Source organism: Arabidopsis lyrata (genome assembly GCF_000004255.2).
Source record: "Arabidopsis lyrata subsp. lyrata unplaced genomic scaffold ARALYscaffold_1, whole genome shotgun sequence".
NCBI classification, from domain to species: Eukaryota; Viridiplantae; Streptophyta; class Magnoliopsida; order Brassicales; family Brassicaceae; genus Arabidopsis; species Arabidopsis lyrata.
In genome coordinates, this window is record NW_003302555.1 from 12781388 (window position 1) to 12835052 (window position 53665).

At 34.0% G+C, this 53665-nt stretch overlaps 11 protein-coding genes across 12 annotated transcripts; 7 read left to right on the forward strand and 4 right to left on the reverse strand.

Moving 5' to 3' along the window:
• Positions 1-1659: 1659 nt before the first annotated feature.
• LOC9326853 (zingipain-2) lies at positions 1660-3339 on the reverse strand. The gene is made up of 2 exons (XM_002893501.2): positions 2536-3339; positions 1660-2392 (listed from the first exon to the last, which is right to left on the reverse strand). Exons 1-2 carry the CDS (start codon positions 2984-2986, stop codon positions 1806-1808), a joined length of 1038 nt encoding a protein of 345 aa, XP_002893547.1. The 5' UTR covers positions 2987-3339; the 3' UTR covers positions 1660-1805.
• Positions 3340-3973: 634 nt separating this feature from the next.
• LOC9329609 (ervatamin-B) lies at positions 3974-6497 on the reverse strand. Its single transcript, XM_002893502.2, has 2 exons — positions 4850-6497; positions 3974-4641 (listed from the first exon to the last, which is right to left on the reverse strand). Exons 1-2 carry the CDS (start codon positions 5301-5303, stop codon positions 4055-4057), a joined length of 1041 nt encoding a protein of 346 aa, XP_002893548.1. The 5' UTR covers positions 5304-6497; the 3' UTR covers positions 3974-4054.
• Positions 6498-10368: 3871 nt separating this feature from the next.
• Positions 10369-11504, forward strand: LOC9329610 (heavy metal-associated isoprenylated plant protein 29). Its single transcript, XM_002890745.2, has 3 exons — positions 10369-10469; positions 10550-10625; positions 10744-11504. Exons 1-3 carry the CDS (start codon positions 10461-10463, stop codon positions 11100-11102), a joined length of 444 nt encoding a protein of 147 aa, XP_002890791.2. The 5' UTR covers positions 10369-10460; the 3' UTR covers positions 11103-11504.
• A 3321-nt stretch (positions 11505-14825) lies between these two features.
• LOC110225334 lies at positions 14826-16267 on the forward strand. The gene is made up of 5 exons (XM_021014813.1): positions 14826-14899; positions 15227-15413; positions 15501-15725; positions 15859-16002; positions 16085-16267. The coding sequence occupies exons 1-5, from the start codon at positions 14826-14828 to the stop codon at positions 16265-16267; spliced, it is 813 nt and encodes a 270-aa protein (XP_020870472.1).
• Positions 16268-18991: 2724 nt separating this feature from the next.
• LOC9326854 (zingipain-2) lies at positions 18992-20654 on the forward strand. The gene is given in 3 exon segments (XM_021014026.1): positions 18992-19673; positions 19921-20408; positions 20410-20654. Coding segments are annotated over 3 exon segments (1050 nt in total). The 5' UTR covers positions 18992-19219; the 3' UTR covers positions 20518-20654.
• A 1034-nt stretch (positions 20655-21688) lies between these two features.
• Positions 21689-25836, forward strand: LOC9326855 (putative lipase YDR444W). Its single transcript, XM_021011243.1, has 12 exons — positions 21689-22134; positions 22514-22661; positions 22882-22949; positions 23263-23333; positions 23443-23688; positions 23969-24132; positions 24215-24270; positions 24373-24425; positions 25022-25190; positions 25281-25378; positions 25458-25565; positions 25647-25836. Exons 1-11 carry the CDS (start codon positions 21951-21953, stop codon positions 25560-25562), a joined length of 1362 nt encoding a protein of 453 aa, XP_020866902.1. The 5' UTR covers positions 21689-21950; the 3' UTR covers positions 25563-25565; positions 25647-25836.
• A 534-nt stretch (positions 25837-26370) lies between these two features.
• LOC110224685 (pollen-specific protein-like At4g18596) lies at positions 26371-27522 on the forward strand. The gene is made up of 2 exons (XM_021011246.1): positions 26371-26681; positions 26926-27522. The coding sequence occupies exons 1-2, from the start codon at positions 26513-26515 to the stop codon at positions 27270-27272; spliced, it is 516 nt and encodes a 171-aa protein (XP_020866905.1). The 5' UTR covers positions 26371-26512; the 3' UTR covers positions 27273-27522.
• Positions 27523-27696: 174 nt separating this feature from the next.
• On the forward strand, positions 27697-30093 carry LOC9326856 (26S proteasome non-ATPase regulatory subunit 11 homolog). The gene is made up of 2 exons (XM_021011244.1): positions 27697-27963; positions 28575-30093. Exon 2 carries the CDS (start codon positions 28601-28603, stop codon positions 29858-29860), a length of 1260 nt encoding a protein of 419 aa, XP_020866903.1. The 5' UTR covers positions 27697-27963; positions 28575-28600; the 3' UTR covers positions 29861-30093.
• A 996-nt stretch (positions 30094-31089) lies between these two features.
• LOC9326857 (dof zinc finger protein DOF1.5) lies at positions 31090-32089 on the reverse strand. Its single transcript, XM_002893503.2, has one exon. The coding sequence runs from the start codon at positions 31921-31923 to the stop codon at positions 31402-31404; it is 522 nt and encodes a 173-aa protein (XP_002893549.1). The 5' UTR covers positions 31924-32089; the 3' UTR covers positions 31090-31401.
• Positions 32090-38007: 5918 nt separating this feature from the next.
• LOC9329611 (protein SCAR3) lies at positions 38008-43184 on the reverse strand. 2 transcript variants are annotated; one of them, XM_002893504.2, is made up of 9 exons: positions 42722-43184; positions 42015-42178; positions 41492-41615; positions 41269-41398; positions 41115-41182; positions 38858-41036; positions 38637-38729; positions 38417-38533; positions 38008-38286 (listed from the first exon to the last, which is right to left on the reverse strand). In XM_002893504.2, exons 1-9 carry the CDS (start codon positions 42856-42858, stop codon positions 38236-38238), a joined length of 3063 nt encoding a protein of 1020 aa, XP_002893550.1. In that variant the 5' UTR covers positions 42859-43184; the 3' UTR covers positions 38008-38235. The 2 variants fall into 2 exon arrangements, with proteins under 2 accessions (XP_002893550.1, XP_020869211.1); XM_021013552.1 differs by having other exon boundaries at positions 42015-42170; positions 42722-43142.
• Positions 43185-49997: 6813 nt separating this feature from the next.
• Positions 49998-52788, forward strand: LOC9329612. Its single transcript, XM_021010993.1, is given in 2 exon segments — positions 49998-50997; positions 51000-52788. Coding segments are annotated over 2 exon segments (2568 nt in total). The 5' UTR covers positions 49998-50093; the 3' UTR covers positions 52664-52788.
• The last annotated feature ends 877 nt before the right edge of the window (positions 52789-53665 follow it).

Genomic DNA, 53665 nt, shown 5'->3' on the forward strand with positions numbered 1-53665 from the left:
AGAAAGAAAAAAAATTTATGAAAGGCATGATTTTTTTTAATGGCGTTGGGCATTTAGATATATCGGACCGGCCCTGTATTCATATGATAATATTTCAAATTTCTATCAGGAATAATTATCTAACACATGATGTGAAAAGTCACATGAAATTATGTTAAAGCAAGATGTTAGTTACTACTTTATAGGAGAAACCGTTATAAGAAATCTAGTTCTTTTGTCAACAGAAAATAAAATTATTAATGCAGACAAACAAAAACAGAGTACACGTCAAAAAGAGAGCTCAGGCTCAGCTGCGCTTTTAACTGACGATGATAATGACCTAGTCTCACAACAGAACATCAAACACTACGCTTAACTAACTTAAACATAGTAAACAACCGAATCATAATATCATAAAATTTATATCCACGTAAAATATAGAATACATGTAACATCCATCACATATATTGGTTATAATTGATACATACTGTTGCAGTTCGGATGTTTTACTTTCTTTATAACTAATCATAAAAACGGTATAAAAAAGTCTTTTGCCGTAAAAAAAAAAAAAGTATAAAAATAACACAAAAATCATAAAATGGTATAAATATAATACAAAGATTATGGTGGTATAATGTTACTTAATAACAATTGTAAACTATAAAATATAAATATCTTAGAAAATGATACAATTTACAAACTTTAATATATAATAAATAATCGTTAAATTTTAAAAATTACTATTTTTAGAAAACAAATCATGGGACGGGTTAAAAAGTTACAGGACGGATTGTATTTCGGAACGAAGTTATATGGTGGACCAGTTTGAATCAATATTTATAAAATTTTAAAATATCATTAACATGCCGCTTTAATACAGATTAAATCTTCAGTTTATTAAAATATAAATGACTTAGAAAATGATATGATTTGTAAGCTTTTATATATAATAAATAATCATTAAATTTTATAGTAAAAACAAATCACGGGACGGGTTAAGAAATTACGGAACGGGTTATATTTCGGAACGGGTTTATATGACGGACGAATTTGAATCAATATTTATAAATATCATTAACATCCCACTTTAATACGGGTTAAATTCTCAGTTTATTAACAATTGTCTCGTGGACTCGTGGTATACCGTTACTTAATAACAATTGTAAATTATAATATAAATAAATATTTTATAAGGAGATACAATTTACAAAATATTTTTATACTAACTTTAAAAATAAATCATCATGTGGTGTACCGCGGGTTAAAATCTAGTATTGGTTATAATTGATACATACTGGTGCAGTTCGGATGTTTTACTTTCTTTATAACTAATCATAAAAGCGGTATAAAAATAACACAAAAATCATAAAATGGTATAAATATAATACAAAATATACTGTGAATTTTATCTTATTACTTTTAACTATTTATATACCGATTACTGATTATTGGTATCGTTAAAAATATATATATCGCTTTGCCTTATTAATCGGATCCATTAACCATAAAATTCATACATTTGTATTTTTTTAATAAATTAATAATGACGTGATAAAAATTAAATCGATTTGGAAATCTGCTACAACAATCAAAGCGAGAAGAGATATTGAAATAACCCACTCTGTTACATATTGTCTTACAAGGTGTAATAACTAATTTTGTAATAACTAATTTATTCTACTATGTTCATTACGATAAATGAACATTATAGTTTCAAAAGGTCAACCTTAAGTTGCGGTGTAGATTTAGACGTCATCTAAACAATTCATAAACCAAACCACATAAGTAATGATCACTTGAAATTTAAATAATCTAACCGAATTTAGTTACGCAACCGGATAAGAAGCATACTGAGCTACACCACACATGCCTTGAGGCCACTCCACATCTCTACGAATCCTAATGTAACCATTCTCTCCCCAAGTCTTACCCCAAGAGTTCTTAGCCAACCAGTACTTGATACCTTCCTGGCTCGTACCGTACCCAACCAATGTCACTGCATGATTCACGCTAGTCCCACAGTCCCGCGCATTGTACACTCCCCCTGAGTAATGAATAAAACCAGTCTCACTCGCGTCAATGTCCACTGCGACAGGTTGTCTTGATACGGCTTCGAGTAACGCACGTTCGTTGTTGCTTGGAACGTTTTCGAACCCTCTGATTACTATGGCGGGTATATCGTTGGACCGGCATGGGCCCTCTTTCACTTGGTAAGGGTATGCGTTTTCTGAAGAAACGCCTCCGTTTTTTACTATATAGTTGAAAGCTTCTATCATTGTTCCTCCCTTGCAACCATTGTTCTGCTCTCTGGCGCAATCTAGAAGTTGTTGTTCAGATAGTGATATGAGGTTTCCACGGGCAATCTTTGTCAGACCTTCCACCGCTGCTATCGCTGAGAACGCCCAACAACCTCCTGCTTATACATATAGGTTACTTGGGGAATAAGTTTGTATATGGAGTGTAATTATCTCATTAAAATACTAATCCAGCCGTTTACTTCATTGTTTCCGAATTTGATATATAGAGATTGTTTATATATAAACAGGACAAGCTTACCACATTCTCCTTGGTATTTAACAGGTGTTACAGCTCCTTCGTTTCTCCAATCTTTGGTCGTGCCAAGGACATCACTGACGGTCCAATTCCAAGCTGGCGTCGTTTCATTAACCACTTCGAAAGGTGAAGTTACATTAATGCCACTGAGACCGGTGTGGGTGGCAAGGAACTCCTCTTTAGTCCAATCCGTGAACTTGTTGACACCAAGTTTGTAGCTTTGACTCCCCATATTATTGAAGTTCTCAATGAACTTCAAATTTTCCGTGAACACTTCAAGCCTCATCTGTTTCTCAAATTCATCATCATAAACTCGAGAAAAATTTATCATCCATTTCTGGTGGTAATAAAAAATGGTTGGCTCGTGCAAAGCGACACGAGATGTGGCTTCGGAGATCTTTAGATCCATGGAAAAAATGGTTAAAACAACTAACACAAACTCTACTAAGACCATTTTTGTTTGGTATATGAAAAATTTTCGTTTACACAAAAATATGAACTTCTTTTTGATATGTAAAGAGTTTGTGTTGTGTTGTGGTTTGGTGAAGAAGTGAGAATGAGGAGTAGGATAATTTATAGAGTGAAGAATGAGAGTTGTTACGTTGGAAGCAAATGCAAGTTGGCTATTGTGGTGATGTTATACTTTGCATTACTTTCTTCTTGATCTTCGGAGGAACACTCTTTATCCCTTATTTTATTTTATTTTTTTGTCAAGAAAACTCTTTATCACATGCATAGATATACCGTTACTTTTATATATATGTATCATCAAATTTCATTTTCAAAAATAAATAGTAAGATCTAGTAGCAACCTTAATTACATCTCTATATTATTAAAAGAGAAGTACAAATGAGAAAATGACCTTCATTTTCATTTTTGATAGTAATTACTTCAAATGTCATTTAGAGAAAGTTATTATTAATTGTCTTGTTAGGGATATATTAGGGTCAAACTAACACACGCATATGCACTCGGATCTTCTAATTTTCTTATAATCTAAAAAATCTTTAGATAACAGATTTTTAACTTTAATTCAAAAACGATTTTTTATTTCTATCATATTCATCTTATTCAACTTCTACGAAAATAAAATTCTAGAAGCAACTCAACTACTTTCGGTGATGGTGTCCTAAACGCGTAATTGAACGCCTTCTCATCTCTAGTGGTTATACCACTGCCATTGTCTTAAGACTACGGAAATTAGATGCTCATACATAGAACGCTTCAAACATATAAAATCAATAAGGAATTCAATGCAAACGAGATGATATATATATATATAAATACCCCATTACGAGACGAAATATAAATGAATACATTTCTTACAAGTTGCAACAACTATATGTAATCTAATAATCATTATACACACTTACAAAGTCTATTGGTCAACCTTTGCGATGCAGATTTAGACCACATCTAAACAAATCATAAACCAAAATATATAACAAGATCACCATTTTTGTGGTTTAAATGTTAAAATAATATATCACTTTTATATAAAATAAGTCATCTGCCATTTAGTTAGGCAACCGGATAAAAAGCATACTGAGCCACACCACACATGCCTTGAGGCCACGCCACATCTCTACGGATCCTAATGTAACCATTCTCTCCCCAAGTCTCACCCCAAGAGTTCTTAGCAAGCCAGTACTTGATCCCTTCCGGACTCGTTCCGTATCCAACGAATGTCACTGCATGGTTCACGTCGGTCCCACAGTAAGGCTCATCGTACACTCCCCCTGAGTAATGCATGAAACCGGGACCATCCGCGTCAATGGACACCGAGACAGGCTGCCTCGATACAGCCTCGAGCAATGCACGCTCGTTGTTGCTTGGAACGGTCTGGAACCCTCTTATCCAGGCGGAGGGTTTTGCATTGTACCGGCATGTCCCCTCTGTCTCTTGGTAAGGGTATGATGCTTCTGAGGCAATGCCTCGGTTTTTAATTATATAGCTGAAAGCGTCTGACATTATTCCACCGTTGCAACCGTTGTCACGTTCTCTGTCGCAATCTAGAAGTTGTTGTTCAGACAATGATACTAGGTTGCCTCCAACGATCTTTGTCAAACCTTCCACCGCTGCGACGCTTGAAAACGCCCAACAACATCCTGCCCATAAATGCATCGATATATATTGATTAGTTATTTTTTGATAATTAGCGAATCTCTTATTCCTTAAACCTACAAACCCTAACTTGGGGTTTACGTTTTGTATGTGGAATGATTATTACAATTTTTTAAATACTGAATCCAAATGTGAAATAGAATACGTGTGGGAATCATTATTTGTATGTATGGTTCCGACAAGCTTACGTACCACATTGGCCTTGGTATTTAACAGGTGTTACAGCTCCTTCGTATCTCCAATCTTTGATCTCAGGGCCGGCGACATCACTGACATTCCAATTCCAAGAAGGTATCATTTCATCGACAAATTCCGAGGATGGAATTCCGTTAAATCCCTTGAGACCGGTGTGGGTGGCAATGAACTCCTCTTTGGTCCAATCCGCAAATTCGTTGACACCAAGCTTGTATGTTCTATCCCCTTTCTTGTTAAATTTCTCAATGAACTTCAAGTTTTTCTTGAACACATCAAATCTCATTTGTTTCTCGAGCTCATCGCTATAAACTCGAGAGAACCGAGTCATCCATTGCTGATGGTGTTCAGCAACGATTGGCTCGTGGAAGGTGACACGAGATGTGGCTTGAGAGACTTTTAGACTCATGGAAAGAATGGTTAGACTCACAAACATGAATAATATCGATGTCATTTTGATATTGATGAAAGAATCACACGTTTACACACTAAGAAGTATAGAATTGTAAGGGTTTTATGTAAAGGCCGGTTTCTTTGTGTTGTGTTGTGGTGAGGAAGTGAAGATGGAGAGAAGATTATTTATAAAGAAAAGTTTCGGAGTTAGTTATGACTAACTGAAAAAATGAGAGCAAATTGCAATTGCAAGTTGACTCTATTATGAGTGATGCTATATTTTGCATTACTTGCGCCGTGATATTTGGAGGAACAACTTTCCCATCTTTATATGCACATATATTGCAACTAATGTTTATACTATGACGATTTCACTTAAAAATAAAGAGATAAGATCTAGCTTTATTTACTAGTAACCGTAGGATTTAGGGTAGTATAACATTTGCGTTTAAATGCAATCATGGTCCAATCAAACGTACTCTGAAGTTTATCGGTCGTTGTGAGTTATAACTTTTAAGATATTATATTAATTCGAACCCAAAATTGTCTTTGCAACTATTGTTTTTGGGAAACAACTCATGGTCCAGTGGTATATATACTTACAATGGATTCGTTTCATCATATTAGCTAGTTTCTATTATGGTGTCTTTTATGTCTTCAGAAAGCATGACCAATCAAGGCTTAATTCATGCTCAAGTCTTTTTGTCTTGTAATTTAGAGATCGAACCTCTCTGTGCCAAGTATAGTAGCCCAATGGAAATGATGGCCACTAGATCTTTACCACTTTTTTATTATATGAATTCTTTCTGCATGCAATTGTTTAATGAAGATAATACTTGATGCGATGAGATGCAAAATATCTTTACGTCACATATCAAATTTAATCTAATGCTTATGTTGGGGGGGAAAGATGTTTTCGGTGGATAACTACTATTTATTATCAATATATGTTTCTAATTTAGCTATATGGGATGGTAATAAAACGTAAGAGATAATATGATACGTACGATATAATGTTAGATTAAGAGAGATTAAAAAATTCAACAATTCTCGATTTTTCGTTGCAATAACATAGATAATATATATATAAATCAATTTGTGTGCTGTGTATGTAATAATTAAAAGCTCCACTTAAGAGATAATCGATGATTCCCACTTTCTAACTGAACTGAGAAAACCTTTTTATTCCACTTGCGAATATATTTCCCTTTCATTGTTGTTGAAGACTTTTTCTTGCCCATTCCTTTGTTTGTACCGTTGATACTAGTTTGAACAAGATCATACGGAAAGTCCAAGATACATATATGTCGAATAATCAATTTCCTATTATAACATTTTTTAGCTTAAGTATTTCTTTCAATGATGGCATGAGTAAGTCCTTAATTTTTTATAGAGAACTAAGCGATAACTTTCTATAGTCTAGAAAATTAAATTAAGGACTATTGTGGTTATTCTATACATCAAGCAAATTCCTCAAATTAATGGATTGTGTGTTCTCAGTTCTCACAAAAAAATAGTAATATATAAAAGCACCTTGTGATTTTTGTTTTTTAATAAGGAAAAGAAAGAACTCATGCAAACGATTTTGGACGGAAAAAACTGTTCACTGTATCGTGGTAGTTGATTTTTCATAACTTTTTTCTTTGTTCTGTCCGGTTTATTATTATTCTTATATTTTTAGTATGGCTACAATACAAATACGGTTGGATAATAAAATAAACTTATATTTCAAATATTTGAACTTATACTTTTAGGAAAGTTAAGTTTATAGTATTATATTTGAAATGAGTAACAATCCGACAAAAAAATATGTGCCATTATCGGAATGGAGGGGTAATGAAGCATGGGTTCCAAGTTTATAGTAATAAATAGTACCATATTTATCACACAATTTTCTGTTTATTTTTTTTGTTAAAGTTTTCATCTCAAGTTGCACTCTTAATCAAATGTCTCTGGGGGCAATGATCTCGTTTAAGAGTGTCTCATCCCAAGTTGATACAGTGGTTGAACTTTAAAAATTGCAACAAATTTTTACTATTGAACAAATATCAAATTCAGCAGAAACCATTACACTGAGAAATTAGAGTAATATTGTATAGTTAATAATAATACAAAACTACTGTAATGCATGTATAAAAATTAGATATGGCCTGATCTGATAAATATGTAAATCTAAAGCTTTCTAGAAAACCTAAGTCTCTTGCACGAGTCTACTTCTTTATTTATATAATGGAGACTACACTGAATTCTAACTGGCGGCTGACCGTTCCCATCTACAAGTTGGGACGGCTCTCATGCGCGCCGCAATGTACGCACGCATTGAGATTGCATTATCATTATCATATGATCTTTTTTGTTGGTCATGAATATAAATAAGATTTGAAGCGTGTCATTCCGAAAATGCTGACCCAGTGAACCGATAAACGATAATGGATCTATCTAGCGTAGTAGTTAGATGTTTCGCAAAGTAATTCGTGATATACAATGATATTCAACTTGACTAATTGAATAACGATTTGTATTAGTATCAGTGATAACATTAAAAAGGGAAGGTGGCTTGCGCTTCTGGTTTCAAACTCATGCCCAATAGTCTCTCTATGTTATAATATTTTCTAAAGTTTACAAACTTTTCAAACATTTTGCTTTTATGTTGCATTTATTGTAAAACAGTTCTTTTGGTGAATAAATTTTACATTCATAAAAAAAGAAAAATGGGGAAGATTTTTATTGCTCAATTGAATATTTTAAACTTCTGATTTTTATCAATGTCATAGATGTTTTAGATAGATAAAGAAAAGTTTTTGGACGAAACTATTAGGCATATATATAAGTCTGGTTTATTCTACAAACAAAATCAACTCGTTTGGAGTTTTTGCTACAGAAAACTCAAGAATTCAAAATTATGTTCAAGGTGAGTCTTAAATACTGATTTTTAGATAAGAGAGGAAGAAAAATCCTTAGCATTTAAAAATCTTTTTGGTCTCACCAACTCAACGCCACTAGCCGTTTGTCGAATGCAGGTCGAAGTCGATTATATATGATCTAAAGGGATACCAAGATTACTCGATTATGTATTAGACATGTTCCCATTAGACTCAGACCAGTTCTAGGATCATGTGACTCATTTTCCTAAAGCGCTGGAACGGTTGCATGAGCGGAAACTATCCGCAAAAGTTAATAAGCCTAAATTCAGGAAGCAAGAGATTCGATTCATAGGTGATCGGTCATGTGTGATGTCAGCACAGGACCGTATAATTTCGCAACCGTTTAGGACTGGCCTTGGCTCTCGAATGTCTTGGAAGTTCAAAAAAAATTCTAGGATCCAGGTTATTATAGGAGATTTGTAAGAGAATTTGCTGCACTGACTACTCTATTATTCGGCACCTTGAGTAGAGCGAGAAATGTGAGGACGCTTTCTCGAAACTTAAAGAAGCTTTGAAAATTCATCTCGTTGCATGAACATGGTCAGCCTTTTACCATTTGTACGAACCCTTCGCGTGTGGGCCGAGGATGCATGCATCTTGATGCAAGAAGAGAAGGCAATTACATACACATCAAGACATGGAAGCATGAGCAAAATTACCTCATGTATGATCTGAGATGGCTACAATAGTGTTTGCACTTCGAATCTACTTGTACGGAAAAAAAAAGCAAATTTTGATTGATATCATACAAGTTTGAAATATATATTCATTCAACCTAAACTCAACATATATCAGAGAAGATGGATGAAGGTCATAGCGGGATACTACATACATATATCACCTAGATAAAACTAATGTAGTCAATAATTAAGCTGAAGAAAGACAAAAGACGGTTTGGAGAAGGATTTCCAAAAGCTTGAATCAATAAAGAGTAGTAGACTAGAGACTGTCTACTACAATAAAGAGTAGTAGACGGTTTGGGGACTCAATATCTCAACGTCCTACTGTCTTTGCTTAGCTGCTGTGGAGACTAGAGACCACCTGTTCATCCACTGTCATTTCTCTCCGGTCATATGGGGAAAATTATGATCAATTTGGGTCTGCCGCAGGTAAATTTCAGCGACTGGACTGACATGCTTTCCTGGACAAAGGTCAGAAATAGAAACTCTCCTCCATTACTTCGGCTTCTCGTGACGCATTCACTGGTCTACTGTATTTGAAGGCAGGGAAATAATCAAGTACATAACCAGATTAGTATTCCTCCGCTTACTATCTTCAAGGATATTAACAGGGAAATCATCAACACATTCAATGCTAGAAGAAATATGAGGAAGTTCAGGAATCTAATGGGACTGTGGCTTCACTAGGAGATCCTTGCCTCTGTTTTATCTTTTTCTATTTGTACTCTGTTTTTTTTTTTCTTTTTGGTAGAGTTATAAACGTTTAAGTCTTAAGATGTAACACCTATCTTTCATATATATGATATCTACAAGTTTAGCAAAAAATAAAAATAAAGAGTAGTAGAGTAGAGTCAACGACCCTGCCTGAACTAAATTATTTCCAAAAAATAATACTAATTCGATATTTTTTGAGCTCTTACGCTGCTGTTGTAAACTGTTATTTTCTTGAGAAATTTACTATAAAAATATTAACGTTGAATTTCTTAATATTGCCTCTTTTAGAGACTAGTCTCCCAATCTTTAGACATCAAGGTATTTAAAAGTCTTCAACTCGTAATGTTTCCATTTCTTATATTTGTAATATTAATTATTAAAATATATCTATATGTAAAGTTTCTAATTATTTTCCTTAGACAATTAGAATTCGTGTAGAAATCATCTTGGGATTAAATAAACACACTTTCCTCATATCATGATTTGGCAAATAACTAAATGTATATGTCAAAATCATTTTTGTTAAAGAATGGATATGTCAAATCACGATCATCCTTATCAAGTTTAGTCATATAAATATTTATATAGATAATAGATCTAGAGCTTGCTTGCAGAGTAAAACCGGCGGTCACATAAGCTTTTGACTTCAGTTCAAGGTAGTTTCCATGTATTTTCACAAGATATTTCAGTAGAAGCAATAAATAAAAAACATTATTTTATGGACCTTCAAAGATCTTCTCCATTAAGTTCTCAATTGGTGTCATGCATATATATATATATATATATATATATATATATATATATATATGTGTGTGTGTTTGCGCTTATCCTCTAGTCATTCATCGACCAAAACTGTGTTAACTCTTAAGTGTAATTTATAAGGTCTCTTGAGCTATAAAGATGACAACGGTGAGTAACTTGATCCCCCTAATCATTTTTCATGAAAACTAGCTCATATATACGTTTATTAAATATGTGTGTGTACACAGGTAGTGGAAATGGAAGTGCCAATGGACTGTCCCGGGTGCGAGAACAAAGTTAAGAAAGCTCTTGAAAAGATTAAGGGTAATTAACCAGTGAAGATAGGTTTAAAATCACTAAGTCCTAAACTAATTAACATTTATTCAGAAACTAGTTTTCTTGTCACCCAAGAAACCTGATAATTAAGTCTTGGATTGAACAGGAGTCCACGATGTTCAGATAGACTCAAAGCAGCAGAAAGTAACGGTGACTGGTTCGGCCGAGCAGAAGAAAGTTCTGAAAGTTGCTAGGAATGTTACAAAGAGAGATATATGCTTATGGTCGTACCCTTACAACCCCGAATCTAATGGATATAACGACAGGTACTTCAAGAAGAAGTTTCGCAAAAGAATCAACATGTCGGTGAACGGTGAGAAAGTGAGTTCCTACAACTACCACAAGCATGGCTACCACGGACACGAGCATGGATACTACCAAGAACGGCCTTATTCAGGTCTTATCGATCAGAGCGCTAGTTCTATATTCAGTGAGGAAAACCCTCATTTCTGCAGCATCATGTGATCGACCTTCTTATTTCAGCAACTATGTGGGTGGAACAACTTTTGTTCGGTTTTTATTTGGTTTTGGATATGCTTCATTGTATATAAATCATAGAACCGGATCAAACCCAAATAAGGCCGTTCTTTTATGTAATAAAATTGTTTTCGTTTTAGATTTGGTTAAATTAGGGAAAGGTCGGGTGTATGTATAAGTGGCTTTGTTGTTGCCTTCTTCGGTTGTAAGTGAAAACACTATGTGGATAGCTCTTCTGTAACATTCTGAAAAACTCAACGCTCAAATCAGTAATTTAATATTTAATTAGGATTTGTTCTAGTCAAACCTGAAAAGATGATTTACTTCGTAATATGATGTATTTAGGCTCTTTTTGGGCGAAAAATAAAGTAATGGTATAGTCTTCACTAACGAAATGGAACTAGGATTTTGGCAAGAGTTTCGATTATTTTATCCTAAAGAGGGCATAAAAGTACTTGGTCTGAGCCTCTGAGGTCTTTTACCGGGTCAAGTATCGAATCAGGGAACTTTCTCTCACAAAATAATAATTATTATTATATATATATATATATATATCATTGAAAATAAAATTTGTAATTTTTCTCTCTTTATGTATAGATATTTACTATAATCTTCTTCAAAAATGTAATTATGTAAAATATAAATAATTAAAAAAATAAAATAAGCTATACTTAATATAGAACAAGTATATATCTAGTGAATAGTGAAGAATGGAAAATGATAAGGTGAATAATCTAATAATAATAACAATCTCAATAAATGTTTTTTGTATTTTTGAACGGTTACGTTTTTTTATCGCAACTTTTCATTAAAATATTTATTGTTATTTTATATGATTAATTCTTTTAATCGTATAATTTCATTGAAAAATTTACGGTTAGTTTTTTACGGTTGTATTTTTTTATCGCATGCACTTTTGAACAGTTGTGTCTTTTTATCGCAACTTTTCGTTAAAATATTTACGGGTTTTTTTTCCATTTTTTCTTTTATTGTGTCTTTTTATTGCATCTTTTCATTGAAATATTTATGGTTATTTTTTTACGGTTGTGTCTTTTTATCGCAAGCATTTTTGAAGGGTTGTGTCTTTTTATCGTAACTTTTCGTTAAAATATTTACAATTTTTTTCGGTTCTTTTTTTCGGTTGTGTCTTTTTATCGCATTGTTTCATTGAAATATTTTTATTTATTTTTTTACGGTGATTTCAAAATGTCTATTTCACTTCTGAATGGTTGTTAATGCAACTTTTTGTTAAATACTTATAAATTTTTTTTTTCTGTTGTGCCTTTTTATCGCATAGTTTCTTTGAAATCTTTACGGTTATTTTCTTACGGTTGTCTTTTTATCGTATCTCTTCGTTAAAATACCTTTTACAGTCACTTCAACGGTCGCGACCTTTGATCGTAACTCTTCAAAATATATTTTCTTTTATTTTTAATTATTAAAATTTTAAATAAATTTTTATAACTACTGAGTTGACTCATTGTAACATTTGGTTTACTTACGAACCATTATAATTTTCTGTTTATTTTATGAACCACTGTAACCCTTAATTTATTTGAAAACCGTTGCAACATCTAGTAAGTTTGATATTTATATATAATCGCGTTTCTCGGTGTAATTTTTCATAAAATATATATTTTTAATTTATTTAAATGAATTTTTGCCAACTATTTAATTGAACTGCTGTAACATTTAATTTGTTTGACTAATCTTTGCAACTTATGATTTATTTAATTAACCGTTGTAACTATTAGTTTGATCGACGAATCTGCAACCTTTGGCATATTTGATATCTATGGTCGCGTATATCGATATAAATTTTCATATAAAATGTTAATTTTGAATTACTAAAATACATTTAAATAAATAGTTGCAGCTGTTTAGTTGAACCATTGCAACATTTGATTTATTTGACTAACCATTGCCATTTTTGGTTTGTTTATCAACCGTTGTATCATTTACTTTATTTGATGAAATGTTGCGCACAACCACTGGTATATTTGATATCTACAGTCGCCGTCTCTAGATTATAACTCTTCTTTCACCTGTTTGCATCTTTTTATCGTTACATTTCGTAAACTATTTTTACTTTACTTTTTCTCTAAAGAAATGTTTTATATTGTTAAGTCTTTTCATCGTAACTATTCGTTAAATATTTTATACACTAATAACTAGGCCTCGGCGTTCGGTTAACCATTCGGTTTCGGTTCGGTTGCGTTCGGTTTCGGTTAGTTTGGATATGGTAATATAATAACCATTCGGATATTTTAGAAATTTCGGTTCGGTTCGGTTCGGATACCTTTTAGTTTGGTTCGGTTTGGATATTTAAATAGATAACCGTAACTAACTAAACTTTTATCACGTCCGGTTTGGTTCTGGTTTTTACTCAAAATAACCGAAATTTACCGAAACTAACCAAAACTAACCGAAATTAACCGAAAAAAATACAAAAAGAAAATACAAAAAAAAAATTATTAGAAAGAAAATTAAAATTTGATTCAATTTTTTAAAAGGGTATTTAACTTTGACAAATATAACAAACAATATTTGGATATTTTGATTATTTAAAGTATTTGATTGTTTTAATTCTAAAAATAATTAATATTTTGAGTTTATAATTATAATTTTGGATATTATTTTTGGGTATCTTATATGTTTTTGGATATTTCGGTTAACCGTGTGGTTATCGGTTCGGTTCGGTTCGGTTTCGGTTAGTTTGGATATGGGATTTTACTAACCATTCGGTTATTTTAAAAACTTCGGTTCGGATATGGTTCGGGTTTTTTCGGTTCGGTTCGGTTCGGTCGGTTATTTGGTTAGCGGTTCCTATAGTTGCGTCTTATTGTAACCGATTGTAAAATATTTTTCTTTATGTTAAATCTGAATAAATACCTTTTATGGTTGTGTCTTTTCATTGTAACCCTTCATTATTATTTTTTTTTAAATTTTAATAATTGAAAAATATTTGTACAATTATGTATTTTCAAAGTTGCATCTAGTCATTTAAAATTGTGTCTTTTCATCCATTTTCGTTTTTTCTTCAAAACCTCGTAAAATATTTTTACTTTATTTTTAGTTTGAATAAATATTTTATATAATTGCATTTTTATTGTAACTCTTCGTTAAATATTTAAATTTATTAATTAAAAAATATCTTTAACATAGCTTGGGAAAATAGCGAAGCATAACCCAAATAAGGCCCAACTAAGCAACACGATCATCACTTGATAAAGGAAGCATGACTACATTCGATTTGAAAACATAAAAAATCCCTAGCTGTGTCATCTCATTATCTCCATGTGTTTTCTTCAACGTCTTCATTTCAAATTTTACTCAGATTAGTAAAAGTACGGTTCCACATAAACATGACTCCTCCTTACTCAATTAGCACTAGAGCCAGTAGAATCGGACTACCGAAGCTAATTAAGACCAAAGAGTAGTTGGATTTGTCTTAAACTTGTGTGCTACTAGTAAACCACTTCTTGTAAATTCTTAATATAAGAAAAGAAATACTTCTTAATGGTTCCCACATAGACCTGAGTCCTCCTTAATCAGCAAAAAGATAGAGAGCAAAAGTGGAACAATTGGAAAAATGTTGAAACAATGTTTCTTCCATTTTACTTACTATAGCAAGTTTAGGCTACTAGAAGCCACTATTTTCAACGTTTTACATATATATTCTAGTGGTTACTGAATGGAGGAGAAAGTATGATGGTGACAGAAAACAGCAAAAGCTATATCCAAAAATGGATAAAGCTCTTAAGCGCGTTGGAAAAAGTTGACAAGTAAAGGAAAAAGCAAAGCAGAGTTGAATCATCTCTCGGCTATATAAACAGAGACAGGGGTCACAACACAAATCACTACAAGAACAAATAGAGCAAGAGATTCAATAGCAAAACTTACATTCTTTCAGAAAATGGGGATCGTAGCATTCAGCTGGGGGGAGAGTGTATCAACAACCATCTGACACTGCTGATGAACCGAGACAACTGGGAAAACAGGCAAGTTTAATATTCGTTCGACGTTTTTGGTTTTAATTTTGTGGGCATCAGACATTGTTGTTGAATACTTTTTTGATGTTTTTTTTCTTTCTCTATATGAGCGATTGATAGGGTCATAAGTGGGGCATCTTGGGATTGGAACGACCAGATTTTGAGTGGTCGGTGCATAGATAACGACGGGACGTGGTTTGGTATTTCTAAAGGTGGCCGAGTCGCTTTTCTCGTGAATACATCGTTGTTGTTAGACCGCGTTGAGGCAAACGGCGGCTCGGAGTTGTATCCCGTTTGTTTCTTGGAGGTTTGGCTTTTTAGCTTTTCTTCTCTTCATTTATATCCAAACTCTTTCGATCGATCTCTTTGAACACGGGGTTGCTTTTGATTACAGGGAAACATGAGTCTAGACCAGTTTGCCAACGAACTGAGACTGCATGAAAAGCAGAGTAATGAAAGGCATGTCTATAGTCTTATCGTTGCCGACATAACTTCGGGTTCAATGGTTCATATCAGGAAACCTTTGGAAAATGAGTCGGATGTCATGATAGAGACCGTTTCGTATGGTGTGCATACACTTTCTCCTTACAAGGGTCTCGATTCCACTGAATCTCCCAGGGTAATTACGTACAAGTGTCTTGTAATAGAGTAGAGTTGTTAAGATAGTCCATTAATGTGCAAATCTTCTCGTATAGTTTTATTCTTTTTATTTCTAAAATCAAACCCTCTGTTTTTTTTTTGGTATGATGCAGGATTCACGCCTGAGAGGCTTGTTTAGCCAGCAGATGATTGTTGATTGGGGAAACGTTCAAGCTCTTGGGGAGATTGGTGGGAATACTGAGGGAGGAAGAGACGCCGCGTTTCTGGAAACTATGGATGAATATCCTTCTGGAAATGTAAGAAATTGATCTACCGTTTCTATGATCTTCACCATTATAGCTAATGGTAATTCATCTCTTTCTTTTCGTTTCGATTCAGCTTGGAAGGCTACGCTATGGAACAACAAGTACGACAGCATTGTCGGTGAGACGCACGGAAGTGATGGTCTTTGAGAGGTACAAGGTTAGTGGTGGATGGGAAGGACCACGGCTTCGCTTTCGACATCGAGTAGAGGAAGTTATAAAGAAACATTGCGCAGCATCCAACTATTATTATCTATAGTTAATAAATAATCTTGTTGATGCTGTAAATACATCTTTTTAATTAACCTTGTTGAGATTCAGGGAAACCTATTTCCTTGGTCACACTATATCTCTAGTTTATGCACATTATGCTTAATATAATAAATAAACAGTGTGTTTAAGTCTCTTGAGCTATTTATCTATAGTTTCTCTTTCACTTTACTTTCACCTTAATTCATGCATTTCTCAATTCTGATAACACCGAGCCATAGTTTGAAGAATGGATGCAGACAATTGGGGTAGGTTATAGAATTTTTGGAAACCTTTTATTTGTCAGAAGCTTTGACACCACATCTTATTTTTTGCAGTGACTCTAGCCTCTAGCTACTACTTTCGAAAGACTAAGAACGTAATTAAGAATTAAACAAGAAATTGAAACCAGGAAAAAGCAAGAACATGTAGATATTAAGAAAAAGAATGCACGCTACCATTTATCATGACAACTATAACAAAAATAAGCCAAGACATGAAGAGATTGTTTGTTTTGTAACTCTCAAGTCTTAACGGCTGATAAAGAGATTACTATTTTCCAAAATGTTTACTTTCATAAATTATCATACTCCCTCCGTTTCGTTTTACTTGTCGTTTTAGAGTTAAATTTTTGTTTCATAATAGTTGTCGTTTTAGGTTTTCGATGCAAATGTTTGGTGAAAATTCCAGTTTTATCTCTACTGTTTTAATGTTTCGGCCAATGAATTTTTTTATAAAATATATTAATAGAGGGTAAAACAGAAAATTTAATGTTTTTCTTAATTTGTGTGAGAAAACATTAAACGACAACTAAAACGAAACGGATGGAATAATTAGTATCTCAAAAATTGAAATCACCAAAGCTATAAACAAATTGGAATATTTTAAGGGAAAAATGTCGTTAAAATCCCCAATTTATTCAAAACATTGATTTAAATCCTCAACTCATGACGAAACGAAATAAATATCAAACTTATGTTGATTTTCTAAATAAATATTTAACTTATGTTGACTTTCCAAATAAACACCAAACTTTCATTGACTTTCCAAATAAATATCAAACTTCCGTTGACCTGACCATATTAGGTATGACGTTAAGTGGGTTAATAAATCCTCAACTCATGACAAAACGAAATAAATATCAAACTTATGTTGACTTTCTAAATAAATATCAAACTTATGTTGACTTTCCAAATAAATATCAAACTTCCGTTGACCTGGCCATATTAGGTACGACGTTAAGTGGGTTAATAGATCTCGTTAACGGAGGTAATTTTCTGTTAACATATATGTTAATTGATAACGACATTGTTTCATATAACAACAAAACGACGTCGTTTTGTCGTAACAATTGAATTAAATCCCTAAAGTCAATTTTAGATCCCCAAATCGAGCAAAATCCCTAACCCTAAATAGAGTATGATTTGAAACTCGGGATTTTATTGAACATTTACGACAAAACAACGTCGTTTTATGTTTAGAAGGAATACTTGTTAGTGTTTTGATCAACAAACGAACTCTGTTTTAACAGAGTATGAAGAACAAAACCAAAATGAAAAATAGAGTATGAAGAAACTTGATCTTTATTGATAAGATAAAATGTATTACACACAATGATGTTAATCGAAAAGACACAACTTTACGAACAGATACAACTATACGTACGTACATTCGTGACTCTTACGTAAATAACTAACTTATATGAATACGACTTTAGGTTATATGACTTAGATGAGATTTGATTATAGTTCAACAATACTGTCATTTTTAATTAGCGGGTCTGTTAACAGAAAATTATTCCCGTTAACATTGTCTGTTAACTCACTTAACGTCATGCCTAATATGACCAAGTCAATGAAAGTTTGGTGTTTATTTGGAAAGTCAACATAAGTTTAATATTTATTTGGAAAGTCAACATAAGTTTGATATTTATTTCGTTTCGTCGTGAGTTGAGGATTTAAATCAACGTTTTAAATAAGTTGGGGATTTTAATGACATTTTTCCCAATATTTTAATATGGAGCCACTAAAACCCCAATGGTACCCTTTTTAGATTTTGGTATGAAAGTGATCAAGTTTTGCGTATGAATGCAAATCTTCAACGTCTATGGAAAAAATGGGGCATGACTAAAACCGATATGAAAGAAAAAAAAAAATCAACAACCAACAAAAATGGCCCAAGCTGCCACCTCATCATTTTCTTGGTGTTTTCATGAACGTCTTGGTTTCACTTTGTCTTAGATTAGTAAAAGTATTTTCTAAAATGTAAAATATCATTACTTAAAAACAAAAACAAAAAACTAAAGGTATTTAGAACAAGTCTATATCTACAGCATCACAAATAATGAAAATCAAAAGATCACAAAAATATGAATTTCTACCCTTTTTAAAGTATATATTATAATACAAAAATTATATATTTTTCCAGTATTAGATTTCTTTCTTCATTATCTCTGTTGGGGTGAAATTGTGTCTTCTTAAGGTGACATATATCTATATTCTTTTCCATTTTTCTGGTGTAAATCAAGTAGATCTAAAACTTTTAAGTATTCAATTTATTTGTGTATATCATTAACCATGTTCGGTTTAAACGCAATGTAACACTACCCAAAACCTTAAGCTAGGTTGCTAAAAAACATAAATATAGATCTAAAACTATTTATGTCATCTTATCTATTTATTTTGGAAAATGAAATTGTAAAGAAATATATATATATACACATTAATAGCAATACATCTATGCTTACAAAAAAAGGGAAAGTTATCTTGCTAAACCAAGGAATGGATAAAGTTGTTCCTCCAAGATCATGAAGCAAGTAATGCAAACCATGTAATCACCACAATTGAGTCATAAACTTTCATTTGCTTCCAACATAACAACTTTCATTCCCTCTATAAAAAAAAAAAAACTCTTTCTCCCCACCACAACACAAACCCTTTAAATATTATTCACAAAAATCAAAATGGTGTCGGTATGGTCTGTGTTGGTGGCTCTAACCATTCTTTCCATGGATCTTAGGATCTCTCAAGCCAGACCTCATGTCACTTTGAACGAGCAATCCATTGTTGATTACCACCAGCAATGGATGACTCAGTTCTCTCGAGTTTACCAGGATGAATCCGAGAAAGAAATGAGACTTCAAGTGTTCAAGAAAAACTTGAAATTCATTGAGAACTTCAATAATATGGGGAACCAAAGCTACACAGTTGGTGTCAACGAGTTCACGGATTGGACAATAGAAGAGTTCCTTGCCACCCACACCGGCCTCCGCGTTAACGTAACTACACTATCCGAACTATTTAATGAAACTATGCCATCAAGGAATTGGAACATTAGTGATATCGACATCGACGACGAAAGCAAAGACTGGAGAGACGAAGGAGCTGTAATACCTGTTAAAGTTCAAGGAGCATGTGGTAAGCTTACTGTGATTATATACACTATAAAAAGTCTACACTAATTACTTGAAAACCGTCGGGATATAGTAAACGGTGGATTGGTCATTTAAACAATGTCATAATTAGATTATATTCCACATACAAAAAAATACATTAGGCAAAACTTAATCCCCAAGTTAGGGTTATTCTAGGTTTAGGGTTATCAGTTGATTGTTTCTTAACAAAATGAAGTAACCAACATATATATATATATATACCTGGGCAGGAAGTTGTTGGGCGTTCTCAGCGATTGGGGCGATGGAAGGTTTGACAAAGATATCTGGCAAAAATCTATTAACACTGTCCGAACAGCAGCTTATAGATTGCGACACAGAGAAAAACACTGGTTGTGATGGCGGAGGAATAGAAGAAGCTTTCAAGTACATAATAAAAAACGGAGGGGTTTCTTTAGAAACGGAATACCCTTACCAAGTGAAAAAGGGGAGCTGTCGTGCCAACGCCAGATCCGCCACTCAGACACAGATTAGAGGGTTCGAAATGGTTCCAAGCCACAACGAGCGTGCGTTGCTCGAGGCCGTAAGAAGACAGCCAGTCTCGGTGTTGATTGATGCAAGAGCGGACAGTTTCAAAACTTACAAAGGGGGAGTATACGCTGGGCTGGACTGTGGGACAGACGTGAATCATGCAGTGACGTTCGTTGGGTACGGAACGATGAGTGGGCTCAACTACTGGGTGCTTAAGAACTCTTGGGGTGAGAGTTCAGAGTTGGGGAGAAAATGGTTACATGAGGATCCGTAGAGATGTGGAGTGGCCTCAAGGAATGTGTGGTATAGCTCAGGTTGCTGCTTATCCGATTCCTTAACTAATTTGGTTAGGTGGTTTGGTTTTATATTGAAGTGATCATACATTTTGTAGCCTGGTTAACGATCGTTTACATGCGGTCACATTGCAACTTAAAAACTATAATATGTAACATTTTATTACTCCATATAATGTATTCCCTCCCTTTCATAATAAATAAATGTGTTTTTTTTTTTCATCAACCAATAAATAAATGTGTTTATTATCACTAGTTTCATACAGGCCCGTGCCTACTTGAGTAAAAAAGAAACTCTCGCTTCCGGCCTTATTTATTTTAAGAAATCAAAGGCTCACTAGTTTTCTATATGGTAATTTTAGGTTTAATGTTTAGTATAAAAACACGATGTTTTAGGTAGACAGAGTTAATGATTTTATTTTTTCCAGTAGCTACGTAGAAATGAAAAGTTAAACAATTAACAAAATCCACTGCCCATTAGCATAATACAAAACTTCAAATATTTAGGAGATATTATGAGTGAAAGTTCAAACTCTCTCGATTTTTTTTATAATTATTTTATAGCATTGATGATTTTGTTATCTTCTTTATCAAATTGGAGTTTGTTAAAAATGTTGAAAGTTTAGTTAGTGATTTTATAGAAAAGAAAAAAATTGTTTAATATTAATCTTTTATTTTCTATTCTACTTTATATATATATATATATATATATATATATATATATATATATATAACAAAGATGATAATGATTACTATTACTCTTTAAAAAATTTGATTTATATAACTTAATTTTTTTTCTTCTTTAAACACCGCTTCCGGCCTCGGTATCTATAGGTACGACTCTGGTTTCATATTGTTTGTATTAGTTTCAATGCAATTTTAAAAACGAAATTCAAAAACGTTTTGGTATATATATATAGATGTATATAATTATTTTTACTACGTGATGTATGTAGTAGAACAAGTATATATTTTTTTTTTTGGTAGGGAGAACAAGTATATATTTACTAAAAGTAATATTAAATTAATAAAAAAAAACATTTGAGCTTTGTTTTGGGGTGTTGTTGGTAGATGAAGAGGAAGAATCTGGTCCAAATTCTACACTTTCGACTATAAAATTCCAATTTCGTTTTCTGAAATAAATTATTCTGTGTTTTTTTTTTTCCTAAGGTGCTTGAGTCGCTTAACAACAACACCCTAAATAATTCAGTACAAAAAAAATTAAAAATATAAAATTAAACTCAGAAAAATTGGCAAAGTCGAAGATGATGATTGAATGTTTTACTATTTGGCAGTGAACGGAAGAGATAGAGAAGAGCATGGGTCTCCGTGAAGAAGATAACGGAGAGAGAGGCATGTTTGATTCTGAAGCGTGACGTCACTCAGAAACCGTGAATCAAGGATCTTTCTTCCACTCCTTTCTCTGATTTTGACTTTCTCTCTCTATATATAAGCTCTCCAGTGTGTGTATCATCAATATGTCTACGGCTTCTTGGATTCAACAACCTCCTTTTAGATACTTACCGGATCGTGGTAAGCCAAGCTCTCGCAGAGCGCCGCAGTTTTTCTCTGGCGTTGTTTCAGCTTCTTCTTCTTCTTCTTCTTCGCCGTCGTCTTCTTCGTGCTCTTGTGGTTATTCCGAGATTTTGAATTTTCATTTCGGTAATTGGCTTCGATTCTTCTGGTCTTTCGACTTTTGTTTGGTTTCTTTGTTCATGTGTATGAATGATTCATCGTTGCGAAGTTTCATAGTGAGGATTTCTCGATCATAGATGTAGTTTAGGATTGCTCAATTGAATGTCAATAATAGTAGTATGGTGTAATTTAGATAGATGAAGAGCTCAAATTCATTGCTATGTACACAGATTTTTCCCTGTTTCTGTTTATGCAAGAGAAAAGAAGATTTAAGATGTTAAACGATTGTGAGAAGCTAAGTAGAAATGGTGATAGTATGATTTTGTTTGGTTAAGAATTAGCTCTGTTCTTCTTTTGATTTATAGCTTTTTCCGCGGGTTCATTTGTTTGATTTCTCTTTACGCAGGCTCAAGCAGAAGCTGGAACCAACTGGGACTCAGGGTTCAAGCAATGAGTTCCACAGCCCAACGGAATTTTTCCTTATCCAAAGGCGACACTGATGATAAAAATGAACCTGATCATCTTCTTGTTCTTGTACATGGTATTTTGGCCAGGTATGATGTCTAAGAAGTTCATCATTTGAATGCTACTAGTACTAGGTTTCCATCTTGGGAAACCCTCATGGTTTTCTCGTATTATTGATGCCCGTCTTCAGGTTGGGATAGAAACTTGCAAGTATTGAATTTTAAGTTGAAAGTTGTGTCTATCATTTCTGCTACTTATAGATTGAATAACTTCTCGACTCCAAATTTACTAAATCACAATTACTTGCAGTCCCAGCGACTGGCTCTACGTAGAAGCTGAGCTGAAAAGACGCCTTGGAAGAAGATTCTTGATTTATGGTATGCCTCATCTTGTTTTAATTTGTTATCCTCTATTAGTTGTTGGATTATATATGGAAGAGAGTTTTTGGGAACGGAATGGTAATTTAAGTTGAATGCTCAAAATTTAAAAAAACTTCAAAGTCTTATATAATCTTTAGCGGCAAGAGGCGAAAGATACATTTTCGGAAAAATTTCAGATCTTTTTGTCTGAAACCACAACTCTTCTTTAGTTTTGTATTTTATTATTCTACTCGTGTTCTTTTATGCTAAGCGTGGAATGAATCACACATGATGCGTTTTAATTTACTCTGTTTCTCCTAAACATGCACAGCAAGTTCTTCCAATACCTTCACTAAAACATTTGGCGGGGTCGATGGAGCTGGAAAACGACTAGCTGAAGAGGTGAGTTTTAATATTCTTACAAAGTCATTTCCACTTCTTGGTTTTCTAGTCCTTAACTTCAGTACATCAGCTGATTTCTGTTTCCATTCTGGATGTGAGAGAGGAATAGGTTAGACAAGTTGTCCAAAAGAGCAAGAGCTTAAAGAAGATTTCCTTCTTAGCCCACTCCCTCGGTGGCTTATTTTCCCGACATGCTGTTGCCGTTCTTTACTCAGCAGAAATGTCACAAGCAAGTGATGTTGGTGTCTCTAAATCTGGCGATTCACATCTTCTGCGAGGTAGGATTGCGGGGCTCGAACCGATTAATTTCATCACTTTGGCAACACCTCATCTTGGAGTGAGAGGCAGAAAGCAGGTTCTCTTCTTCACTACTTATCATAATTGGAATCAGAGAGTGTCATACGTATCTCGCAGTACCTGTATGTAGATGTGGTGTGTGCTTAGTTGAGAAAGAAGTTAGTGGTTATTCACTGTATATTTCATATACCTCCTACTTGTGTTCAGACAGATATCATAAGTTTCATCAAAACTCTCTTGACTGCTGAATATTACTGTCTAGACTACTGAACATAAATTGATAGTCCAAGGAAATTTTATCTCATTCTCTCCTCCTTTTCTGGAATCCCTTGTATCAGCTGCCTTTTCTGTTGGGAGTTCCTATTCTAGAGAAACTTGCTGCACCAATAGCTCCGTTCTTTGTTGGTCGGACTGGTAGCCAGTTGTTCCTCACTGATGGTAAAGCTGATAAACCACCTCTTCTTTTGAGGATGGCATCTGATGGTCAAGATCTGAAATTCTTGTGAGTAATGCTCTTACCAATTTAAATCATTATACCCCTTAATGACTTATTTGTAATCCTAATGCATTTCATTGTCTGGCAGATCGGCGCTGGGGGCATTTCGAAGCCGCATTATATATGCAAACGTGTCTTATGACCGTATCCTGTGCATTTCTGTTGCTGTTTAACTAGTACAGATGTGCCTAGTGCCTAGCTTTGTCTGCATTTGTTTTCAGAACTGTTTCCTTTGACATCAAGTAGACATGGTTGGTTGGCGTACATCTTCCATAAGGAGAGAAACTGAACTTATCAAGGTACGTTTCATGCAATATGAAACAATTAAACCTTTCTATTTAATATTTTATCCCACTTGTTTTCCGATTCCTTCTATAAACTCGACTCTGAAACTTGTAGCACATTAGCTAGATAATGGGGTCATCGATATTAATAGTTTGCTCGCTGTGAAATGTTAACGGTGGTGAATGTATACTCAATTTTGGAATTATGATAGTGATCATAGAGGAAAGTTTCACGCTAGTTGTTGAAACCCTTGTACTGTCCACTAGATCAACACCACCATAATTCCATAGGAAAAAAAAATCTCTCAGAAATTAAGATCTCGCGATTTGGTCTTGGTGATCTGTAGCTAAACCATAACCGTAATAGCTTGGTATTTGCAGATCGATATACAGCTGACATGTTGTACTGTAAACAATTGCCTGTAGAGAATCACCAAAAATACTTGTGGCAGTTCATTTATCTCAAATAGCTTAGAAAAGATTGATAGTTATTCTCTTCGTGCAAGAGGCTATCTGTGGCTTTTAACCAGTCAAATGCAAGTTTGAAAACTATTTAGCTGTCTGTCACGACTGACATCTGATAGATATGCTTTTCCCCTGTTTTAATGTAGCCTCCACGCCGGTCTCTGGATGGATACAAGCATGTTGTTGATGTAGAATACTGTCCACCTGTTTCATCAGATGGTGCCCATTTCCCTCCAGAAGCTGCTAAAGCCAAGGAGGCCGCACAAAGCTCTCCTAGCCCTCAGAACACACTTGAGTATCATGAAATTGTGGAAGGTGTAGATAAAGCTAATTCTTAGCCCAAACATTTTTATTGCTTCTTCTAAATCGGCATGAAATTTACAGTTTATACAAATATTGGTGCAGAGGAAATGATCCGCGGTCTGCAGAGGTTAGGGTGGAAGAAAGTTGATGTCAGCTTCCACTCCACCTTCTGGCCTTACTTAGCTCATAACAACATTCACGTAAACTTCAAGCATCGTCACTTTGGAGCTATTTTATTCTTTATACATGTACTAAGAGAGATTTTGGATCTTGTTTCAGGTGAAAAGCGAAAGACTTTACAAAGCAGGAGCTGGAGTTATTGCGCATGTTGCAGATAGTATAAAACAGCAAGAGTCTTCCACTTTTATTACCGCCAGCTTATAAACTGTGAGCTTTCGAGTGTTTGACCCGTTAATGTTGCGTGTGCCGCGACATTTGAACCATTCCTGTTTTTCTTTTACTATACAGTTTGGGAGATCGGTGCAGATCAAGAACGTTCGCATCTTTGCTTTTCTTTTGTTGTTGGCGAAATCAGAGGAAGTATATTCCAATTCATCTGTACATGATTTTCTTGTAATAGCTTGCTGATGATACAACACTTGAAGATGTTATTATAGATACAGGTTTCTTAAAGAGAAAGTTATATGTTCAACCTCTACTCTTCCCTGCTGTTTTTTCAAGTAAATTTTTGTTTCCCAATTCAAAATAACAGATTCAGCTGAAGACATATTTTTCTCTAGTCAAATGTGTTTTGGAATTTTTCCTATTGCTGTATATTTTCTTGTTTCATTCTTTAAGTCAAAGAAATTTGTGCAAAAGCTTTCTTGTGCGGCTCATATTAAATTAGTCATTTACTACTAAAACTTTCATTTTGGGTCTAGTAGATAATTCTCCACGCCCATTATATTGAATTTCTAGTGGACGTCTAAAACATAAATAAGATTCTAGATTGAGATTTGAAAAAACATCCCCATCACAAGAAAAGAAAGAACCTAGTTGGAATCCATAAAGAAGAAATTATTAGCAGAAAAAAAAACAGATGGTAATGAGAAAAGATCGGGTTCAAGGAATACACAGCCGTACAAAACTCAAGAACGCAAACACCAAAAATAACACAAAAACCTTCCAAAAATAGATATAGAATCACATGGTTTTGTTGTTTTGTCTATTTGTTCTCTATAAAAGGAGATATTTGGTTGTATCTATCATAGCGTCTCCTCTCAACCAAAGTTTACAATTTGTTCACCTCAAAACTAATTTTACAAATAAACTCTCAAATCCAAGAGAGGAGAAGACCGAAGTAAAAACACAAGAAAACAAAGAATTAAGGCATAATGGCCAAATTCTTCATTCTCTTCCTTGCCTCTGCCCTATGTTTCACCACCCTCATTCACTTCACCGCAGCTGATGCTGACGACTTCGACAAATTCCACATCAAGGGCTCCGTCTACTGCGACACATGCCGTGTCCAATTCATCACCCGTCTTAGCAAGTTCCTCGAAGGTAATTAACGACATTCTCTAATCAAATTCATTTATCGATATTCGATCATATGAGAGTACCGTCAATAGGAATATATAGATCAATGGTTTGAATTGTGTAGGAAAAATTCACAATTATGATTACAAGCATAGACGTATAGTTAAAAATGTTAAATATTTATAAAAATGTGGTTATTCACATGTCTTAGAGTTAGTGTTGCAAGTTAAAAAAAAAAAAAAAACTTACGTTATTGTGTGTATATCAGGGGCAAAGGTAAAGCTTGAGTGCAAGGGCCGTGAGAACCAGACAGTGACACTTACCAAAGAAGCTGTGACCGACAACGCCGGAAACTACCAGATGGAAGTAATGGGTGACCACGAAGAGGAAGTGTGCGAGATCGTCCTTGTCCAATCACCTGACGCAGAGTGTGGAGAAGTGAACAACCAAGAGTTCCTAAGAAACGCAGCCAGGATCAGTCTCACGGCCAATGATGGCATTGTCTCCAACGAGACTCGAACCATTAACCCACTTGGGTTCATGAGGAAGACTCCTCTCGCTGAATGTCCTCAAGCTTTCAAGGAGCTTGGAATCGTCCCTGACGTCACCTTCTAAGCTTAATATACATATATATATATATATATATATACCCATATACATTTCTCAAAGTCTCAACAATTTTAATTTTTTTGATGACTCTTTTTAATATATAAAACATTTATTTATGTTTTTATGTTTTTATGTGTCTGTCTGAGTTTACTTAAACCGTGTTTTTCTTTTCGTTGTTGTTGTTGTTGTTTTATTTTTGGGAGTTCTTTGCTTTACGAATGATTTGATTACCTTCCAATATTAATTTTTTACGGAATATTTTGATTTATCTTCCAAAAATCATTACTTGTTGAGTTTGAGGTCAAAAGATAACAATAAAGTTTGTGAAGAACTAAAACTGAAATAAGCAAAAGACACAAAATAAAATAATATAGAAAGGAGGCGGATCAGAGATTGGGCCTTCCGTCTGGGCCACTAGGCCTTAATCACAAAACGCGTTTCCATGTTTGCAGCGTCTGGCGTTGGTTTTCAAACTATGAATCCTAACGCTAGATTTTTAAGACGCCCAATTTGAAAGCGTTCGTGATTCCAGATTCTAAAGACAAATATACCCTTGAAAAAATTGTAAAACTACGAGAAGACCGTCCATTTATCTTTCCTTTCAAGCCAAAAATCTCACGAATCTTCTATTTCTTCTCTACCGTCGTCGAAAGCTTTACCAAAATCTCACGCCCCCGACGATTCTGCCGATTCATCGGTAAGTCTTGTACTTGCGAAATCAGTTTGATTCTTCTTCTGGGTTTGCTTATCACAGATCTAACGAATTCTGGGTTTTGGTATTCGTATTGTTTCGATTTCAAATCTGGTTCTTTCTCTCGATAGTTCTAGGGTTTAGCTTTGTTCGATGTAGTTGATCTCAATGAAGAAAAATCCAATTAGTGGATTGGCTCGAGGATGTTCTAACACTGATTGAAACGAAGCTGAATACAGAATTAAATGGATCTTAAAACTTAAAAGTTAGATGAATCGAAGAATTCGAAGTGAATAAGTTAGTATTTCTCTTTGATTCATCTTACTAGTTAAAATTTAGGTTATAGTTCCATAAGCTTCGTAAATTCAGTACCTGTATTGCTTTATTTTTGCCTCGTTTGTCTGTGATAGATCTCTCTAGGCTTGTCTTGATCATTAGATACAGAAGACTGGATGGATTCAGTGATAAATTTTCATTCTTTCTATGCTTTTATCTGATTTCTTGTTGTTGTAGTGGATTTGATTTTGTAGTGATGTGAACCTAAAGCGTAGGAATAATTTTGAAAAGAGAAAATATTTGAGCATTGCATTAACACATCTATGGCTTTAATGTTGCAGGGATTTGAGTTTTCACAAAACCCACAATGGTTTCGTATCCTGCTACCACAGAGACGATTTCCCTGGCTTTAGAAGCCAACAGCTCGGAGGCTATTTTGATATTGTACCAGGTTTTGGAAGACCCTTCTTCATCTCCAGAGGCTATACGGATCAAAGAGCAAGCGATTACAAACCTCTGTGATCGACTTACTGAAGAGAAGAGAGGTGAGGATCTCCGGAAACTGCTAACCAAGTTGAGGCCTTTCTTTTCGTTAATCCCCAAGGCGAAAACTGCAAAAATCGTCAGAGGAATCATTGATGCTGTGGCAAAGATACCTGGAACAACTGATCTTCAGATCACTCTCTGCAAAGAAATGGTGGAGTGGACTCGCGCTGAGAAGCGTACTTTCCTCAGGCAGCGAGTAGAGGCTAGGCTTGCAGCTCTTTTGATGGAGAACAAGGAGTATGTTGAAGCTTTGGCACTGTTGAGTACTTTGGTAAAAGAGGTTAGGAGATTAGATGATAAGCTCCTTCTGGTTGACATAGACTTGTTGGAGAGCAAACTTCACTTCTCATTGAGAAACTTACCCAAGGCAAAAGCTGCACTCACCGCAGCTAGGACAGCTGCAAACGCTATATATGTCCCACCAGCCCAACAAGGTACCATAGATCTGCAGAGTGGGATTCTTCACGCTGAAGAGAAGGATTACAAAACTGGATACAGTTACTTCTTTGAAGCCTTTGAGTCCTTCAATGCTCTCGGAGATCCAAGAGCGGTTTTCAGTTTGAAATACATGTTACTGTGCAAGATCATGGTTAGTCAAGCTGATGATGTTGCGGGAATAATCTCCTCAAAGGCTGGACTACAATATGTTGGCCCTGACTTGGATGCCATGAAAGCAGTAGCTGATGCTCACTCAAAGAGATCCTTGAAACTGTTTGAGAACGCACTCCGTGACTACAAAGCACAGCTTGAAGATGACCCAATTGTCCACAGGCATCTCTCGTCTCTCTATGACACGCTTTTGGAGCAAAACCTGTGTCGTTTGATCGAGCCCTTTTCAAGGGTTGAGATAGCACACATTGCTGAGCTGATTGGATTACCGCTCGACCATGTGGAGAAGAAGCTATCTCAGATGATACTCGACAAGAAATTTGCAGGGACATTGGATCAAGGAGCTGGATGCCTCATCATCTTCGAAGACCCAAAGGCAGATGCTATCTACTCGGCTACTCTCGACACCATTGCAAACATGGGGAAGGTCGTCGACAGCCTTTATGTCCGGTCTGCCAAAATCATGTCCTGAGTGAGTGAGTTGGTCGTCTGAATCTCATTCTATCGTTCTTTCTTTCTCCTTTTTTCGGTTTTAGATATCGTTTGGACCCAAAGAAACTGATGCTTCTCAATGGAGAAAGTTAAACTGTATGGATTGTTCCCATTGCTTGTTTCGCTTATGATCTTATTATGTCATGGTTTCTTACTTCTCTTTAGTGCTTAAAATGTAGGATTTGTTATCATTTGGATTTTGCAGTTTCTTTCTCTTAGCCTCACAAGTCAACTTTGTGTTCTCTTTTTCCAAAACCTTTATTACTTTTTAACTCATCCAAATCTCATTGATTTTCTTAGCTCCGCATTTATAAACTCTGACCAACCCAGAACTCAATTCACAGGACCTACCATTTCTTTTCTCAATTCAGGACATGACTTGCACACAAGCAAGTCTTGATTTTGTTGTCTCCTCTTCTGTCATATTCTTTTATGTGCTTCATCACAGTAGCTTTTTTAGTTAACTTCGTGTTTTTCTACCTTAAACCAATTTATCGAAAATTAGGAATCTAAAATATGTAAAGTGTCTCTGCGAATTGCGGTACTCATTGCTGACCACTTTTGATATGGAGTCGAGTTACTATTGGGTTCTACACTTGAGTGTTTCGCTTTGCTTTGCGACGGAAAATCTAAATCATCTTTTATTGTAACACTAAAATGTGACATACTATTATCATCCACAAAATGTTGATAAGGTGTATATTTTGACAAATTTTAAGATTTAAGACCAGTGTTTTTTCTTCATTAACAGTAAAAACCTTATTCTAGTTATGTAGGTCTCCCATTATTGTGTGATTGTCAGTTTTATAGCTGAAAAGTGAAAACTTAAATGTCCAATTGAATGAGGTTTCTTCTTGGTTTAAAGAATGTCCATAATCTTTAACTAACTTTACGTACACTTAAACGATGCAAAGCTACAAAGACCAGAAAGTTAAATTTCTATAGGTTAATATTAATACTACTAACTAGTACTTCCTCCGTTTTAATATAGTTGTCGTTTTAAGACTTAATTTTTGTTTTCTAATAGTTGTCGTTTTAGGTTTTCAATGTAGATGTTCGGTAAAAATTTCAGTTTTATCCATATTGTTTTAATGTTTTAACCAATGAAATTTTTTATAAATATATTAATAAAGGATAAAACATAACAATCAATGGTTTTCTCAATGTGTGAGAAAACCTTAAACGACAACTAAAACGAAACGGAGGAAGTAATAAAATAGTTTCGATGATGGTAATTAATGGTCAACGACAAGGAAAATCCCTCGGCCACGAGCTTCAATTTACAACTAAAATTTTTTCAACAAGAGAAATTAAATAGCGACAGCTGTTTAGTAGAGAAGCAAGTCTTAAAAACCTACTAATTAATTAGTAATTAACTAGTTAAATTTTGTTGCTAGCCTGTACATATCCAGAGTAATCAAAGCAAAGCAAATTTAACCACGTTCTTTCTTTCTACGGGTTAAATATAGCAAACCACCCAAACCCAAACCCGAAAACAAACAACTAAAAATGTAAAAATAATTAACAAGATTGACCATCGGTGTAACAACGAAGTCTCTTCACGGGAAAATCATGCCGGAAACCACCGTGAGAAGTGGCGGCTCGCCACTCTTCCACTAGCAAAGCGTCCAGCTCCACTTGATCAACGGCTCCAGTCGCAGCTCCAAGCAACTCGGCGAACCCACCGACACGTCCCGGAGGTTTGGACTTTCGACGACCGGCACCGACGGGAACATTCCGGAGAGCTCCACCGGCGGTCCAGTAACGCTGACAACCTTTGCAGAAGTGTCGTGGTTGATTAACGTTGTAGTTATTGAAGTAACAGAACTTAGTCTCCATGGACTTGCATCTCGGACATGGGATGATCTTGTCTGGACGCTTCTCAGCCGTCAGATCCGACGATGATGATCTAACGGGTGTTGTTGCTTGTAACTCTGGCTGTTGTTGTTGCTGCTCTTCTTTTTTAACTGTCTGTGTGATGTTGGCGTTGAATGTTATGGTTTTGCCAAAGAGTTTAATCCCTTGAGAATCTTGGGTCGCCATTAAAAATGAGAGAGAGAGAGAGAGAGACAAAGAAAGAAGAGAGTTGTGATTAAGTTTCTTGCAGTGATGAAAGAGAGAAGAGACGTTTATAGGAAGGATTTCAATCTTTTTTTTTTTTTTTGTAAAAAGATTTTGTGAATTTTTTTTTTATTATATCTTTTTCGTAGGAAAGGAGAGAAAAGCAATAGAGAGAATATTAAAAAATATGAAAGAATATGTTAGGCGCATTTATTGCTTATTGCATTCAAAGAAATATCGATCCATATATCAATCAGCTGACAAAATGTGTGTATTCTTTCTTCTTTTACCTTTTCTCCAAAATGTATGTATTTTAGTACAGTACTCCATTGTCTTTCCGTATATTTTATAAAAGGTTATTAGGAATAGTGATGTTAAACATATTTGTTCTAATATTTACATGACTTTTTTCAATCACAATTTATGTATATTCTATTTATTTTTCAATTTACCCTCTTTGCTAATACTATCTTTAAGTCACTACCAATAAATGAATTATGCGGGATACTTCTTATTGTTTTAGTTGTCAGCTAAACTTGCAAAAATTTAGAACATCATGATTTCATATGAAGAGAATGAGCTTTATTTGGTTGCATCAAACAAGTTAAAATTTTGGACTTGGGTAAAAATGGCTTTGATAGGTTTAACTAATTCATACAATATTTTTGAGATATTATTAAATATCTTTAAAATGATGTTTGTATGTGTCAACAGTGATTTGGAAGGGGTACGTATGTTTAGTGGCTAATTCTTAATATTTTCTGAACTGGGGCTGTCACAAAAACAAAATAAATATCACATTCAAAACCTAATTATATTATCCATATAATATACTATTATCCCCTTATAAATTTGCATATGCATCATCTATTTCTCCTTATTTTCATCGTTGGCTAACATTTTTGGATGATTAAAATCTTTGGAAATATGAGTAGAGAGCAATTTGATTGAAAGAATTACGTTCCTTTCTATTTTATGATTTTAGATAAACATGAGAATGATACATCACTATATTTCATTGAATCATATTTAAGTGAGAAAGATTTGGATATGGAAAAAGCCGCCAAAGAGAGGGCGTTTTTGGTGTGTTGCGTAGAAAAGGAGAAGAGATGAATAAGCATAAGCATGAATGAGTAGAGGGATCAGCTTTCAATTCAAGGCTCACATCATCTTTTGGGTCCCCTTTTCCAAGTCATCCTTCCATTTTCTTCATTTGTTTATTTCTTTCGAATAAATATAGTCCCTTTTTTTTTTAATAATAATATACTTTTTTATATAAAATAATATAAGCAGAGTTGGATCTATATTAATTAAGTTATGAAATACAAATTATGTCAATACCTATTACAACAAAAAAATAATAATCTTTTGATACGATGCGTAATTTTTTTTTTTTTTTATCATCAAGATGCACTATATTAGATTTAAATTTATGTTTAAAAACTAGTAGACTTTACATGTCATGGTCTTGTGCGGATTGCAATTTTTATATTCGAAAGTATACGTCATATATATTGAAGTGAATGATCTAATTTATATTTTTGAAACTACAATAAAACTAAAAAAAAATCAAAATTAATGTTAAATTTGAATTCATCTTTTCAAAGTTTTGAAGATCTTACAAGGGTGTCATTTATGTTGGGATTAAACATCTGATTTGATGGAGAGAAACCAAGAATTTGGATTTTGATGTTTGAGGTTTTTTTTGTCAACCAAAATATTAAATTAGAAAATAATTTTGGAATTGATTTTGCAATCCGAAAAAATTGAACTTATAATAGTAGTATATGCAAATCTAATTCTTGCTGCTCGAACAAGATTATGTTATACCAAAATGGAACATCTATCCCCTCTTAGCAGTCATGGATAGTGATGAAATTGGACTACTATATGATTTGTGCAATTTGGTTTTGATCGTTTAGTAGAATGGTTGAGTGGATATTGCCTTGGAAAATTCACATAAAGATAAGCAAAGCATGTTTCTTTAAATTAACATTTCACGTACGTTTATTAAACACTAAAGCAAGTGTTAAAGATGAGAGAAAGGGAAAAAAAAGAAGAGGAAAAGAAAAAGGAAAAGGAAAAGCACTAATCGATGTTCATGTTTCTCTTTTTTTCTTCTCAAATTCGCGCTTTTATACTATATGTTTTCTCATTGGTACCTTTATACTATATAGTCGCAAAAGAACAACTTTTAAGTACTTTTAAAAGAGATCGACTTTTTTAGTTATATAAATTAAAGATAAATTTAATAGACATACACAAAAAGGGAATATAAATGTGCGTATATATTTACGTAGACGAAGAATTTCATCCATTGTGCTATTTTTTGCAAATTGATAATATATTCTGATTTTAAACAGTTGTATTCATATTCCTCTAAAGGCGATTAGATTTATGTTTATGGCCAAATCAGAATTAAAATAAAATTAAGACTGTTCACATCTGCATGTAGGTTATACGACAATTTTTGGTAATACAACGCAACTGCTTTATTTTTTCTATAATCATGTAAGAAAAATCATGTCAATATTATATTATACGGTTTTGTGTATACACTACGAAGTCGTAGTGGCAATGCAATGTGGGATTAATTAACTAATTGTAGATACTTCTTCATTTTAGAATTGTAATCACATTTTCGAATATATATGGAGTACTAAGACATATTAAATTGCGTGCTAGATTTTCTCAAATATATGCATAGTTGAATATTATGTATATATATTATATACTATACATGCTTGTATATATATATATAGACACATGTAATTAGTTGTACCTTGTAAAGGTGGATTATCTTTTCTTAGGCCATTTTTTCTTCTTTCTTTAGGGTTTCAATGGATTTGGTGACTAACTTTTGTTGGTTGCCCATTTTTTTCTTTTCTCCTCTCAAATCTTAAACTTTTCAGTATGTGCTTCTTTTGGGTTCTGAAAATTCACTTTATAAAAAAAGCTCTCTTTACAAAGGAAAGCAAAGTCTTTTATATGGGTTTTGTCCTTTAATCCTATCTTTAATAAAGTGATTTGAAATTAATTAGGCGAATAAAGAAAATGAATTATTAACTTTTTCTCTATACTATCTATTATAGAGATATGACTCGTACTTAATTTATTGATCTTATATAGGATAAATTATCCATTTATATTTGAACTTGTCAGTTATGCTCACATATATAGAAGATATATTTTTAATTAATTAGAGCATATGACTGGGAGATATCATCTAATAGTTCATATGTATATACTAATATTGTAGGTTTAGTAGAACCTCTATAAACTAATACTCGATAAATTAATAAACATGATAAATTAATAAATTTTGCCTGTCCCGAGTCGGGCTAATGTAAAAATTAACTAAATTCGATAAGATAATAAGATAATAATTTTTTTGAAGTCTCTATATAAAAATTCTCAATAATATCATAAATTAATAATCATGTAAACTTGTATATATATATATATATATATATATTAGTGTTTTCATAAAAATAGCCAATATTTATTTTCAAATTTTGAATATGCATAATTTTTGTTTTAATAGTCGTATAAATTTTTTAAATACAACTATAGCTATATCATATATGTCATTATTTATAAATTCTGATTTATGTAAATCGTTTATATATGTAAATTCTATAATTTTTGTTATTCATTGTCAAAAAAAAATTGTTTTCTCTTCGAAATATTAAATGTTTAAGTCTAAAACTATAAAATTTCTAACATCCAAAACATTAGTTTTATTTAGATCACATTGTTTTCCCTCATGGTTTTAATTTTTTTTTAACAATTAAAACAAAACTTTCTATAAATTAATATCACTATAAATTAATAAAATATCATGGTTCAAACATTATTAATTTATAGAAGTTTTACTGTATATTACTATCCGTATTCAAACTCGTATAACATATGTCGTCCAAATATAGAAATATTTAGTTTGTTGTCCCACATAAAATGTAATTAGCTCTATAAACGTATGGTTAGGGTTTAAAAGGTAAACATATTGATATTAATAACAAAGTTTCTTTCGGAGGGTTGCAACTTTCAATACTAATGGTTTCATATTGCACAGTAAAAAAGAGACATCCATACAATTAATAAAGTCAATAATGTTTGATTATTGCTAGATAAAGTGGAATAAATAAACTTTATACGTGTTTAGTTTCATTGGGAAAAAAGGGGTACTTTTCCTTGAGGGTACATGCTTTGGAAATCTTTACTTTCGATTTAGAATTTCAACTTAAAGAAGAAAGAAAGGAAGGAATTGAGGAGAATTATTTAAAATTTTAAACTTCGAATTTTGGAAATTTGAAATACTCATTACTCGGTTTGGGATTGAACCCGAGACCTAGCTAATGTACGTAGGATACTAAGTTCTTGATCAATCATTAAACATGCACTTTCAACAACAACAACAAAAGATATGTAGACATAATAATGTTGTATGTTTCTATCATTCAGCTGAACTTATAATTTTGTCATCCATACTTGTATATAGTTCAATAATATTTTCCACAAAACAGTCAGTTCAATTTCCCATCACATGTCCACAAGCAAATTTATAAGATTTAATATTCGATATTAATAAATGCGAGACAGGCATTAAGAAATTAATACAGTACATAAATAACATAATCTCTATTATTTTAATCTTTTGATTCAAGTGGCAAATAAGTACTAGTATAAGATAACAATTAAAGACCACAGCGTAAGCGAACTTCACGGCTTAAGTGTTTTGAGACATCTACTTGCCAACTCACTTTTTGATGTTTCTTTAAACTTTTTAATATCAAATCCATTAAATTTTTATAATACTATAAGTATTTTCTCCTTCAATCTTTTTAAACTGTGCGATTGCTTCAAGAATCGATAGTACAGCTGACACAAAACTGATCCTCTTCCATATAGTTCAGAAATCGAATAGAATATATTATATATATATATATAATATATATTTTTAATGCATTTCAAACAAAAATTATCTATTATTTTCCACTACGTATGATTAACGTAACATAGTAGCTTATATATTTTAATATCTTCATTTCGTGGAGATATATATCACGTACGACAAAATTTACTTATCAACTACACAATAAACACATGAGAAATTCGCCACAATAAGAATTACTTGCATAACAAGATTAAACCCTTTTCTAGGTTGTCTCTCCGCAAGATAAGGTGTCGTGCATAGAGTGATTTAGAGAGGAGAATTAGAATCTTAATTAATTAAGCAAATATCAATCAGATTTACTTTGGATAGAATTAAGAGATTATTAGAAGATTCACCTAACGTATAAAGTTTTCAAATCTCCGAAATCAAGATGATCTTAATTTTTATGGTAGGGCACGTCGCTGTGGCAACCACGAGTCTCAGGTTGAATTGATGTTTATGCTATGGAAGAAATCAAGAATGCAATTAAAGATGATATAACACATCAAGAATCCAAATACTTTTATGCTTTTCATGAGAAGAATCGATTACACTGACTTGTGTTCGGATTTGATGATGAAGTATCCAGTTTTGGTCTCCTTTTCATTGGCATTTTGTTTATCCTCCCTGACAATATTCTTTAGATGGACCTATGAGAACATATTCTTCTCATTCGTAACTTCAAAATAAATAAAAAACCTTGAAATTTATAGAATAACCGGAAACGTGAATCGTGTGTTAATTTGTTTTGCTATTGGCGACTTGCTTTGGTGGTTATATCAAATCCACTTCTTTTCACTTAATTACATGGCTACTCGATCTCTATCGTAAGTCAAATGTTGTTTATAGAATTTAGTGGTACTATAAACAAAACCAACCTATGGCTATAACCATGATTGTTTTTTTGTTGCTATAGCATAAAGTCACTAGTTTAAGTTTAGCCCTCTATAGTCATGAAAATATTTTGTAGCTAGGAGCTCGTGGTTACATTAAATCTGTGGTTATTAGTAGTGGCCACTGGCCATACAGCAATAGATCAGTATGGGTGCGATTTGTGTTTGATGTGTTAAGTGCTTTGTAGTATCTCATTGTCACCGTCGGCTAAAATCACAAGTTCTAGAATGTTTTCCTCAAGATGAATGAGCATAATAGCTTTTACTTTTATTTCTTGAACTACTTTATTTTCTTGAAGATAGAGATCACACACTACAAAATTTACATATCACCTACAAAATCCACACATTAGATATGATACAAAATGAAAAAATGCTTGCAGGACTAGCTTGAACCCTTTTCTACATGTATGTCGTTCAGAGAGTAGATTACAGAGAAGAAATGGAATCTGATCAGAAGGGGTTTTACGTATCGCTCCATGTATCACTTTCATCTCCCTCTTTGCTAGCTACAGCCTGAAAAGAAGAAGAGAAAGTGAGTGATAGTTAATGTTGTGTTGGATTTACGACAAAAAAGTACTTAGATTCTGAAATAGAGATAAGATTTGCTTTGGATATATATAGATGCAGAATTTAGAGGATGAACCTGGCGTATTGAGTTTGCTTTCTCCAAAATCGCGCTGATCTTAGTGTTTATGATAGGGTCAGTTGTTGCAGCAGCCGATGATGTCGTTGTCATGACCACAGGTCTCAGGTTGAATTGCTGTTTATGATTTGAAAGAAACCAAGAATGTATCAAAAAGATGATATAACAAATCAAGCATCAGAATATAACTTTTTCACAAAATAGAATTATTTGCACTCACTTGTGTTCGGATTTGTTGCAAGAAGTCTCCAGTTTCAGTCTCCTTTGCGTTGGCACTTTGTTTCTCCTCCCTGACATTATTCTTCAGATGGACCTATGAGAACATATGCTTGTTAAGATTCTTAACTTGAACTATATTGAAAACGATTTTCTGGAATATATGGAACTGACCCACACCTGTACTAAAGTAGGAAGAAAAAAGAGTGCAAAACTTCTCCGTACCTTAATTTCTGGTTTAGGGGCAGAAGTCACCATGCTAGGCAGCTCTTTCTTCATTGTAGGCAATGAAATATGCTTCTCAAATGCGAACCTGATAGCGTCTTGTAGTTGTAGGGACTGTGTTTTGTCTTCAATTTTCTCTGAAGGTGTCTTTGAAACCATCCATTGCACGGGCGGAAATGGCGGTGGCAAGGGCTCTGCAGGATTTTGGAGGTATGAGAAGTTTACGGCCACACAACCACTTTCTGATTTGATCCCTAGAGGAGAAGCTTCAGCATTGTTATCAATATGCCTACTTTCGTGGAAAGAATCATATAGTTCTTGTTCTTTTCTTCCATGGCTGTCACTGGATTCTTCCCACTGCTCAGAATATGACAAGGAGTGATTATCGCTAAGATAATCAGTATCTGACATGTAAGGAGAGGATCTACAAAAAGTGTCGTCGTCGTCGGAATACGAATCTGGAAGGAAAGTTGCAGCCTCTGGAAGCAACTGGAAGGAAGAAAAGGTATTGTAAGTGTTGTTCCCATCTGAAAATTTAAGCTTCAGTCTGGAAGCCTGAAGAGTGTCAGCGGGATTGAGAGATATTTTCATGTGTTGAAGAGGCGGAGACGAAGTAATCCAATCAATGGGAGCTTCGTTCCTGAAGGGATCCACAAAGGTTTTGTCATCAATATCTTGGTCACAAAACCTCCTCCTCTCTGTAGTCACTTCATCGTTCTCTGGAATGGTTGCTGGTACAGTCTTTCTATCATGGGCAAATGAATCCTTTCTGCGGAAACCATTAGTGAGTAACCTGTGGCTGAGTCCAAAAACTCCGGAAGAAGTCTCATGGGACTCTCTTTGGTCTACAATACCCAGGGCCATGCCACTTGAACTAATTGGATTTTGGGTTCCTGGTGTTGCTAAGCTTGCATTATTCAGAACACGTCTATGTGAAGCATTTTCAATTAGATCATCTGATTTATCTTTTCCAGCTTCTGCAAAACCAACTGTCCTTTCCCCGGTCTTGCAATCTGGACTTAATGAACTTTGCACTGCCAAGACTGGAGGTTTCGATGGTTTAAGTCCCAATAGACCCCCATTAGTCCATATTTTAATGGCTTCGAGATCACCAGAAGATTCAGCTTCTGGTTCTTGATTTTCCTGTAGGCCATGATGAATCAAGGGGTTTGATGAATCAGCTAAGCTGTTCTCAAGACCTGGCACAAATGTAAATGTGATGATATCTTTTCCACCAGAATCGTTACGCATATCCTTGTTTGCACAAAGATCATTTTTTTGTAAGCGGTTGATATCTGAACCCACCTGTGGATTTTTTTGATGCATTTCATCAGCTACATTTGCTGACGATGCATTCTCTTCATTTTTAAAACCGTTGGCTATAAGCCCATCCATTGATCTGTAAGAATCTTCGACACTGTAGCAATTCTGCTCTGTTTTTTGTTCACACACCGACTTTTCCAACATCTCATCTGCAACACCACAGGAACTGCTTACTTGACTAGTTTGATGCCCCTGCTTGTTTTCAGATTCTGATTCGATAGTATTAAGCGCATCAACAAAACAGTCCCCTTCGCTTTCAGTCTCATGTTCACTATCCCTCGGTTCTCCCACAATCTCCCGGACAGTTTTTATTCCTCTTACCTCATCAATCCCAGTACATTTTTGTAGTCCTGATTCTGATTTATCATTTTCAATGTCCTTAGAATGAAAATCAACTCCACCAGTCCCTCCATAGCTTGGTTTCTCATCTGGTTTATCTACAACAGGGTTCGTCTCCATCATTTCAGAAGCCTCCTCTGTCTGCAGACCAAGAGATTCCACTATCTCTACTTTCTCATCCCAACTAACGCAAGAAGAGCCACGAGCAGCTTGCCCTTGAGAAGGACTAAACTGGAAATTATCATGAGCATCTTCGGTTTCACATTCAGAAAGGACTGAAGCGATAGTGCAAGAGCCCGGTGTCAAGCTGGATGAAACGAACACTCCTTTTGGTCTTTCTCCAGTCTTCAATGAAGAGGTTGCGGTTGAAAGGCATTCGTTGTAGCCTGAACCACTTCTGGACTCAAAAGAGCGAGAATGAAGATCTTGAAAATCAAATCTTTTTTCCATGTCACTAGTTGAGGTGGTTTTGGTAGAAGAGGTTCGTCCACTGAAGCTAAATGAAGTAAATGTCTTCCTGGAGTGAAATATGTCTGAGTTAATCATTCTTTAGGTGCACGGAAACTTAAATATGCCAATAAAATCAATAATTTACCTGGCATTTTGGTTAGCCATGGAGGCCAAACGTGACATATCTCGACTCCTTGACGAAGTTTTTTTCTTCTGTCCATGCCAGAAAACAGATATAATTGTCAAGTAAAAGAGAATTCTACAGAAAAAGGTATACCAATTTAATCTGAGAACCACACCTTCATTTTACAAAGGTTTTTATCTTTTTGGATCTTCTTGTTTCCTTGAATCAGGTTGCTTGATGCTCTTCTAAAATAAGTAGGATCGGAGTATCGCTTCAAGCAAGATCCAGGACCATTTATATCAAATCTGAGGAAATAAAGCAAAGAATCAGTGTAACATGATGGATTATAGTACATAGTACATTCATATCAGATATAAATATTTTAGCTTGAGGCATACTTATCAAGCAAGTGCAACCGTGGAGGATCCCTGCACTCTTCATAGGGATCCATGATAATGTGAGGCAAGTCGTCGTAAATTAAGTAATTTTGCGTAATTGGTATACGAAGATGCCACTCCAGACCTGAAAACCCCCATTAAACTCACTCACTTTACAAGATAACAAAAGTAAAAACCAAGCACTGAGTGACCACTTTCTCACCTTCCATAACTCACGGTTTTAAAACAATAAAAAAGTTTTGCTAAGAGAAACCAAACAACTATTACTGACAGTTCAATTTAAGTTAAATCTATTCTAAAGTTTTGCAGAAGATATAACTAACTCAATCATTCCAGATTCTAAACTAGCCTTCACGAGGGGAAATTTAGTATCAGGGTAAGTCAAAAGGCATATGAACTGGGCCTACAATGAACTAAGTGGATGACATTTTTAATTAACATAATAAATGTGAAACCTAACAAGAATCAGACACCTTGGGTCAAGACAATAAGAAGATTGACAAGAGAGAACAAGACAAAAAACCTCCTGTGTATGCAAAATGTATATGAGTTGTCTGTGCAAGCATCGCCTTTTCTAGTGGAGGCACTGTAGCTTCTATATGCTGCAATCTGATTTTCAATTGATTGCTTCTTGAAGCTGTAGCCATAACTTCCTCCTGTATCCCATGAAATATCTCTGCTGCAAACCTTAATCAAGAGAAAGAACAATCCTTAAGAAAGTTTCTTCCTTCGTGCTAAAGATGACCCTTTTGAACCAGAGACCACTCCAAACACAAACTAAGCTACACAGAAGCTTGATACTAAAGCCGACACAAAGAGACACCACATGTGGAGTTGTTCAGAAGCATAAAACTAAGCTAATGAAACAAAGCCAAACACAGCAAAGATGGAAAATGATTGATAGAAACAGCACAACATTCATAGAGAGAAAGGCAAAAGAGAACAAAATGAAGAAAGCTTGTTCCTTTTTGCTAAACCTTAACTCAAAAACTTCAAAGGATCATGCAAATCACAATGGGTTCCCAAATTTGCCCCTACAAACACCAATTAGATACCTTAAACAAGTAAAGGCAATTACTTTCATGCAAAGTAGTGATTTTTCATCTTTAACTTCACCATTAGCTCAAAGAATCATTTCAACAGTAGAGATACCCAAAAGAGACGCAACTTTTTTTTGAAGAAAAGAAAAAAAAAAAAAACAGAAATTGAGAGCTCGAATTCAATACATACTCAGCGAGATCACCAAGCTGACGCAAGATCCCAACAAGTCCAGTAACTGCAACACCATTGAGAATTGCTTTGGGGTCTTCACGATCGACATTTCTATAAACCTCCGTTTGGTTCATACCGTATACATTCCGTGGCATTTTTTTCTCTATAAATCAAAGTACAAAACCGTCACACATTGAGATAAAACTGTTGTGTCTAAAGCATGAACAGAGCTGGGAAAAGGATTTGGAGAAAGAATCAAAAGGGGTTTTTGAAGAAACTGAGAAATGGGTTTTGATGAAAACAAGAAAAGGTTAATGATTGTTTATGGGTTTCTGGTGAGTGAGATTGATGAGGCAGCTTAACTGCTCAAAACAGAGAGGGAAATTTTGGAGGCAGAGAGGGAAAGAGACTGTGAGAGAGAGAGAGAGAGAGAGAGAGAGAGAGACATTGACATTGCCGATATCTCAAGCCATTCCTTTCCGTTTCATTTAACAGAGGGGTTTACAGAAGAGTAGATTGACCGAATTACCCTTGTGGTTTGTGTGCTATTACTTGATGGGATTTTGACAAAATAAAAAGAGGATTGCAATTACGTTATTGGTTCGCACGATTTATCAAACATGGATTGCTATTGGGCTTATGAACGTTAAATTCTAACTCTGATTACAGAATAAAATGCTCGATTTTGTAATTAAAAAATAAAGTGTTTTCGAAAAAATTAGTAGTATGCTTATTTTGCTATAAAAAAAAAAAAGTGAGAGAATGTCCATGTCAAATAAGTGTTGCGTTAAGATTTGTTGTTATTTAAGTAGGACAAAAAAACAAATTCCAACTTAAATAACAACAAATCTTAAGGTTTTGTTGCTATTTAAGGAGGACAAAAAAACAAATTCCTACTAGTGCTACAACATAGTAAAAGATGAATTTTGCCTTTGTTGTTTGTTTTCTAAATTGAATGATTAGGAAAAAAAAAATCATTGGTAAAAGCAGCATTTCCTTCATCGTTTAGTTTGAACACCATCAAAACTTTTCGTTTGCACATGTTATATCTTTGATTCTGTTGTTGTACCATTTGACCAGTAAAGTTTCATCTGCTAGGGACTCCAAGTGTTCAGTCATGTAAGGTGAACCAATAACCTCTGGTCCTCTGCTATCGTCTTTGTGAACATGATAAGAATTTTGAAAATATAACTTCTGCTAAGCCTGGGCATTTGGGTACCCGTTCGGGTTCGGTTCTTTTTTTTTCGAGTATCGGGTCTATCGGGTAGGAGGTCGAGACCCATTCGGCTATTTTAAAAACTCTGTTCGGGTTCGGTTCGGGTTCGGGTCGGTTCGGGTATTTTAATAAAAAAGCAAAATACCCGAAAATAACCAAAAATACCTGAAATATTTTTGGGTTCGGGTCGGGTTCGGGTTTTTTACTCGTATATACCCAAATCTAACCGAAATACCCGATTTCTCAAAAATACATTGGTTACTCTTTGCCCAAATATAACCAAAAATATCTAAAAATACTAAAATTACCCAAAAGAAAACTACATCATTAGTTACTTTTAAACCAAATATATCCAAATGTATCCGAATTACTCAAAAATACCTAGTATATTCGGATTTATGATTGTAATTTTAGGTATTTCGGATATTATAAGTATAAATATAACTAATATTTTAGGTGTATATTTGTATTCGGGTACCCACGGATATTGGATTCGGTTCGGGTTTTTTCGGGTAGGAGGTCTAAGATCCATTCGAGTATTTTTAAAAATCGGTTCGGATATTTTGTCGGGTTTTTTGGTTTGAGTATTCGGTTCCGGTTATTTTGCCCAGACCTAAGTCTTCGGCAACTTGGGGTTGTTATTGTGCCGGGAAATCCTAGGATTCAATTTGATTGCCTTCATAAGCGAGCAAAAAGAACATATGGGAAGTGAAGAAATTGGGGTCTACAATTGTGATGTTGGTCCAATCAGAACCATGAGAACAAATTTAACATAAAAATAAAACATATGTTAGGGATAAATTAAGAGAAATTGCATTGTATAACCATAAAAAAACTATAATTTAATAAGTAACTATAACAAAAAATGGCTATGATATATCTTGTATAAACTGTAATATTGACCATCTTAACCCTGCCATCTGCTTCCATCTGCCATCTGCCACTTGTCTTCATTTCTCTAGCAATAAAACATTATAACAATATTCTTTCTTTCTCTCTCTCAATTTATGTTGTATTACACATACATAATCACTTGTTCAAATTCCAACAAAAAAAAAAGTCACTTGTTCAAATCTCTCCTATAACAACTAATTACATGTATTTTAAATAGAAACAATTATTGTTCACTTTTTTTACATATTAGTTTTCATGTTTCATCCACATATGCATAGAACGGTAATTCAATATTTTTTTTAAATGTGTTAAGTTATTATTATTCAAACAAATGAGGGAGACAAAAGTCTGACATGTGGGCCGGTTTCTCTCTCTTTCAAACGACCATGTAGTCACTTTTGAGGGTAAATTCGTCCGATTGAAGCTCAAATGGCTACTTGCTTTGTTTTGAGACTTATATGGCTATATTTTTAATTTTTTTGTCTAATATGGTTATTCAGCTAATTGACCCATAAATTAACATAAGATATTAGAACAAAACAAAAAAACTCTGGATTGCTAAGGAGAGCATCTGTCCGACGATTTAAGATGCAGCGGTCGAGGCCGAGAAGTAGAGACATGGTAGACGTTCTTAGGTAGTGATGATGACACAAAACCCTAACTCAAAAATCCTACATTAGTAAATAAAATTGTTAGAGTTGGTTATATGTTGAATACAAAGATCCAATGAGATGCACATATACAAATAGTACGTTTTAGTATGATACTCCTTCCGTTTTATAATTATAAGTTGTTTTAGCTAAAAATACGTAGATTAAGAATAACTACTTTTATCAGCGAATTATAAAAGAGACTGTAAATATAAATAATCATAATATTAAAATAATATATAATATATAATTTGCATAGAAACTTGAAAATAATTTATATTATAAAAAAAAAATTTATCTAAAACAACTTATATCATGAAACAGAAGGATTATAAGAAATGTAGATAATTTTAAATTGTAACAGTGGAATTCCACATTCATAATTCTTGTCCATCACAATAATTTGGTATCCATTTATTTTTGTAACTGTTTCTTGTCACTTTAGTTATTAATGTTTTAATTGACCATTGAGTAATATTTGTTTGAAAGATTGATGAATTATGATTATCAAACCAAAAATATGCCTCTTATCGATAAACAGACTTACAGAAATAACGCAAGTGAGTCAAATATGACATTTTGTTTGTGGAACCAGTTTGATAAATGTGTCTCTCTCAAAGTTAAGAACTTAAGATCAGGCAAAACTATTTGTTTGTGTGTTAATGAAACTGAGTAACACGTGTTGAATATGGAAAGAGATAATGGCTTTCCCTCAATTAATCTAGAGATTAAAATATCATAATATACAGATTACAATTTAAAATGGAGTAAAACACATTTTAAGCACAACATGTGACAAAAATGCTAATCTACACTATTAATTGGGAATCACTAGATATAAAATAACCTTATGAAGTGTAAAATATTACATAAGATGCCATTAGCTTTTAGTGTTTTAAAATAAATTCATTAATGGTATAATAGTAATCACAAAATTAATATATTTAAATAAATTATACTAAAATTTTTTAAATAATTATTAGTTTCCAAAAATTAAACTCACTATCTCTCTTATTAATTATGGACGAAAATATAAAATTATTTTCTAAAAAATTGTTAAAACCAATGAGAAATTGAAAAACTAAGATTTTATATCTAACTAAAATCTTATCTAAACTAATCCTAATAGACTATTCTATATCAAAAATAAAAATAATAACATTTTAATCCAAAATCAAAAACACTATCGTTTAAAAAATTTTATCAATGGAGGATTTTAACATTGAATTTGAACTTTCATTAAAAATTAAATAAAAATATTTTAGGATTTAGTTTTGTTATAATATCTTCACAAATTTTGACCTATAAAACGATATTTTATTTCACAATTCTAAAAGACGATATTAGATATTAACAAATATTTATATTTACTATGAAATACACTCAAATAATAATAAATTTAAAGAATTATCATTATGGTCTTCGTTTAGAGCAAGTTTCAGAAATATCTAAACAATACATTGTACATATTAATTTTGAAATATTTTGTGTTTTATTTTTTTCCTTCTCAACTCGATTTTCCTTCTTCACACAGTTTTCGAAATAATGTAAACTAATTATATATTTGCATTCAAAATAAGTTACGCAACAATAGCAGATCCTTTTCACAGATGTATCTCAAATTTTTATTTTTAGTCCAAAAATTAAATTAATTATGATTAAAAAATGAAAAGAAGAATATGCAAAATTTAGCTAAGGAAAAAAACATTAATAAATTTGTTAAAGTATATTTGTAACTTTAACAACATACATATTAATCCGCAAAACTCATAATATATATTGTATGGTATTTAAAGGTAAGCAAACAAGAATTTGGAACATGATTTTAATGGAATAAAATGAGAATAGAAATTACGAGACGGGATGAGAGAGAATCATAATAAAAATCAAACTAAATACTCAACTGGTATGAGTTCGAGTTATGTGTACTATATAAAATAAATTTGTTTGCCATAAAAAAAAATTGTTTACACACATAACCATGTACGTACGTTTTCAGTTATACATATTCTATTTATGATGGATACGGGACCGTAATATTTTTATTTCATGTATACGAGATGGGTTATGGGACGAAGAATTTAAGAATTCATATCCTATTTAATACCTGTAATCAAACTGATAGAAATATTTTGATTAGTTTAGAAAATAAAAACGTAACATCACTTAACTTTTGCAATTAACTTATATCTCAATTTTATCTTAAATATAATTTCGCACGTACATGTAGGTCCGGATCTTAAAATATAATTATGCACTAACGCAACTGAATTTCGTTCATTACTCTAACTTTATAATATCTATTTACGAAGTTCACCAACACAACAAAATATTTTATATTTTTAAAATCTATATAATAATTTCTATAAAAATATCCTTGCACGTACGTGTGGATTCAGATATAATATATCATAAAATAACAAAATAATTTATATTGAATTAAGAATTTTTATTAAAATATGAAACCCCGCACGTATGTGCGGGTCATTATCTAGTTTGAAGTTACATCACTTGTTGTCTCTCCTATTCACACTCGATAAGCAACTTTAAAAGTTCGAAGTTACAATGTCATGTCCTCAGTGCCGGCCCAGATAAATATGAGGCCCCATACAATTTTTTTTTTTTGGGTTTTATCTATAAATGTTAAATTTTGAGATCAACTCTTAAAAATTCTGAAAAATGAGGCCTATTTTTGCAATAATAAATAGATAAAATTTAAAATTTGAGATAAAATCTAAAACTTTCTAAAAACTGAGGCCTATTTATGCAATAACAAAAAAAAATTGGGGCCTAATTTTGGTACTAAAAATCTTCAAAAAATTTTGAAGCCCAATATCCATGTATCTTGAAAATAGGTCACGGGCCGGGCCTGCATGTCCTATAGTTTAAATCTGTCCGATATCTCTCCAAAAATTCTATAATCTTAAGTAAAATTGTGCATGATTTTAGTTATTATTTTAAAATTCATGAATCCACAAACACCACAATAATAATATCGGGCTACATTGCTTTTACTAGAATGTCAATTTGTATAATAAAAGTCAATTTGTATAATAAATAATTATTACACACGACAACGTTTCACTTTTAAAGACCTTTATCCTTTCAAGGCCTTAGCTCTTTGAGGAATATCGTCGAACACTTGGGATGAAGAAAACAAACGAATGCCTTTCTTTTGTATCTGCTGAAACAAAGTAAGTAAGAGAGATATCAAACACAAATTTGAAGCAATCTCAACCCTTTAATCCTTATCATTGTTCCTTTTGTTTGTCTCAAGATGTCGTTATTTAAGAGACTCACCTAAACTCTAATTTCTTAAGTAGTACAAAATTGCGATCTTTCTTCTAACCTAACTAAGACGTTACAAACCAAACAAAGAAAGGAACAGAGAACGTTGCATTAGAAGCCGAGACATTGGAAGCGCAAAACTCTCTCAAAATTCAATCGCAAAATTGAAGTGCTTCAATATGAAGGAAGGAAACTAAAGGGAGAATGATGAAGACGGTGGAATTGATGTCAAACTCGTCGGATTTTTTAGTGCAGTCAACGAGCCAAAAAGAAGTCTAAGAAGAGTTGTGTTGTGACTCTAGTCACAATAAACTAAGTTAAGAAGTAATGTGCCATTAGTTTGGTTAGGCCAATAAGAAAGAGTGTTTTGTTAGTTAAAGACTAGCTAAATTTGAGTGGTTAAGAGTTGTTATTGTTTAAAGTAAGGTGTTTAACTTTGTAAAACCAAGTCTAGTATTTGAGGTATGAACTAGTGGTAGTTGTTAAGGTTTAAGTTTGTGTGTAGTAAGTAGTGAAAAGCTTCTATAAGTATGTATGTTTGTGGTGTTGTAAAAAGAATCCAAGTATCATCAAGGTAAGAAATCAGTTCTTTATCTCTTTAGGTCAAAAACATTTTTCGTGTTTATGTTTAAACAGGGGCTGAAACAGAGAGAATTCAAATTTGCAACTAGTAAGGACTTAAGGAGAGGTTCAACAGAGAAAGAAATGGCTGCATACCTCACATATACAAACACTTAACATGAGAGCTGGACCAACCAATTCTGGAGCCCTATTATATTTTTGCCAAAATAACAATAGTAGTAGTTTTTTCTTCTATAATAATTTTTTTTTCCTAAAATGGGGTCTTTTTGTAATAGACTTTTTTCCAGAAAAAGTGGGGATTCCATTGTATTGTTTCATGTTAATGTGCTCAGGTCCGGTTCTGCTTAACATGACTAACTCTAATTTCCTTGCAAAAGGGGGCATTGACTTTGCGTTGGGACGACCTCATAAAGGAAACGTCATTCAATAATGATTTTGTTGTTTTGTGAAAGTTGCGTAGGCTAATTCTTATTAGTTTATAAACTCGAATGCTAGTTGTAATATTGTAAGACTACTAGTACGTAACTATCGATGAGTTATATATCTAATCTATAAATCAATCGTTGACTTGGTTAGTCGGACAACCTGTAAGCTTGAGATTGTAACGTGATTTTCTGAAATAATTAACACGTATATATAGTACTAATATGTGTAAGATGTGTTTTTATTACAATTAGCATTCGGAAACACTAAGTTAATAATCACATTTCAAACTCAAAATCTCTCGCTACTCAAATAATCGTTCTCTCTCGGCAACTCTATGGATTCTCCGGAGTTGAAGCTCGTATCACTTGCTACTCAGTTGATCTCTCTAAACAACTCTACAGATTTGGAGCTTGTATCATGTACTATTATTCAAATAATCTCTCTCGTTAGCTCAATGGATTTGGATTCGCAGCCGAAGCCCGAGACAAAGCTCATGTCACTCATAGCTCAAACAATTTCTCTCTTCAACTCCATGGATTTGGATTCCCAGCCGGAGCCGTTAAGGAAGCTCATATCACTCATTACTCAAGAAGTATCTCTCCAAAACTCTGTAGATTCGGATTCTGAGCCAAAGCCTAATTCAGAGTTTATGTCATTCTACTCTGAAACATTCAAACTCGAGCCGAGACCGGAGCTCATATCAATCATCACTCAAATATTTCTCTTCATCGATTCGGATTCGGATTCGGATTCGGAGATGGAGTCGAAGCTCATATCAGTCATTTCTCAAATAATCTCAATCGTTTCCTTTGGTGAGACGGATGGGGAGTTGGATGAGTCGCAAAAGATGTCCAAAACAAAATCAGTTATATTACTTATTAGTCAACTAATCTCTCTCGTCAGCTCTCTGGATTTGGATTCGCAGCCGGAGCCGGAGTCAGAGCTCATATCACTCATTAAGCAAGTAATCTCTGTCGGCAACTCTATATCGGATTCGGAACCGGAGTGGGAGCTCATATCACTCGTGACTCATATGACCAATATCATCAGCTCTATAGATTTGGAGCCGGAGCCACCAGCACAACTCTTGTCACTCATGGCTCATATATATTTAAATTTATACTCTATGGATTGGGACTCGGAGCTACTTACACTCCTTTCTCAAATATTCACTCTCGTCAGCTCTACGGATTTGGCTTCGGAGTCGGAGTCTGAATGGGGGCCGGATCAGCTTATTTCATTGTTCAACTCGTACAAGGAAAATTTCATGTGACGGGAAAAGTGGAGCGGAAGAGCAAAGAAAAGGGGATATGTCACCCCGGAAGCCGGGTGAAACTCTACTTAGCGAGAGGAGAAGACGCTTCTCATTTTCGTTGCAAAGATTGCAACGGCGAGGACCATGAAGAATGTGAACAGACTCCGGTTGAGGTAAAACACCCTCTTCATCCAAAACATTCTCTTCAGCTTGTCTCGCAAAAGTCGTCGAGAATTCAAACTAGAAAATGTTTTTGTTGTGATGAGGATCTCGAAAAGATATTCTACTATTGCTCGGATTGTGATTATGCTATGAATATAGCTTGTGCGGAGAAACCACCAGTCTTATATATAGACCATCCGAATTGGCATAATCATACACTTGCTCTGTTTCCTAGACAAGCTTTCTTAACTTGCAATGTCTGCGCCCTGGCCGATTCAAGCTCTCCTATCTATATGTGTCCCCCTTGTGATTTTGTGGTCCATCTAAGATGTATCAACTTACCACGTGTCATAAGGATATCTCGCCATCCCCATCGTATCTCTTTTACCCCTTTGTTCGACCAACATGATAGATCTTGTGGTGTTTGTCGCGAAAAGATCGACAACGATTATGGGGGTTATTCTTGCATCAACGACGATTGTTCGTATGGAGCACATTCGAGATGTGCCACACAGAGAAATGTGTGGGATGGCATAGAGCTTGAAGGAGTGTTAGAAGACATTGAAGAAGAAGTTGAGCCGTTTGTGACGATAAGTGATGGAATCATACAACATTTTAGTCATCAACAACATCATTTGAGACTTGATGAGAACAAAGACAGAGATTACGATGACAATATGCAGTGTGATGCATGCATCACGCCCATCTATTTCGGTAACCTCTACTCTTGTATGCAATGTAGCTTCATTCTTCACGAAGAATGTGCGAATTTATTTCGCAAAATACATCACCCGATACATCCACATATGCTCTCCCTAGCGGGAGGATATAATGATGTTAGAAAGTATGAGGATTATAAGTGTTCAGCTTGTCCTTGGTCGTGCATAGCTGGTTTTTTCTATGTGTGTGTTAAAGAAGGATGTTATTTTAAGTTACATGTGCAGTGCGCCACAATTTCTGAGCCATTGGTCCATAGAAGTCATATGGATCCTTTATTCCTAACATCTAAACCAGGAGAGCAACGAGGATGTTCGGTTTGCAAAGATTCAAGACTTGAATGTACAAATGAAACATTCAATTGCATCAAATGCGACTTTGCTTTGTGTTTTGGATGTGCTACTTTACCTCAAAATGTGAGGTATAAGCATGATAATCATATTCCCACTCTTTCTTATGGGAAGGAGACAAATACCATGACATATTGGTGTGAAGTCTGCGAGGGAAAAGTAAATCCGAAAGACCGGTTTTATATGTGTGACGAATATTGCTGTGTCACCTTACACATCAGATGTCTGATTGGGAAGGACTTATACATGAAGCCCGGTTCATTGTGTATCTACAAGGATGGAAAAAAGCTATTTGTTGTGCCCAACAATCATATGTCTCGACCATCTTGCACAGGTTGTAGGAAGCGATGTCCATACAAAACAATGTTGGTGCTTGTTCGATTAATATTCTGTTCCACATTTTGTATTCTTCATGTTTAGTCGAGAGAGTTGATCAAATAGCTGTATGGTTATTGCTCTTGTTGTAACAAATATTGTTGAATTTGTATTCGGTTGTATTATGAGCTTCCAAAAACCAGCTATGATATGGCCGGGAAAGTCATCAAGATTAAGAAAAACAAATTCGGAAGACTTGGACTACATCTCTAGTCGAGTTTTGTTGTCTTTGTTCTTTCATTGTGGCATATTTAAAACAGGGAAGTCATTGTGGTTACCAAAATGTAGGAACCCACATTCGTAATTTGCTTAGTTGTTCTTTCCACCACCAAAATAGTAAAATCAGATGTTTTCTGTCAATTAAGAGTGTTGTTTACAAGTTTCTCAAGCTTTAGATTGCGATCGCATTACAAACATTGATATATCCAAAATTATTATGAGATATATTTAAGTTTTGTGCCATTGTGACAATTATGCACATGGAAAAATAAAATGAAAGTTTGACATATTTGAAAGCTGGTTAATACTTGACCATAAACTCATGTCAGTGTTGCAATACCAGCCGAAAGGACAGTAATTAATGGAGACATGTTTCATATTTTTATTCCGGAATGGTACTTCCTCTGTTTCATCATAAGTACTGTCTTATAGTTTGTCTAACAACAAGTATGAACGTTTTTTGGGTTGCGATCTATTTATCTTAGAATACAAAAACTTGACTATTCCAAATCCAGTTGCTTATAATTCTAGAATCACACCTAACATTTCAATATCCCAAGATTCATAGGTCCAAAAGAATTAAAAATAAAAACAGAATGAATCAGATACACACATCAAATGTAGCCACTAGATATAAAATGGGGAAAGCCAATAAGGGGCAGTGAGCTGGTTTGGTGCACCCGCAGGAGGTAGAAAATAACGGGTGGTTCCGGTGGTAAGATCGTAAATACCAAAGCCATGGCCTATGTAATATATGGAGTTAGGCTTTAGAACGGGACAAGAGCTCGCCTCAACGCAGAAAGCCTCGCTCTTTGAAATGAAGATGCA

Excerpts from the sequence above, each read along its gene's own strand:
- LOC9326853 (XM_002893501.2), bottom strand. The coding sequence starts at position 2,986 with ATGGTCTTAGTAGAGTTTGTGTTAGTTGTTTTAACCATTTTTTCCATG. Across the intron at positions 2,393-2,535 it reads TAAATACCAAGGAGAATGTG|GAGGTTGTTGGGCGTTCTCA; the intron begins GTAAGCTTGTCC and ends ATGTATAAGCAG.
- LOC9329609 (XM_002893502.2), bottom strand. The coding sequence starts at position 5,303 with ATGACATCGATATTATTCATGTTTGTGAGTCTAACCATTCTTTCCATG. Across the intron at positions 4,642-4,849 it reads TAAATACCAAGGCCAATGTG|GATGTTGTTGGGCGTTTTCA; the intron begins GTACGTAAGCTT and ends ATTTATGGGCAG.
- LOC9329610 (XM_002890745.2), top strand. Across the intron at positions 10,626-10,743 it reads AGCTCTTGAAAAGATTAAGG|GAGTCCACGATGTTCAGATA; the intron begins GTAATTAACCAG and ends TGGATTGAACAG.
- LOC110225334 (XM_021014813.1), top strand. The coding sequence starts at position 14,826 with ATGGTGACAGAAAACAGCAAAAGCTATATCCAAAAATGGATAAAGCTC. Across the intron at positions 14,900-15,226 it reads GCGTTGGAAAAAGTTGACAA|GGTCATAAGTGGGGCATCTT; the intron begins GTAAAGGAAAAA and ends AGCGATTGATAG. Across the intron at positions 15,726-15,858 it reads ATTCCACTGAATCTCCCAGG|GATTCACGCCTGAGAGGCTT; the intron begins GTAATTACGTAC and ends GGTATGATGCAG.
- LOC9326855 (XM_021011243.1), top strand. The coding sequence starts at position 21,951 with ATGTCTACGGCTTCTTGGATTCAACAACCTCCTTTTAGATACTTACCG. Across the intron at positions 22,135-22,513 it reads GATTTTGAATTTTCATTTCG|GCTCAAGCAGAAGCTGGAAC; the intron begins GTAATTGGCTTC and ends CTCTTTACGCAG. Across the intron at positions 22,662-22,881 it reads GTACATGGTATTTTGGCCAG|TCCCAGCGACTGGCTCTACG; the intron begins GTATGATGTCTA and ends AATTACTTGCAG.
- LOC110224685 (XM_021011246.1), top strand. The coding sequence starts at position 26,513 with ATGGCCAAATTCTTCATTCTCTTCCTTGCCTCTGCCCTATGTTTCACC. Across the intron at positions 26,682-26,925 it reads TCTTAGCAAGTTCCTCGAAG|GGGCAAAGGTAAAGCTTGAG; the intron begins GTAATTAACGAC and ends TGTGTATATCAG.
- LOC9326856 (XM_021011244.1), top strand. The coding sequence starts at position 28,601 with ATGGTTTCGTATCCTGCTACCACAGAGACGATTTCCCTGGCTTTAGAA.
- LOC9326857 (XM_002893503.2), bottom strand. The coding sequence starts at position 31,923 with ATGGCGACCCAAGATTCTCAAGGGATTAAACTCTTTGGCAAAACCATA.
- LOC9329611 (XM_002893504.2), bottom strand. The coding sequence starts at position 42,858 with ATGCCACGGAATGTATACGGTATGAACCAAACGGAGGTTTATAGAAAT. Across the intron at positions 41,183-41,268 it reads AAAACCTTTGTAAAATGAAG|AAGAAAAAAACTTCGTCAAG; the intron begins GTGTGGTTCTCA and ends TGGCATGGACAG. Across the intron at positions 38,534-38,636 it reads TGCAACAAATCCGAACACAA|CAATTCAACCTGAGACCTGT; the intron begins GTGAGTGCAAAT and ends AATCATAAACAG.